The 66,594-nt window shown below is 34.1% G+C and overlaps 4 protein-coding genes across 10 annotated transcripts in view; 1 reads left to right on the forward strand and 3 right to left on the reverse strand.

Moving 5' to 3' along the window:
* Positions 1 to 11,796, reverse strand: part of LOC101889324 (NF-kappa-B inhibitor cactus) — a 22,701-nt gene extending 10,905 nt beyond the window's left edge. The window contains exons 1-4 of one of the 2 annotated variants that reach the window (XM_020038888.2): positions 11,778 to 11,796; positions 8,920 to 9,697; positions 8,117 to 8,294; positions 7,487 to 7,691 (exon numbers count right to left, since the gene is read on the reverse strand). In XM_020038888.2, coding sequence (XP_019894447.2) covers positions 7,487 to 7,691; positions 8,117 to 8,294; positions 8,920 to 9,587 — 1,051 coding nt within the window. In that variant the 5' untranslated portion in view covers positions 9,588 to 9,697; positions 11,778 to 11,796. Of the gene's footprint in view, positions 1 to 7,486; positions 7,692 to 8,116; positions 8,295 to 8,919; positions 9,698 to 10,257; positions 10,499 to 11,777 lie in introns of those variants that run through there. The other variant, XM_059120763.1, reaches the window with a different exon arrangement.
* A 3,480-nt stretch (positions 11,797 to 15,276) lies between these two features.
* LOC101889150 (large ribosomal subunit protein uL4m) lies at positions 15,277 to 16,473 on the forward strand. Its single transcript, XM_005189345.4, has 2 exons — positions 15,277 to 16,065; positions 16,125 to 16,473. The coding sequence occupies exons 1-2, from the start codon at positions 15,377 to 15,379 to the stop codon at positions 16,342 to 16,344; spliced, it is 909 nt and encodes a 302-aa protein (XP_005189402.1). The 5' UTR covers positions 15,277 to 15,376; the 3' UTR covers positions 16,345 to 16,473.
* Positions 16,471 to 19,793, reverse strand: LOC131801804 (elongation factor G, mitochondrial-like). Its single transcript, XM_059120764.1, has 3 exons — positions 19,635 to 19,793; positions 17,510 to 19,530; positions 16,471 to 17,441 (listed from the first exon to the last, which is right to left on the reverse strand). Exons 1-3 carry the CDS (start codon positions 19,704 to 19,706, stop codon positions 17,297 to 17,299), a joined length of 2,238 nt encoding a protein of 745 aa, XP_058976747.1. The 5' UTR covers positions 19,707 to 19,793; the 3' UTR covers positions 16,471 to 17,296.
* A 2,894-nt stretch (positions 19,794 to 22,687) lies between these two features.
* On the reverse strand, positions 22,688 to 59,078 carry LOC101900351 (sodium bicarbonate cotransporter 3; the record flags this gene model as incomplete). 6 transcript variants are annotated; one of them, XM_059120766.1, is given in 12 exon segments in its annotated part: positions 22,688 to 23,139; positions 30,065 to 30,363; positions 35,699 to 35,941; positions 36,007 to 36,319; positions 39,615 to 40,117; positions 40,185 to 40,319; positions 40,382 to 41,192; positions 42,539 to 42,770; positions 43,531 to 43,698; positions 47,797 to 48,270; positions 48,442 to 48,576; positions 58,972 to 59,078. In XM_059120766.1, coding segments are annotated over 12 exon segments (3,523 nt in total), but the record flags the coding sequence as incomplete, so codon positions are not given.
* Between the last annotated feature and the right edge of the window lie 7,516 nt (positions 59,079 to 66,594).

The following is a 66,594-nucleotide window of genomic DNA, read 5'->3' on the forward strand; positions in this document are numbered from 1 at the left end:
AGTTGTATTCAAATAAAACTTTTGCATTTTTACTTGTTACAGTTTTAATTTTCAGAAATACTGTGCCTTACTTAAAGCGTGACTTCACAACGTGAATTCCCCCCATTATTATATAGTCCAACGGACTGACAAACACAAACAATAAGTCAACCAACCAGCCAGGCAGCCAAGTAAAGCCAATGAAAAGTTGGCAATGAAAAAACCCGCGCTAAAAAAAGTTTACACACATGCACAATGCTGTTAACACTGCCAGTTTTTTTTTGTGTTTTGTTAGGAAAGGAGGTCGTCGAACACTTTATGTGGAGGGTAAAACCCTTGGTTTTTCAAACCATTTGTATAGGCTCTGGCTACTTTTGCTGATGTCTGTATATTTACTTGGTGACTTTTGGCCAATCTAATTGCAGTTTTTTTTTTTTCGATTTATTTATTGCAAGCAGCAATAGATATTTTTAAACAAATATTAAAATATTGCTATGGTTTTAAAAAGCGATGATAATAATAAAAACTGAACAAAAAACCCATCATCAAATCAAATGTAGATGATAATCAGCAAGATGATGGCTGGTGATGATGATGATGATGACGATGCCTTAATTAATATTGGATGGGTATTTCCAAACATTTGCGTTTGTCTTTATGTGTGAGCCAGCAAGTTTGACTTTTGTTTTTAAGCCGCAAAACCTGTATCATCTCTCTGATACACACACACACACGTTTGATTATATGGATATGTCTTTGGCGAAAAAAACAACAACAAAATGCAATGAAAATTTTGTGGCCAACCATGGAGAGACTTTTGGTCTTTTTTATCATGGGGTTTTGGACATGTGTTACTACTAACTTAACCGGCGCCAAATAATTTCTTATGACAAAAACAAAAAAATGAAATAAATCCAAGTAAAAGTCAAGTGTGTGTGCCTGACGCCTAATTATCACCCTCACATCATGTGTGTATATGTTTGTGCGTACATAAATTTGCGCTTTGCCATCACCAAAAAAACATTGGCTTTGGGGGCCTGGGTCCGAATAAAACATTCATAACATGCATTATTGTTATCATACACAGCGGGACAGTATGGTATCGTTTACGACGATTATAAAACATTTTAAACTTTGCCATGACGTATGGATTTCCCCATTAAACAACACAAAACAATTTAAAGCCATAAAACACAAGCTAAAATATGCCAGAAATGTCAATAATGATTTTTTGTTGTGCAGTTAGTTTGGCAAATTGAAGGCAGAGTACAACAATTTGTGGATGGGAAGTTTTAATATTTATAAATGGCTTTACAACCACCCTGACTGAATCCATATAAGCCTCAGGCCCGCAAACTTATCATTTAGACTTTTTCCCAGTACCTTTCCCCTATTATAACATTTCTATTATCTGTGAAAAAAAAAAGAAGTAACGTAAATATTTCATTGAATGAATTGATGATTTATTGTAAAAATCCAATATACATCATCGATATTTGTAGAGTTGAATGGATGGATGGATATTCGTCATCATTATTATTACTAGCTGTGACTGGACACACAGTGCCAGTGCAACAATGTAGAATGACTCTTAAAAAATATACATTTTTTTTGTTAATTTTTATAATCTTTAGGTTATTTGAAGGCATTGTCGTTGATTTTTTTTTTTTTCAATTTCATTATTCTTTCCTTTTTTGATGAGGCAATTGCATTAGGTAACAAAGCAGAATTGAAAAAATTCTCGAAATACCGATAATTTGGGAAACCCCTAAATAAACCAGAATATTTACGTAGCTGCAAGGTCCAGAATATTTATAAGCAAAAAAGAAATTAACTTCAAAAAATATCAACGGACTAGATTACGTTTAAAATTCAAAAATTGCAAACTTTTGTTACCAGAACAAAAATTGTAAAAAAAGAACAGCATTTGAAATAAAAAGACGCAGATTGATATTCCACAAAAAATAAAACATTTGTATTCTAAAGCAAAGAATATTAAAAAAGATAAGAAAAAACAATAAAATAACGTTGCTATTCTTTGCTCAAGCGAAATTTTCAATAGCATTTAAATATATGCATATCGTATTTCAATATCCATTTCAAGTCATTCATAATTCCCACTACTGAATCATTTGTTGTTGATTAGAACCATACATTTTCTTAACAACAATAGAAAAAAACAAACAAGCAAACAAACTACACAATTTACCAAAAGTTGTTATTTTTAATTTGTTTACAGTTTGTTTTACGTTCCTCAGGTTTTAATCTGCTGCTGCTGTTGTTGTAGGGAAATCCGTTAATTGACTAATAACATCGTAAGAGTTTTACGTCATCAGCAGTCATGCACTGACACAGATGTTTACATCGCAAAAAACGGTTAGAAAATACTTCTCGTGTTGTACATTAGAAATCAACGTCAAAAACAACGTCAAAAACAAAAATACACTATCTCGCAATGATAGGCCAGAAATATTCCAACAGATTATTATTTGTATTTCCAGTAAACTCTACAAATCAAAAAATATTTAACATTCCTTCTTTGAAAGCGATTAAATCTCAAAAAACAATTAAATAGATTACCGAGAAATTAGGAAAGCTTAATACACAGGGTGAGATGAAAAAACTGAAATCAACTTCAGACTTCTGTTAAAATTATTCCAATGACAGCTCATTATATTGTTTACAAACGTACAAAGGCCTTTTGGTGAGAATTTTCCAGAAAAAAAGTTATTCGTGATGGAATTCAAGCGCGATAGCGTGATTTCTTTATATTTGGCTGGAAAACATCGTTAGAGCACTCCAGCACTTAAATGTGAATAAATCTTTTGTGTATCGTAGCATCGTTCGTTACCGTGATACTGGTAGCGTAGCCCGACGTTATATAGGGGCTATACACAGACGTGGACCTGCGCAGACAATCTCCTGTCATAGGTTGTAGCATCCATTACGAACATCAAATACCAAATTTGAAAGAATTCCGGTGAATAATGTCGCCAAAATCAACAAAGTACCGAATATAGGGAGGTACCGTTATATGGGGGCTCTACGAAGACGTGGACCTGCACAGACAATGTTCTGTCTTAGGCTGTAGTAAGGGATACACGAACTTCAAATACCAAATTTAAAACAATTCCAGTAAATAATGAATGTCGCTAAAATCATCAAAATACCGAATTTTGGAGGTACCGTTCGTTATATGGGGTCTATACCAAAACGTGAACCTACATGGCCCATTTTCAATATTAAAGGTCCTGCAGACATAACATACATTTGGAGGGTATAAAAATGTAAAAAAATTTATGACGTTTGATTTTATTGCAATTGTTTTATCTCACCCTATAGTTTATCTTCAACGTAAAAGACACATTCGTACACAAATTTGACCATCTATTTTTATTGGCAGACTTAACTAAGAATGTTACTAAAATTTAATATTACGCAGATCACGAGAAAGTCATTCACGACAATGGATTCCCAACAATATTTCTAAAGTTATAATTTCGAATAATAATAAATGAGGCCACTTAGTGTACGATCCATTTTATATTGAGAGATATTTTATATGAGAGATAATATGAGAATCGTTGATGATATAACATAAAAACCAGATTTAATAAAACTTATTAAAGCAATTAAATGACACCCCATTATCTCTGCAGGTTCTGGAGGTGACATTATATACTTATTTTTATTTAAAAAAAAAAAAAGAATTGTTCAAATGGATTTTACGGAGCTGAGAATATAACATTAATTGCTTTCATAATATGTGTAAAAGAAAATAATTTTCAATTTTTTGTGGAAACAATTTGTACAAAGAAATAAACTCACCGCCACAACTATATGTGTACACATTTACCATGTCTTTTTCCTTGAGATAATTTTAGATATTTTCAAATATTGCCAAAAGAAAAATATATGTATACAATATTTAAGAGAACGCGTCTAAAGATATATAAATATTTATGGTGGAAATGGCAAATGTGTTGTTAGATTATTACATCATGCTGTACCAGAAGAAATGTAGTACAATATTTGCCAGACCAAAAGGCCATAAAATTATTTCAACCGACAGTTGGTTACCATATTTTCTTAAATTATTGCCTATTCATTGTTGGCCAATCAATATATACTATCTTTTTTCAAACATGATCTAATTTGCTTTCTTATCATCCGTTAGTTATAACTGTTCAAAACTCTCAATAACAATGTCCCATTGTGCTCGGAGAGGTTTCTGGGGAAACCCATGCTTAATAACACAATTATACACAAAAGAAGATAAGAAAATTTAATTAAAAAAAGGAAAACATTGATTGAACCCTTGGCAATATAGACTATAGTGAGGCCATAGACCATATGCCATACGCCACACATCCATATCATGTATGTTATTACCAGTTTGTTATCAAAACAAAAAGCAACAACATTACTAAACACACACGGTTTGAAATAAGCAACTGTTATTAGTACAATAAATATTAGGAAAACCCCTCGAGTCGTTCATAAACAATATATATTAGAGTTCCTATGGAACACCAGAACACACTGATAAGATATAAAGAGTTTAACTAGTTGGATGGCTGGTTGGTTGGATGATTGGTTCCATCATTATCAATATTAAAGGTGTCAGCAGTGCTTTTAAAAATTTGCCAGAAATACACATGTTTTGTCAAGATTAGAGGTTGTGACGTAGGTGGTGGCATTAGGAACAAGTGATTAGATGTAAGATTATAATTTTCTACACCTGGCAACAAATTGAGTTTAGGTTTGAAATATCGATAATATATTACTGTTAAGAAACACGGCAAGAGGCATATGGAAGTCCAGCAGAATCCAGAATTTTCAAATTGTGTTGTCACAAACAAACAGTATTCAGGTAATTTTAACTTGAAACTTATTATAATAAATTAAAATAAAAGTAACACAAAATGAATGTTCGAAAGACAAATAGGCAAAAAGTTTTTTAGACATTATCATTATCATCAAATCATTTTGGTTATAAATCGCATTTTAAAATTCACTTTTTGTTTTCACACAGATTATATTATTATGACGATTTTGAAAAAGTTTGAAGTTTTTTTGTATAAAGGTATTTTGTATGACGCTGCCGTTACTGCTGGAATATTTCTGCATATAAGATATAAACAAAGGCTCAAACATATATACATAAAAACGACGACGACGACAACGACATAAACGTCAGCCAGACATACAAACATATTCAACACAATGAATCGTTGAATTGACTTGTCCACTGTCGTTGGTTCATTCGTTCCGTCACCTCTTCTTCACTTTTGTAGCAAAATAACACCAAACTGTGTACCACCAACCAACATCATCATCATTTCAATGATTATTTGTTTATATGTATGAGCAGTTTGTGTGTGTGTATGTGTATACATATATGTATGCTTGATTTTGGGAAAAACCCAAAATATTTTTATATTTAGCAGCAAATGGCAGAAAAACGTCTGAACATTTTACACACTGTGAGCGAGCAGACAACGAAAATAGCAACGCAAAGTAAAGGCAACGGCAACGCCAACAGTAATAACAACAACTTGGAAAAAGAAGAATATGAACGAAATGAAAATTGTGGGCAGATGAATGTGGGGACGAGAGGCCAGGTGGAGGAGGGAGTTAACTATCAATCCACCACCACAGTCATTGTCAACCATAATCATGCTATGTCTTGGGAAGGTGAAGATATATAATAAAAACCAGTAAAGAAAGTCTTAAAGTCGGGTGGGGCTGACTTTATGATAACCTATACCCTTTTACATATTTATTAGAGCTTCACATTACAAAAAAGTTGTTAATGGGTATTTGTGAGAACTAAATCAAACCAATTATGATTATAGTTATAATTTAAAGTCCAAAGGAACTTATATATGAAAAGAATATCCTCTCCTGTAAATCGATTTCTACTAAATTTGCCGAGGCATTTGTGCAGTCTCAAATTGGGCTTTCCATACTATTTGCACATTATGTGCACAATAAAAGGCAAATCGGACGAACATGCATAAATCGACTCAGAATGTGATTCTATGCAGATCATCAAAAGGAACTATGAGTCTATTTCGTTTCCTTTTGCCTGTTACCCTGACCACCTTGTGGTGTACAGTATGATACATTAAATCAAAATTTAACTTGGTATCACATTTTTACAATTAAGCTGCGCTGGTTACAAAGTTTACGAAAGAACAGTTTCAGATATATCTAAATATACCACATATAAATCACCTGATAACAAATATGTTAAACAATTTTCTTATCAATCTTAATAATCTAGCCCATTCAAATTGTGAGCTTTTTGGGTATTTAGATTTATTTGAAAATGAAACAAAAAAACTAAAAGAGGATTTTTTCTTTTAAATTCAAGATTAAAATACATATCTGAGAATTAACAATTAAAGTATTCCTTTGCTCTGCAAAACCGCAAGCATTTGCTTTCATTACGAAAACAAACAAAAAGTATTCAAGTACTCTGGTGATACAAAGAAAGCTAAATGTATTAAGTATATATGCCTGGTGCATTCAGGTAACAATAATAAGCCCAGATGTTGTGTGCAAGTTCCCACAACATATCCTAAAATATATTCAAACACGCAAACCAAGAACAAAGTTGCAAGTAGTATCTATAAATGTGAAAAAGTTACTTGTATACATACCTATATAGGTTTATGACTTACTGGAGAGTGTGGGAAAAGAGTGGTTCTTTTTTATAATTGTATGTGGCATATAACAATTTTAATTCCCCCTTAACTTTATTTGTATAAGATATTAACCTTTTACAAGAAAAATACCTTCATCCCAGTTATTCTATAATTAGTAAATTTTATAAACAACAACCAATCAATAAATTTGCCTTGGAAATACTAAACAAACAGATGTGAGAAAAATCGAATATACAACAAATTGAACAAAAGTGAACATACAAATCTTAAGAAAACTGTTCCGTTCTCATTTTGTTGATGCAATTCAAAAGCCAAATCATGTGCCAAAATAAGATACAATTTACTGCTGAAGTCGAATGACGTCAAAGAAAATGTTTATTCTAAATAAAAAATCTTAATGCCAAAGTATTATGGCTTTACATTCGTACATACAAACACAATGAATTCTATTAACCAAATACCTACATATAAAAGCATTGGCAAAATACAAATACAAAGAAGAATTAAGAGAGAAAAAATGACCCGCAGACATTTTCCCAAGAATATACCGCAGACAAATAAGCGGAAAATTCTATGGCGAAACGGTGTGTCTATTTTTAAATTAGCTAAATAAATTCTGTATACATTGCTTTTGTTTTTTTTTTAAGGAATACAAAAAAATGTCTATGACTATGGCTAGCCAAGAAAGACATATGACAATAATAACAATAATATGGTCGGGACGTCTGCATATAGTATAAACATTATAATTGGGATGATGCCATTCTAGATGAAAACTTTGAAATGTTCTCAGGCATATTTGCAAATAACATATTTAATTGGTTTCCACTCACCATCATAATTACGTATTTCCAAGTCTGAAGGTAAATGGGCACATTTGAGATAGGATTTGTCATTGGCACGGTGACCGTATTGTCTATGGGCTTCATTTACTTCAGAGGCACCAATCGACATGGTCAAAGCTCGTACACATTGTTCTTCGCCAGACATACAGGCCAAATGTAAAGCCGTATTACCATGACGATCACGTATGGTTGGCTGTAAATAAAGTAAAGAATAATACAAATAGAGAATTTCAAACATGAATATCTAGGTATAAGTTCAATGGTAACATAAAATGTATTTAACGTACTATCTTAAGAGGAATGTAGGAATGTACTTCCATGGAAATATAATATGTATGTTGGTTACAATGATTAGGATTATTTTAAATAGGTGCTCTGTTTCAGAACCTGCAAGAATCTTCCAGTTTTGCAATTTTTTTATATTATAAAGAACAAATTCTTCCAGTTCTGGAACAGAAATTGGGTATTTTCAAGTTCTAATCGACTTTGAAATTTCCAAATGTGTCTTATCTCAATTGAAACTGTGATCTTCCTTATCATCACAATTTCCTTAATTTAATGAAAATAATGAATAGAACACATACATACATTGCCTTATTTATTGAATATTCTTCTTACCTCTGCTCCTGCTATTAACAGCATTCTTATAATTTTGGGATGTGCTATTAATGTGGCCAGGTGTAAAGGTGTTTGCGCCTGATCATTTTGTATATTGAATAGGCAGGGATGAGGTGCCATGCGTATTAATGCAGCCACCACATCTACTAATCCCGAAATACATGCCAAGTGTAAAGGTCTGAAAGAGAAAAAAAGAAAACAATAAATCTCATTTCCAGAATATGCACGTCACAAATTGCAGTCGCCGTCATTAAGCCAAAGCATCTGCCCATTTTGGGAAACACCTGTCGAGCAGCTATGACAATTGTGCACGTTTTTGCAACTTCCTGCCCTTTGTGTTTATTGTCGTGGTTAGTTTGCCCCTTTTTGTTTTAGTTTGGATGAATTATCTTAATACGTGCCTAAAGGTCTAACCTGTTTAATTGTTTACAATTTTTTGGAATTTCTACAAAGCAACAGGTTTCAAATTACATATGGAAGCAGGTAGTCAAATTCTCTTTCTACTTAGTACCGGACTAATATAACTTTAAAACAGGTACTAAGAATTGTAAAACCATTGTTAGTATTTGACAAGGATTTAAAGATGAAAAAACAATGACGATTAAAAGCACAGGCTCAGGTGTTTAAATATATAATAACAAAAACCTATCCTCGTTATGTTCGATTCCTGAATATTGTTTGGGGAATATATAACAACATAATCTTATATTCAATTATATATCTCGATTGATAATAAGTAGCATCTGTCTTTCAAAAATGTCAAACTTCAGTCTAGGAGGATAACAAAATGATTGAATACTTACGTATCTCCCTCATCATTCTGCTGATAATAGTACTCCCATGCATTGGCCGGTGTTATGTGGGCTGGTACATTGGTTGTGTTCTGTTGTGGGGCTGTTGTAGCAGAAGACGACGATCCAGCTGGAACATGTTGCTGATAGGATGTTGATGGTACTGAGGCGGAGGAAGGTGTGATATTAGATTTTTGTTGCTGTTGTGTAAATCCTTTTGGGGCATCCAAATTATTTAAATTTGAATTATTCTGCAAGCTAAGCTTGCACAGGCGCTCCGACATGCCGGTTTCCACATTATATTTAAGTAACATTTGTTCGCTGGATTCTTCCTCAATACAGCCCGAATCTGAATTAAACGTTTTGCTTTGTTGCACTTTTTGTTCTGCACCACCAAAGGCTCCTTCCACAACTTGGCTGCTGATGTGAATGGCGGCTGAAGACGATGCTGATGCGGTTGATTGTGGTCCCGATATGAAACCAGAATCTGTTGCTTCCTCTGTTGTAAATTCTAGTAACTTCTTGTTGTTGTCGACTCCTAAATCTGCCGGGGACAATGTTGGTTTGTGTTCTAATGATGTTGTTTGTTGACTATCACCACTACATTTGCAATCATCGGCATTATTTTTATTATCACTTGTTGACGATGATGATGGTGTTGACGGTGTTGGTTGCCACATTTTGTTGCAGTTTTTTAATAATTTGTTTATGTCTACTTTTAAGTGTTATTTGTCTATATTTCTGCTTTATATTTGTTCAATTTTTTAACCAAAAAGAACGTTTTTTATTCCTGTGTTAAAAAATATTGCAATTAATAACACAGCTCGTCATCAATTTGACAGGTAATGGAAGAATAAAGTACTGGCACAAACCGAGAGAGGTTTAAACTCAATTACGAAAGAAGTGGAGATTGATTTAAGTTAATGCAGTGTTGCATTTTTTGTAGTATAAAATCACAAATAACGTAAAAAAACAAAGACGATGTCTAAAAAAAACTTTCGCTGGTTTTTCCCCAGCTTAAGAAAATTATTTTAATTCTCCCATTATTTGCGCGGCGGCCAGACTTTATTTGTTCCACACAGCAACAACAACAAATTGCGTAAATACAATAAAATAACACTTGTTATTTTCCTTTTCACTCGTCATTTACGAACACGACGTACACAAACACACATAATATTTAGTAGTTGCTATAAAATACACACATATACCAAAAGGGCACACGAAATGTAGATAAAAGGCTTGAAGCAACAAGTATTAAAATATTATTTTCCTATACATAAATTTATCTCTCTTTTCATCTGTTTCTTTATCGCTACAATTAGAATTGCAAACATTTTAATTACGCACATATTTTTGTTTCTTTTTCCCCGTTTGGTTTTTATTTCCTCTTCTTGTTTTTTATTTTAGAAATTTCTTTTGTTTTTTTTTCTATTTTATTTTCCCACGAATGTTGTACCTTTTTTCTTTATTTCAAAACATTTGTTAATATTTCTAGATATTTTCTATTCCGCTTATCGCAAAACTTTTCCCGTCCGTCACTTGTATTGGATTATACGCTTTGATTTCGTTTAATGCTATAAAATGCTAAGTTCAGCCAATAAATGAATAAATGTAATAGGGATACCTCGGTCGACTTTAGACAAGATGGCGCTAGCGATTTATCGATATTGTTCGATAAATCGATTGTTCTCATATAATTTAAACTTTCGAGAATATTGAAAGGCATAATATTTTCTATGAATTTCTGAATTTATTTTTAATAAAATTGCTTGCGGCGAAGGAGAAATAATACAAATTTTCTTCGATTATAGTCAATTATTGCAATGGCAATAGTTCTGTCTGTTGTTTTGTTAGTTTTTTGTTCAATAAAATGATAACCAATTGCAAAACTTGTAGATTCTTGCAGGTACTGAAACTCAAACCGATATGTCATTGTTCATTCTTTCAAATGTGATTTTAATAAATGAGCGGTTAAGATAAAGGAAAGTTCCCTTTTCTATAAAAGTTATCGGGAAGATTCCCTAAATAAGCAAAAAGAATTCTATCGAAAAGGCAAATCAGCCAGTGACATTCAGTATTTTATTTTTTATATTGTCGCCTAATCGTCTAATGTCTTTTGTGCTCTGTTTCAGAACCTAGAAGAATGTACAAATGTTGCTACGATAACTGGTTTTTCCTATATGATATCGAAAAGTTACAAAACTTGTAGTTCATAAGCTAACTTTACATTGATAAACTATTTGATGTTACTTGTACCCACGGCACAAGAACAAACTTAAGCTAACTTGGGGTTTAATGAAAGGAATACAACTCTTTAAAAGTGTCTTCTTCGAAGTAACATACGTACAAAGCTTGCATACATACGTGGCTTTATTTATTTGATATTTTTTGCGAAATCATGGTTTTTTTTTGGCTTTACCCCTTTCTTAAACATTGGTCAGTTCCACAACTGCAAGAATATAAACCTTTTCACCACGAAAGCCGATTTTATTTTTATCTTATCGAAAAATATTTTAAAACTAGTATATTCTTGCAGGTTTTGGAAAATTTAATATATTTTTCCTTTATCTGCATCTATCTCAAATTCCACTGAAATCTTTTCAGTGAGGAGAGCTAAATCCTACAATAGGTGATAATAATGCTCCAATTATTCCGATAAATAATATCTAAGGTGGCGACCAACGTTTTATTGAACTCATAGATAAGCATAACAATTTTCGAATTTGAAATAACAAGTTATATAATTTTAATTATATCATTTAATATCCATTTACGTTAAATTCAATACTTTTTCCGAAACCTTTGCACATCTAACAGCCAACCGTCAACACCATCATAAGAATTAAAACAAAATTCAAAAAACTTACGTTAAAATTGTTAACTTTTCAAAATATTTGATAAACACTAATCTATGCACTCCGATAAAGATGTTTTTATTTCCAATGTTGAAATGTTACTGAAATCTATCAAAAAATCGTCCTATATTTACTTGCGGGGCGAAGAATTTGTGTGTTAATTTTGGAAATTCCAGGTCACAGCGGTTAAGTCAAAGATAAATACACAACACATCATCCTTGTTGAAAGAGATGGCAAGAAAGAGAGCGCAAAACAATTATCTTGGAAAAAAGGATCGTTGTTTTACTACCTGCAATTTATCTAAATGCTCTCTTCTTAAGATAATCAAATGTTGGTCGAGTGATTTATTGGCCCTGAATGGAGGACGACAAATGCTCTCATAATATGCATATTCATATGTGTTATTTCCGATTGTCTATCGCTCCAGCTGTTATTGTTATGCGTGTGTAGCGCCGCCGTGAACAGGAAATTTGACTGAATTCTGTTGATATTTTCATTTAGAATTCGGATTTTTGCCGAGGAAATTGTCGGGTAATTTCTGATGTTCAATGTACAAGAGTGAGTAAACCGCTGCTCCCACCAGTGAGTGTTTGGCGAAATGGACCGGCGACGACGTCGCGCGCTTATCAGCTTGCCGTAATGTGTTTGAAAACCATAATGATTCTTATGGGTATTTTTCTTAGTAATAGGGAATTTTGCCTTTAAAAAAAGTCACTCACATCATGGGAAAAGTAAATAAAGAATTGATTTTCCAATTGTCACCAAATGATGTGAATGTGCTGGGGCTTTTTTTGAGAATGGTTTTTAAAATGCTTCTAGTGGACGTATTGATAAACGTATTTTAATGTTTGCGTGTACGTACATACATATGTATGTTTTAAATTGATTAATTTTAAAATTAATTAATCATAATAACCTGATAAAAATAAATGAAAATTTAACTTAATAATTAATTTAACTTAAAAAATAATTTAATAATTTGACTTAAAAAATATATATTAATTGTAAATCGCTAAAAAACAGTTAGCACGTTTCCGTACCCAATACTAACAAAACTGGAAGACAATTATGAGAAAAACTGGTCTGTTCCAGACATAAAATAATGTAAAAGTTTTTACGATTTTCCCTTTATGATATCGAAAACAAGTAAAAAAGCAGCTTAGTTAGTTGAATAATGTTGCTGAAATCATCAAAATACCAATTACGAACTTTAAAAATGAAATTTAAAATAATTCCGATAAATAATGTCACTAAAATCATGAAAAAACTAATATCGGGAGGTACCGGAAATAAGTCAATTTGCTCCTTCATGTCTCCACAGTTCCATGTAAGACCAATGGTTTATAACTTTGAGTATTTTTATTTAATTATTTAAAGCACTTCATGACAAAAACTAATACAATTTTTAAGATTATTTAAAGGACTTCTTGCCCAAAAATGATCAAACTTTTAAAAATATTTAATATTTAAAGATATCCCAGCCAAAACTAGATTTTGTAAAAAAATATTTCGGATCTTCCTGTTCAGAAATCATGTAGTTAATAGAAATTTCGTCAACGACTGAATGGGAAAACATTTCGGTTCTGTACATACAAATTGGGTATTTTTAAGTATATTAACTTCCTTTCTATACCCTTCTCCATGTGGGAGTTGCGAGAAATTGACTTACACCGTTGCATGGGGCTATTCCCAAACACTATTCGAGGCTCGTCTTAAATGCCAACCATCTGAGAAGCATTTATGTCAAATTTGATTAATTTATCGTAAAACCAGTGAAGAAAGTCACCCCTTTTCATATTTAGTAGAGCTTCATATAACAAATCGGATGAACAATATATATGGCAGCTATAAATATATGTTAACCGATTTTAAATCTGAAATAAATGTTCCTAGGCTCAATTTAGTCGTAAATACCAAATTCCATCCCATTTGGGCTAAAATTACACGTTTGGTGCACTATAAAAAGCAAATCGGACGAAGATATATATGGGGGCTATATCTAAATGTTGACTTCATCATTATCTTGAAAGGGTTCGTCCTCGGGTGAAACAAATGACTTGTGCAAAATTTCATCTGGATCGGGCAATAAATGGACAGACGGACGGACATACATGAATTGACTCAGAATGTGATACTATGCAGATCATCAAAAGGAACTCGTTTCCTTTTGAATGTTATAAACAAATGCAGAAAGACATAATACCCTGGACACCTTGTGGTGTAGGGTATAAAAATTAGCCTCCACTTTGCAACAGTCATACGAACGAATTTTATGCTGATGGCGTGAAAGAGTCTCAGACGAATATTCTTCTAGTGGAGGATATAAAAAAATATTTGTCGCATATGTTTAGTATATCCGTAGTTTGATGTCCGACTGAAAAATTAGCTATTTCTGCTAAACATTTTGATATTTTGTGTGGGACTTTCAATCATGCCCTATTTAAAAAGTTGTTGCAACCATGGCAAAATAACAGAAGGTAGAACAAATCTATCCTCTAAATACACATTTTGTGTAAAAAATATACTTTTTGCTAAAATAAAATTCTGATGGAGAACCTCAATTCTCGTTCTATAAAATTGTGATATATAAACTTCTATTAAGTAAACAAATAAGAAATTAAAAATCTATAAATAAAACAGCTAATGCTATTTCTAACAAAATAACTAATAACATATGGCAATATCAGCAAAGACTTCTACCTAATAGCGAAAGCGGAAAACGTTTTTATTGTAATGTGATTTTCAATAGATGGAGCTAGTCTCTGTTGCAACAATAAGGCAGGAAAAGGTTTTATACGTCATCCGTTTTCATGGTAGAAGAATACAGGTAGATGCATCAACGCATCAACATTTTTAAAAGTTTTTTTTTTTTCAGAAATAAGTAAACTTTTATATGTTTTCTCTTACGACGTCAATCGGAGGTTTTTATGATATGGAATGTTTAACAATTATAATCATATTTCATTCAAAAATTTTTTCAAAATTGGTTTGGCAGTTTATTGTCCCAGCAGCTGTGTTGATGCCACTACCTTTATTCTTTTACCATGTCCGTTAATACACACAAGTTGATCCAATTATAACCGGATTTATACCTCACTTATACTATTGAAGATTAGCCTACTGTTTTATTAGATCTGAAGCCGAGTCTTATAGTACGTTTACAGTTTGCAGAATTTATTATACCCAGTGGTGCAATTTCATTGCATATACCTCAAATAAAACCTCATAAAGAGATTAATCCGGTGATTATGTAACTATACAATTAATGTGTTAAATAGACTGCTACACATCTCACATTTTAAATTTAAATTTTCTTTGAAAAATTTTATAAAGGAAATATTTTTCATTTCATATTTTCGTAGAACAAGAATCCAGCCCCTGGATTGCAAATTTCAGAACAAAAAATTCGTTTTCGAAATATTGCCGCCGACAAATTGATTTACACCTGATTAGATTGACTTTTTCGATCATATAGATCCCTACGTTGTTTTTGCTTGTTTCTTTTTCAGCCTTATTCTTATTGGCGCCGCCGGCGGTAAAATCGTCCAACTCAGATGTCTGCATGTAGCACATTTGTAAAAATTGTTGGATTTTAAAAACACACGAGAAAATGTTAGGTTTATTAAATAAAGCGAAGTTCGCTATTGCTCCTGTCGTTCGAGGAATTACGTCCAACAGTGCCCTACGTACCGCCGCTGAAGAAGGCCCACAAGTTGTTGAAAAAACTGCGACACCACCTCCACCACCAGTATCAAGTGGGCCGGCTTTGTTGATACCGCAGACATTGAAGGAATTCTCACCATTGAATCTTAAGGATTGCCGCCAAGCATGGATAGAAAATGTCGATGCTGTCGAAGAACGTAAATTGGGTCTCATTGAATTGCACCCAGATGTGTTTGCAACACAGCCCCGAGTCGATGTAATACAGGAGAATATCGAATGGCAAAGAAAATACCGTTATGTAAGTTTTGCCAATACCAAGAATCGAGCTGAAGTACGTGGTGGTGGTCGCAAGCCCTGGCCACAAAAGGGTGGTGGTCGAGCTCGTCATGGCTCAATTAGATCCCCCTTGCTAAAAGGTGGTGGTATATCGCATGGTCCCAGATCTCCGACAACACATTTTTATATGCTTCCCTTCTTCAAAAGGGTTTTGGGTTTGACATCGACACTCAGTGTGAAATTGGCCCAGGATGATTTGCACATAATTAGTAATGTTGACATACCCAGTCAGGATCCAGAATTTATCAAAGATTTGATACAAGAAAGAAATTGGGGACCATCGGTTTTGATCGTTGACAAGTAAGAGATAATGAGGGCGATATGGTATTTGGTATTTAACATGATTTGTTTATTTACAGAGAAGCTGAGTTCCCCGAAAACATTTGTTATGCCACCGATTCCCTGGGCTATGTAAATTTAATGCCTGCATTTAGTTTAAATTGTTATTCAATGTTGAAACACGACACTCTAGTCTTAACTGTTGATGCAGTTAAACACATTGAAGAGCGTCTGTTGTACCAACTGCATCGTACAGATGGCGTGACCAAGGGCCAAAAATTCAAATTGGATCAAGTTTAAGTTTGTTGTTATAGTGCAAAATAAGAATTAAATAATAAAAATGTATGCAAGTATTCAAACTCAAAATGAAATCAAGTCCGCTGAAGTCAAGTTGCAAGTTACAAAGAATAAATGAGAGCATAGATGTAAGTTCAGCTTTATTTATTTTCATGGTAGATGTTGGATTTTACATTGCTTAGTATACAAGTTGTTAATTGTAGATTGAATTATATTGCAATATTTTTTGAAAGATTAAATGAAGGAAATTCCTGTATCGGTGTTAAGACACGAAAACGAATATTCAGTTTTAAATAATACTCTAAAGGACCTAAATCAGTTCTAATGATACATGAATTGTGCACGTCCGACAATCTATATAGATTTTTTAATTTTATTTCTCGACAACATAACAAAAATTAGCATTGAAATGTTAATATGTATTACCAAATGTAAAATTGCCTTCCGTTTCCCGCTTGGATGTTTGTGGAAATGTTTTTCTTTCGTATTTTTATTTTCGTGCTTTCCTCTAGCCCTAACTACAGCGTAGCCAAAAATTCAAGAAACAATGTCAATCAATTTTAGTTAACATTAAGAACAACTTTCATTTATTTAAATTGTCAAGTTCTCGGCAGTCCAACACGTTAATCGCTCCAATATTAATTTTTCTCACTTTTACGGGTTTTGAAGAAACATTCTTGGGCTAAATAGTATTCATTTCCCGGACCCTCGATCCTATGACTTGTATGACTTGCCTGGACTAACTTTTACCAACAAATCAGTTCAAACCCCTATATCATCGTATAATTATAAATTGATATATCAGTGTTGACTGTTTTTTTTTTTTTCATATCGTTTGTATCACAGCTGTACAAAAATGTATTTTAACAAATTAAATTAAAATTATTGAAAATTATAAACATATTTCTAGATAGGTTATTCGACTTATAACATAAATGAATTAGAATACGATAGCTTAGTTCTTCTTTTTCTTTTTGTCGGGTTGAATCAAGCCCTGTGATTCCTGGTATTGACGGACAATTTGTTCTTGAACATCTGGCAAACATGGGGAATAACGGGAGTACTCCATTGTGAATTCACCTTTACCCTGGGTACTCGATCTAAAAAGAAAAAAATTAATTTTGAATATGTTTTCAAAAATAAATAAACGGACACAATTTTCACTCACCTCAATTCACCAGCATAACCAAACATATCATTAAGTGGAACTTCAGCATAGACTGTAAACCAACCCTCGTTACCATCAGTACCAGTTATAATACCATGGCGTTTATTCAATTGACCCATTACGGCACCTTGGAATTCTTCTGGTGCTGTGACCTCCACCAACATAATGGGTTCCAAAATTTGCCATGAGCCCATTTGGAATACTTCTTTGATGGCACCGTGGGCAGCCAACATGAACGCCAATTCACTGGAATCTACAATGTGGTGACCACCGTCCTGTAGGCGGAAACGTATACCAGACAATTTGTGGCCCGACAACATACCCTTCTGGGCCATTTCGCGGAAGCCCTTCTCTACACCAGGAATAAATTGTTTAGGCACATTTGTACCAATGGTCTCATCAACAAATTCCAATTGGGTATTTTGGTGGGGTGGCAATGGCTCCATTACACCAATGATGCGGGCATATTGACCTGAACCACCCGATTGTTTCTTATGCAAGTAATCAAATGAACAAGGGGCCACCAAGGTTTCCCTGAAAGCTACCTTTGGCTTGCCCAAAGTCACAGGGCAATTATATTCACGTTCCATACGTTGAGCATAGATTTCCAAGTGCAATTCTCCCATACCGGACACCAAAGTTTCTTTGACATCGTTGTCATAGTAGAAATGGAAGGTGGGATCCTCTTTGGTAAATCTTTGTACAGCTTTGGCAAAGTTGTCACGATCTTTGGGATTGTTGGGAGTAATTGCCATAGACACAACAGGGTCGGGTACATAAATTGACTCCATACTTAGACCATCACGTGGATTGGTGGTGAAGGTATCACCGGAAGCACAGTCAACACCAAACAAGGCGAAAATATCACCGGCATAGACCTCATTTACATCCTCCATGTTGTTCGAATGCAAACGTACCAAACGTGCCAAGCGCACCTTCTTGTTGGTTCTGGCATTGAAAATAGTATCTCCTTTGCGCAAGACACCTTGGTAACAACGTAGATATGTCAATTGACCAAAACGACCAGCTTCCAATTTGAAGGCCAATCCCACAAATGGATCTTTGCCATCACGAGCAGGATTCAAGACAATAGATTGTGGTTCCTTTCCATCTTCCTCGATCAAGGCAATATTTTCTACCTCTCCGGGATGGGGCAAATAATCAAGGACAGCATCCAATAGAGGCTGCACACCTTTGTTTTTCAAGGCTGTGCCTACCAAAACTGGAGTGAATGTACGTTTGATACAGGTTCTTCTCAGGGCAGCCTTTATATCATTTTCTGTGAGTGCCTTTTCTTCCAAGAACATTTCACCCAAGGTGTCATCAACGTTGGACAAGTGTTCAATGAGTTCTTGGCGTCTTTCATCCGATTCAGTGCGCATATCTTTGGGAATTTCATCGTATCTAATCTCTGTTCCCAAGGGACCTTCAAAGTATATGGCCTTCTCCCCCACTAAATCAATTATACCTTTGCAGTCACTTTCCAAACCAATGGGTAGTTGGATAAAGGCAGCATTGTGATTCATTTTTGAACGCATTTGTGACAAAACTCTGTAGGGGTTGGAACCCATGCGATCCAGCTTGTTGATGAAACCTAGGCAGGGTACGTTATAGCGTTTCATTTGACGATTGACTGTTAGCGTTTGACTTTGGACACCACCCACAGCACAGAGTACCAAGATTGCACCATCCAAAACACGCAATGCTCTTTCTACCTCCACAGTGAAATCAACGTGACCAGGTGTATCAATGATGTTAATGTTGGTGTCCTTCCATAGGGTGTAGGTGGCAGCTGATTGGATTGTAATACCACGTTGCCTTTCCAATTCCATAGAATCCATAGTTGCACCCACATTGTCTTTACCGCGAACCTCGTGCATGGCAGCAATACGGCCGGTATAGAACAAGATACGTTCCGTCAAAGTGGTCTTACCGCTGTCAATGTGAGCTGATATACCAATATTGCGGATTTTTTCAATTGGTTTGTGTTCGGCAAATTTCAAATGAGTACAATAACCATTCTAGATGGGGAGGGAAAATGGAAAATCAGTATCATTTACAAGGCAATATTACATAACCTACATTTCCAACAAAATCGACCGAGTTGTCAATTAAAATTACTTACTTTGTTGAGAGTTTTGAGATTATTTAAACGGTTAACTAGATTACTAGTTACCAAACGTTTAATTAATGTCATCTTTAGTTGATTTTATTTATATTTTCGTTTGCCAATTGGAAAAATCACACAAATCCCTGGTCGTGCACACTGCAGTTACACCAACAACACGAAAAAGAAGGCAGCAGCGACAGCTGTTCACGGACAATATGACATGTCAGGGTTGCCATTATTGTGAGATATTCGTAGAAAATGATTACTTTTGGGAAAGTAGTCACAAACGTGACTTTTAAGGCGACGAATGATAGTCAGTGTTTTATGGAATGTAAAAGTACGTTTACATGTTATTGGATTTAAAATATAAAATGGATTTGGTAATTCCAAGCATTATCCAAACAGCTTATAAAAGATTGAGTTTTTCAATTTATCACCTTCATTTAGTTTACATCACCTAACATGACGTTCAAACTAAATAAATTTTCTTATAAATGGAATGCCAGATCTACTCGAGACGCGATTGCTGTTTATAATTTATCTCCAACGAAGCAAGAAATTCGATTCGGACCCTTTTTTTACACCGTCAATTTTTAACCGTCAATTCCTCGAATTATAAGTCAGATAAATTATGAATTCTCTTAAAACAAGTAATTTAGTAATAGCAAAGTTTGCGATTTCATTTAGCGCTAAAAAATTTTTAAATAAAACACATGTTATTTCTGTTTCACAATACGTGTATATTTATTAACAATAATAATTTGTTTTACACTAAAACAAGGAGGTATTTATGTAGGCTTGTAATAATGGTGTTTTTTTGTTTGGATTTGGAATAAAATAACGTACAGTCATTTTAGTTTGCAAAAATTTTCACTTCGAATTCGAATGCCAGTGTCCACTTGGTTTGATAATTTTAGTTGCGGATTGATAGGTAAGGGCTTAAACACTTATAAATAATAATTCTACATAAATTTTTTTAAATATACAATGTTCGTATTAACAATTAAAATTTATTACTAGAAAATGGTACGGGATTCAAATGTTCAGATTGGTGATATGTCAGTGAAGTTTTGAATTACATACATACATAAAAACTGTTATCTTCCTGGAATTGTTTAAGAAGAAGTTTTAGAAATGATGTATTTTTGAAGGACAATAAAAGCATGTTAAAATATACCGACAATTCTAATGTGTAAATGTCAATATGGAATTGACAGTTGAAATCTAGTTGATTTCGTATATGTAAACATGTTCAAACAAGTTTGAAGTTGACGACTATTATATATTGTTTAATTTGTCTTGCTTTCGTAAATGCAGGGTAAAACAGGTGCAGGGTGAGATTACATAAAAAGGTTTTTATACCCTCCACCATAGTATGGAGGGTATATTTTGTTTGTCATTCCGTTTGTAACACCTCGAAATATACATTTTAGATGGCACAAAGTATATATATTCTTGATCAACATAAAATTCTACATCGATTTGGCGTAGTACGTCCGTCTAACCGTCTGTGGAAATCACTCTAGCTTCCGAAAGAATTGAAATAAATTGATTCGATATAAAGTTGCATTCAAATTTGCAACTGCCATTAGATATAAGCTTCTCTCATGGTAGCAGAATACAGGTAGATGCATCAACGCATGGGAACGTTGATATATTAAAAAAATTGAAATTTTCTTTCAAATATAAGTAGATTTTATACGTTTTTCTATACGACGTCATTCGCGTTTTTCAATAATTTTTAAAATTTAAATAATTTTTCATTCAATATTTTCAATTCCAAAATTGGTTTGACAGTTCATTGTCCCAGCAGCTGTGTCGATGCGTCAACCTATATTCTTCTACCATAGCTTATCCGAAGCATCAAATTTTGTAGCAATGTAAACTGCCTTGCAATATATTTTTTCAATTTCCATTTTATCTTTAAATGTATGCATGTAATTCATAAGAGGAATACAGATAAATTTCACGCTAGAAAAATATGACCTGCTTTAGTATTTTGAAAGAATATTACAAAGAAAACGCCAAATATATGCGTGTTTTTTTTAAATATTATAGTACGTTTACATTAGATCTGTTTGAGCATATGATATGGAATTTGTAATTTAAGACTCTATCAGAAGGCATGTTTTAGTGTCAATTTTTCCATATGTATATATGAAGTATGTATGTATCTGAAGTTGCACACATCGTGTGATATATAGACGACATTTCACTTGTGAAATTCATGAGTAAGGTACATCATGTACTTTTTCGATCACAGCGAGCCCTATTTTCATCGGAAACATATAATTTAATCAAATGTGTGTGAAATTTTCACGATAGAAGAATACAGACAGTCGCATGAAAGAACTGCTGGAACAGCGAACGGTCAAACCAATTTTGGAATTACAATTTTTGAAAGAAAAATTATTTAAATTTGTTAAAAAATGCATACCATAACAACCTCCGATTGGGGTCGTATAGGAAAATCTCCTTAATTTTGAAGAAACATTTAAAAATTGTTGACATTTTAATTTTCCTTAGCGTTAATGCATCTACCCGTATTCTTCTACCAATGAAAATATATAAAATGTAATTTCGGTAAAAAGTCATGCATAAAGTATTAAATTTTTTTTTCAAAATAAAATATAGTAACAATGTTACCATGGTAGTCATGCAAACATGTCCTTAAATCTTTTTCAAGTTTATTCACAATCTCATTCTCAAAATTTATATTTATAAATCCATTGTATACACAGAAATCAGAGATAGGAACCCGTTCTTATTCAGTGAAATTTGACGTGATAACTTACAGAAAATGCAGAGATGGATAGTCTAATTGGAAATGACTTTACCTCCATAATTTTAAAATGAATGTAACCAGAGGAACTAATAAAAGCATATGCAAGTATTTGATAGCAAGAATTATAAGTCATATGTAAAATGGCAATATTTACATACACACAGAAATACACATGGATAATAAAAACGACAGAACATATGTAAAGCACTTATCGTCTGATAAAACTCTTAAATGCACTGGGCTTACAAAATAGGTAAACTGTAAACGTACTATTAGATTTATTTTTTTAAACACAAATGTGAAAAACACTCAATGAAATTTCTTTTTTTCGAACTGCGTTTCTTAAGACATGCAGTGGCAGGCCCTAAGTTTGTGGATAAGAGGTGGGAGATAAATATTTTTTTTCGGTTTCTCTTCCCCAGCATATTGATATTTTCATGAAATTATCTGAATCCCATGTAAGAAAGATAAATAATGATTATATATCGTTGTTGGCACGGTGGTCCTGGTCGGTTGGTTGGTTGGTTACACATGCATGGCTTTTTGTGGGCGTTCAAGGAACGTTTCTATTTTTTTGTTTTTGTCATTTATATAAAAAAGATGATAATTGTTTTAAATTTACTTTGCCTTAATCATACCATCGTTTCAAACGGATGTTTCTGTTGACGATACGTAGAGGCGTCTATTATCTGAATATCCGTCCCATTTTCGTACTGACGTATCAAATGTTTTGTGCTGAAAAAATTTACAAATGTATTGTGAGTTTCATATACATATTATTATTTTTTAAATAAATTATACTTAAAAATTTTGTAGAAGGAAAGAATATCAAATCAAATCATGCATTTCTAATGAATTTAATTTAGTTTACTTACAACAAGGTGATTCTATTAGGCATTCCGGTCTTGAAAGGAAATGTGGATAGAGTGTTTGTTTTTTGGTAATGTTTTTTGTTAGAAACTACAGAGTTGTGCAAAACAAATATTTTCGGCCTAGAGTTATAAATTACGTTTAGCCCTTGCAAAATCAATATGGAGACGTTAGAATATTGTAAACTAAATCTATATTGGCAACCCTAATATGCATACCAAGCGCCCTCTACATAAACTGATGATATCGATGTGGAGATCGATTAAATGAATAAGTGGTAATCGACAAGAACGCGATAACAGTACGTTTAGATACAAACATGGTAGTCGCATCGACCCAGCTAATGAAAAATTATTGAAATTTTTAAAAAAATTATTGAATAATACATATCATAACAACCTCCGATTTGCGTCGTATAAGAAAACATATAAAACTCTACTTATTTTTCACAAAACATTTTAAAAATGTTGACATGAAAAAAAAAAATAAATGCACTGTCAAACCAATTTTCGAATTGAAATATTTGAATGAAAAATTATTCAAATTTGTAAAAATTGTTAAAAAAAATGCATATCACAACAACCTCCGATTGGCGAACTATTAAAGTTAATCTGGATAAAAAGTAGTATGTAAACGTACTTTAAGTCTGTTTCGAATTTAAGAATATCTCACTAGAATAATCGTATTCTTCACTTTAAGTAAGATCTGGTCTTAAGGTGAGAATACATAAAAAGCTTTTCTGACTGGCTTAAGTCATCGGCTGGCTTCTTTGAAATAGAACTGAGGATCGTAGATCCAAAATCGAACTAAGTCAACTTAAAACTCCGTTGTTCCTCTACGAAGAACCCAGCCAATGACTTAAGCCAGTCAAAAAAGCGTTTTATGTATTCTCACCTTTAGAGCCGATCTCCTGTTATTGAAACTACTTAATATTCTTTGATTGTATGTGTATTTTGTTTGGCACAACTCTGTAGCATTGAAAATACACCGAAATGGAACAATTTACAACATCGAAAAAAAAAAATTAAATTAAAGGAGAAAGGATTAGAAATTGAAAATGTTCTTAAAATGTATTAAAATCAAACCTAAATGAACCTTCTTCTCTAGTAATCGAATAAAACCAAGTGTGTGGTATTGAAAATGTAATATTTATTGTTGATTAAAATGCTTTACACAATTATTAATTGTTCTATTGACATTTATAATTAACTACTGGTGGATGTATTCAAAATGTGATCAACATTTTTGTGGTAGTGTTACATCGCATGTGACTAGAACGAACTGGTTGTTGACAAGTCATTTTACTACCAGTCGCATAATATAATAATGGTTAATGGGATTCGATTTAGTGTGAACATGGCCTATGTTTTTAAAATAAATGCTAAAATATTGTTAAAATAACACTATTAATGATAATTTTTTAATTGTTAATGTGATTTTTTGTAATGGGTATCAGTTTAATGTTCATTGGAAATCGTTTGGTGAATGTTTAATCTTTTTCCCGAAAAAATTCTCCACGATAATTTATTTAGGTTAATATGTAATATATATAATTGTGCGGCAATTCCATGGTAGAAGAATACAGGTATATGCATCAACACTTGTCTCTTCAAATATAAGTAGATTTTTATATGTTTTCTTATTTAACATCAATCGAAGGTTGTTGTTTTCACAATAATTTTTAAAAATGTTAATAATTTTTCATTCGAAATTGTCAATTCCAAAATTGGTTTGACAGTTCATTGTCCCAGCAGCTGTGTCGATGCATCTACCTGTATTATTCTACCATGCCATGAATAAGGGATATGTAGTCATAAAAAGTACACTTTAAGCTTCTAAAGTTTTGCCTTCACGGACAATTTACTTTTCGATCTTTCGGTTCTGTCAAATCGTTTTTGACTTTTGTCGAACCAATGTCGACTTAAACGATTTCGATTGTAGAATTTTTCATATGTATATGTGTCAAATAGAAGATATGAACCAAATGATAGAAAAATTTGACAAAGTATCTATGATAATATAATTGAAAATTTTCTTCTTGTTTTTTCGTTTGGCTTGAGGTCAGAATTTAAAAAAAACCGACGAATTTGTTTCTTTATATTTTAATATATTTTTCCGATATTGCGACTATCTTCGATAGTCATCATCAGGGATTTGAATTGGATTTTATCTCTTCTGTTTTTAAGTTCTCTGATGCAGCTCTTGCATCCTTTCCTTTTTAATTTAATTTTCCAACAGAATATAATTCAAAAAGGGAAGGATGGAAAAACTGCATCAGAGAACTTAAAAACAGAAGAGATAAAATCCAATTCAAATCCCTGATGATGACTATAGAAGATAGTCGAAGTATCGAAAAATTAAATTAAAATATAAAGAAACAAATTCGTCTGTTTTTTTTTTTAATTCTGACCTCAAGCCAAACGAAAAACCAGAAATAAATATATTGATCAAAGGTCAACAATAACTACACAAAATAATTGAAAATTTATTACAGAAATTGAACGCTGCGATCTTTACAGCCTTGAGACTTTCCAAAAGTCGATCTACGTCTCCCTACCATGCATGATGCCATTCTAAGCCAGCTGAAAAACAAATTTAATGTGAAAATGCAATTTTGTTATTGAAATCACAGAACAAAAGATAAACCAATAGCCCACAAAATATAAGCAAATTTTGATATTAAACCAGATTCATGGTAGAAGAATACAGGTAGATGCATCAACGCTTTTGAGCATTGATATGTCAAAAAAAAAAATTAAATGTTTTTCAATTATAAGTAGATTTCTATATGTTTCCTTATACGACGTCATTCGGAGGTCATTATGAAATACGTTATTCAACAAATTTTACAAATTTTAATAATTTTTCATTCAAAAATGTCAATTCCAAAATTGGTTTGACAGTTCATTTTCCCAGCAGCTGTGTAGAAGAATACAGATAGTCGCATCAACACAGCTGCTGGGACAATGAATTGTCTAACTAATGTTGGAATTGAATTTTTTGAATGAAAATTTATTCAAATTTGTATAAATTGTTAAAAAATGCATAAAATAACAACCTACGATTGGCGTCGTATAAGAAAACTTATAAAAATCTACTTATACTTAAAAATGTTTGATATATCACCCAAGCGTTTTCTATAAATGTGTTTTTTATATAACATTGTACTGCCATGAGCTGTTATCTAGATAGTATAGACACCAACTATTTGCTCAGAATGAATTTTGTCTAGTCTTTACCATTTTAGGTCTTTGTCTCCCTCAGTGTTAGGGATTCGTAAGTCGACTTTTGACTAATCGATTAAAAAACAAAATGTTGTTTTTTCCGCTGTGATGGAAATAACAAAGTCCTCCTTTACAAGATAAATTTTCAATCTTGACATCATAGATTTTGGTCGATTATCATGTGTTCAATTTAGATTTTCTACCCCATCAAATAGTCAAAAACGCGATTTTATCATTGGTTGGCAAAACTATCATAAAATCGAAAATCTAAGTTACAATCCAAAATCGACGTTTTTATTAAAGTCAAAATTGGAAAAGTCAATATTTAGTACTGACTGCGAATTTCAAGCAGGTCCAGTGTTGTTATCTTAATTTCCCAATGTCGAATTTTGTTAATGGCTCCGAACAGTAAGTTATGGATTCACTGACTGTATGATACAATTGGTCGCTTGTTGACAGCTTCTCTAGCCATCATATCTACCTAGTCATTATAACTATCGCTTCGTGGCCAAGGATCTACTTCCATAAATATAAGAGACATCAGACAGATTGTCAATAGTGCGAGAACTGAGGCATTTGCATACTGGGGCGGCCGATGAAGACGCCAGAGAGTACAGCCAGTGGATCACATGGTCTACTCATACAACATCTGGCTGTATTTAATAACTTAACTGACATTGGCCAAAATTAATATTAGGCATTTTAGGCAGATTTCAAATTACAAGCCCAGTTGGACTAGAATTTTCTGAATAAAGATTCCGTTACATAAAATTTTTTGGCATAGGTCATCTGCTGGTGTTTTTTTCTAAACGAATTGAGAAAAAGGTTGAATTTGTTCGATAATTCCTTTGGTCTTTTACGAAAAAAAACTGCTGCTGTCTCCTGTCAGAAAAAAATTCTCTATGTATCGGCACCTTTGTTGGGATTTTGAATTTGAAAAAAAAAAAATGAATTATAAAAAACAGTCGTTTAAATGTAAAGGCTATGTAAAGACTATATAAAATGCTCTTTTGGCCGGCAATGTCATCGGCTGGCTTCTTTGTAGAGGAATAAAGCAGTTTTAGGTTGGCTTAGTTCGATTTTCTCCCTAAGTTGCTTTGTTCTTTCCGATGAAACCAGCCGATGACTTAAGCAAGTCAAAGAGGCGTTTTATGTATTCTCATATTTACCACTCGGCGAGCTTTCCTTTTCGTCTGATTGACATTTGGTATTGTTTAAATTGTAGATGTTTTTTTTTTTCATTTAAGTAATTAACTTATGTTTCAATTGACAGTTGTGTTTAATTAGTGTCTTTGTGTTGCTTTTAAGTTCTATTTTAATTTCTTTTTCCAAAAGACTACTTTAGACACATACAAAATGAACTAGTTTAATAAATGTATTTTTATATATGTCTGTATGTTTGCATATCAATTTTAAAAGTACATTGAGTTTTGTTGTATATTGTGATGCGGTATAAAATTGTTGAATACATATATAGTTTTACTCTGTAAAAGGGATGGAAATGACTAAGATTGTTTTGTTTTTACATTTGTTATATACTTAAAATCCATTGTTGATCTGTAAAAAAACGGTCGCTCTACGATTTCTAAACCCATACTTTGGGGTTTATAGATTTTGATAGAACTTTGAGTGCTTGGTAAGTGGTACAAGAATTTTTACAGGCATATCGAAATTGTTAAAAAGGCTTAAATCACGGTTGATATCTTTAACCACCTCACATTTTCACAACAAATAGGATACACAAGGTACAAAAAAGACTCATTAGTATTGCCATATACGCAAACTATATCTCCCCAAATATTCTCGATTTAAAAAACGTGTAAAACAAATTAAATTCGGTTTTGCCGACAGATGTAGACCCTCATCCAATGTCAGTTTATTAAGATATGTTTTATTCAAAAAGTGGATCCTTTATGTGAAGAGAAGTCCAGAAGTAGTGGGTCAATATTGCCCATTACTCATCTGACCTAAGTCTGATATAAATATTACAAAGTGCATGCATTTTGTAAAATGTTGATCACATAATACTGATAAAAATATGTGGATGTGCAAAATTTGAAGAAAATCAGACATCTATAACTATTTTTTGGGAAAATGTGGTGTTTCGTTCATTATGACTTATATACAGTGTGAGATAAAAAAACTGCAACCAACTTCAGACTGCTGTCACTTCTAAGCCTTTCGTCCGACACCTGTTAAAATTACTGCAGTGACAGCTTATTATATTGTGATGATTGAAATTCCAAAAAGTGCAAGAACTTACACCGCAACAGAAAGAAAATATACTCAAAAGAGTTAAAGGGTTGTTTGGCTTGGCCGAAAGTGGTGAACTTCTGAATTTGGTTTTCTCCGATGAAATAAAATGATTGTGTTTATTTGCCAAAAAGGTCAGCTGAAAATGTGCACTTTTGGTTATCCACCAGAACTCAAGCGCCGGCCATGGTGATGGTGTGGGCCGCCATAACAACCGATGGTCGCTCTCCGCTCGTACTAATCGACGTGGCATCAGAATAAATGCCGAATATTATCGCGAATATATTCTGGAGGGTGTATTTAAGCCTTGGGCACGCAAACATTTGGAGGTAGACCATGGACATTCCAACAGGACCATCGTACTCAGCACGCGCCACCCAAGAATGGTTACAAAATGAGGTTCCTCGCTTCATTTCCAGCGCACAATGGCCACCAAAATCTCCGGATACTAATCCTTTGGAATATTGTGTCTGTGTCGATCACCTCAAGCAAGCACCTCGCCGCAGAACAACATACGGGCAGGGTGTGACGGTTTCATTGGCAGTTTGAGGGCCATAATTGGTGCCAAAGGTGGCGAATTCGAACAAATCTAAACTTATTCTTACATTTGAAGCTATTTCCGATATTTTTTGCTTTCATTCAATAAAATTTTAAAAAAATGTAAAAATGATGGCGTTTGACTTTGTTGCAGTTTTTTTTATCTCACCCTATATGGTGGAGGGTATAAAAAATTCGAAATTGTGCAAGTTGACTATCCCCCTCAAGCACTCAAAGTTCCCATCAACCACTCAACCTTCATAAATTTAAGCCTATTTTCTTGTTCTTTTTGTTTTCTCTGATTGTTTTTTTTTCTTCTTACAACTGTGTAACAGCATACGTATTTTGTGCGAAACATGGTGTGCGCATGTGTTGTCATTCTAAAATGACGCTTTCAATAATTCTCATTGACTTGAATCTAAACGGGTGTGATGAGATTTTTATTTGTTTCGGCATCGTTTGAGGTGTCCTTAACATGGAATGGCTCATTTTTGGATGAATTGTCAAAAATCTGTTTTCCCGGTGTATTTAAATTCTCCTCTTCCTCGTTCATGGTGGTCAGTGATTGTTTACTTCATGTTTTTTTAAATATTTTTTTTTTAATTGACAATGAATGAAAATAATGCATAAATGGAGAACAAGAAAAAAACGGGAAGATGAATTAATTCATTTACAATTCTAGCTGTGTGTTTCGATATATCTATGATTCTGAATATTTCTACAATCTCCTTCTTCTTCTTTTCTTTGCTTATGTAAACAAAACGAACTCAACTTACTTATGACTGCCATTAACCTGTCGAACTTTAAAGTTGATTGGTATTATCAATTGTTCTGTTGAACTACCATCCTCATGCAGTTGCTGCCAAATACTTTGCACCTCTTGGGGTACATTCGTAGATTTTGCCTGTTGTTGCTGCTGCTGCTGATGGGCCGACGTTGATGACGTTTCACTTGAATCTACCTTTAGGGGTATGTGTATCGTTGTTGGTCCCGGATTTATAGACGAATTGTATTTATCATATCTGTCGTGGTGGTGATGATGATGCTGCTGTTGGTGCTGGTGTTGATGGTGATCCTTAAAAATTAAATACATAGGGTTGTTGTTTTTGCTGTTTTGCTTTTTTTGCTGTATTTGTATAAGTTATAGACCTTGTTTGGTTCGAAAATATCACTAGCTTACAATTGTGAGGGGGTTAAGGTGCCAAATATAGGTGATTGAAGAAATTTGAAAACGATCTTTTGTGAAATTTGGTGAAAGATTTTACAAAATTTTGAAGTTTAGAAATAAATAAATTAACACAATGATAATGGATGATTTTAATCACCGATCTAGTTTTTCGATTATAAAATATGTTCTGGAATTAAGTTTGAATTTGAGTTTACAGTATGTACATATGCGACTGTACAGCAGATTGATAGTTTGGAATTATATTTCACCGCAAGTTAGTGTTATTCAGTAGGGCTTAACTATAGTTTAGTAAAAACTCTTCAATTTTTTTTTTTCAAAATTTTCCAGTGGTAGGTATTTTTACCCTGATTTCGGGAAACTATTTTTTTTTCTTGGGGACGGACCCGGGGCTCCTAAAAGTCCGGTTTCAAAACCCGTATCCGCTATTTTAATTATATTTTTTGTTAAAAAATAAAAACATGAAAGGAATTGGCAGAAATTTTCCAGTATCAACAGTTTTTTCCATTTTTATTCCCTTTACCCAAGTCTCTCCTACAAACAAAGAAAAATTGCCTAACATAAATTTGGTAGTGCTCATCTTTGTGTACGGAAATATTTTTGTTTTTAGAAAATATTTCAAAACTCAAAGATTTTTACATATTAAGGGAACAAAGCTATTACACTGAAATCCGAATTGCTCCCTAATACCATGTTTTCATTTCACTTTTAATCACGTTGCTTGCTCTCTAAATTACCTACATCAAATGACGAGTTCAACGAATCGAATTTCGAATGATTTTAAATAACGAAACTCAAAATTGATGAGTAATGATCGAGTTGGAAAATGCATACAAAAATATTACAGGAACAAAAAATGGTAGATGGGAAAATAGGGTTTTGTTTTTAATGAGAATTTTATTAAATTTTGGATTTTTTAAAAATAAATATGACATCAGCTTAAAATATATGTTTATATCTAGCCTTTTCTTTTAAAAATATTTTTTTTATAAATATATTTTGAAACTTTATACTCATTTTGGAAAATATGAGAAACGATATTTATAAAAATGGTACAAAAGGTGAATTCATTTTTATTTCCTTCATTTCGTATTCTTGATAAGCCTTTTTTTCCATAGATAGAACCAGGAGAGAAATAAAATAAAACAGAGAAAGAGTTCTAATATTTTGCCATTAATAACCATTAGAGTTGTGTTTGTCCCAAACGAACTTGTTCAAAGGAACTATTTTTTTTTTGTGGAACGATTGGAATTTGACATAAACTTCCAATTAATATAGTTTGTTATTTAGTCTTTTATTGTCCTTTAATTCTATTTATTTTTATGATTCTTGCTAAACTTATTGTTTTTACTCAGAAACAATATCGAAAATAGTTTCAAATATTGTTAAGAAAGTAACTAGTAGATTTAACCATTTCTCCTCACTCGTATTTATAATTACTGTGCTATTTGTTGTATATTTCCATTGGTTTGTTTGTATATGTGTTTATATTCATTGACAAATGGACGTCGTTGCCATTTCTTTGGAATATTGTAACATATTCTGAATTAAATTTGTCGAAACTCCCATGTATAAATGAGGACTTACAAATACGAGTGAGTGGAAGCGAATCATGTTACAATATTATAAATTTGTGAAAATCTTCTCAACCGCATCGACAAGAACATATGCAAAAATTACATAAATGGAATGGAGGAGATCGATGAATGGAATAGTTTTCTCTAGGAGAAATAACTAGCAAATTGTTTCAAATTTTGTATATAAACAGTCTATAACAGCTCCACTTCTTCTTGTATCCCCTATATTACAATACCTCCCTCATAATCGGTATTTTTAAGATTTTAGCGTATTTTTACTGGAATTGATTTAAGTTTCGCCCCATATAACGATTTTTATTTGAGAAGTATTTTTCTAAGGTTTTGTTTTTAAAATTTTCAAGTTCCTTCAAAACGGTGGTGGCTATTTTTTTAATTAATAGGGTAAAATTTACCACAACCTCATAAAATACGTCCCAAAATTTCACCTCGACAGATAAAGGACAACAATCGCATCTGCCATTTCTCTCCAATCAGATCATGTCCCGTATATTAGTCTTCACCAGCACACAAGTTGATTTCGTACCAATGTACACGTCATGTTTCTTCAACATTCAATGCTTAGTTATTCCGATGTCAGGGAATTGGACGATGTCAGTGAATGATCATGAAGTTCTCTTCTCTTCAACTGGTTAGACTACCACAAATGTTGAAACATTGGAACCAATATAAGTGAAAAGAGGAGGCGTAAATAATAAACAGGAGCGATGACAGCAAAGGAAGAATCTTGAAGCCTTGCCAAAATGCACACTTGAATCAGAGTAATGCTAGCTTTAATACTAGCGAAAGTTCTCTCGCGAGAAAAAAACAAGTATGCACTATTTTTTTATTCCACTCGAATAAGAGGGAGGAGCATGTTTTACTCGTCTTCAGCAGTTTTAATCATTTTCCGTTTGAAGGCCATAATTCGTGCCAAATGTGACCAATTCGAAAAAATCTAAATGGTATTTGACTTTGTTGCAGTTTTTTTATCTCACCCTGTATAGCTTCTATAGTTATAGAGCTATATTCATGACAGGATGTCTACAAATTGCACATGCACGGAATCCATTGATACAAGATGTTCATGTTTCAATGGTAATGAGCAGTTTTTATTCGAATTCTCGTTGGGCGCCACTTTAAGTGTTTTCTCTTAAAATCTTTGCATTGATGAAAAATACTATAATTACAAGATCGCTTGTGTTGCTAAACAGTTTTCTGTATATAAATCGTATTTTGTAAATTGAAGAGAAGGCCAGTTCAACATTCGAATTCTCGTTTGGCGCCACTTTTATAGTTTTTTTTTTCGACCGTGGCATCAGAATAAATGCCGAATATTATTGCGAAAATATTCTGGAGCATGCATTAAAACCTTGGGCACGCCAACATGCATGCATTAAAACCTTGGGCACGCCAACATTCTGGCTGCAGACCTTGGACATTCCAACTGGACTCTGCACCATCGCACTCAGCACGCGCCACCCAAGAATGGTTACAAAATGAGGTTCCTCGCTTCATTTCCAGGGCACAATGGCCACCAAAATTTCCGGATACCAATGCGTTGGACTATTGTGTCTGGAGTATTTTGGAAAGCAAGATTGTCATTAAAAAATACCAAAATGTCGATCTCAAGCAAGCGCTTCGCTGGGAATGGGCCAAAATACCGCAGAGCTACATTCGGGCAGCTTGTGACGGTTTAATTGGCCATTTAAAGGCCATAATTCGTGCCAAAGGTGACCAATTCGAAAAAAAAAGTACTATAATTACAAGATTGCTTGTGTAGCTAATCAGATTGCTTTCTATAAATTGTATAACGATACAAATTTTGAAATATAGAAGACCATTTTAACATTCGAATTCCCGTTGGGCGCCACTTTTTTTAAAGAATATTTATAGAGGCATCTCATGTCAATAATCACAATTTTTTTTGCCGATTTTCGATATATATTTGCCAAATCTTCTGGCCGAAGATTGTGATTTTTTATATATTTTCGATTTTCTTTCAAAAAATATTTTGAATATTTAAAGTGTTCTGAAAAAACTACGATTTTAATGAATATTTTTTCAAGGACGAATTATTTTTCTTTCAATGACTTCATGATTTAAAGATGTGAGTATTGTCGTGGCAAAAACCCTATCCATCAAGATTTTCTTGGCAAAAAATCTTGGATGGTAATTTAAACTTCGATGTCCATAAAATCAAACGATTATTCCAAAATAAGTATAAAGTTACAAGAACTGACTATCTTCTATTATAGTAATTCCAGAGTTTGTTGTGGTTGTTGTTTTAGTAATTGTTTTTTTTTTTGTTTTGTAAAATTGTTCTATTTTAATTTTCTTATTTCTTCATTGTCTTTATTACAATAAAATGTAAAATAATTTTTTTTTCTAGACAGACTAATGCGGATGCTACTAGTAGATCGTTGTCTTTTTTTGTTGGTTTTGCACTTATTTCAAATGTTGTTTTTTTATATTTGTTTGTATTTCTGTGTGGTTCGGTTTGTAAATATATAAAATGTATTTGTATGTATGTATAATCTTCACATATATTTTATGGGCATATATTAATTAATTGTAATACGTTTTTAGGTACTTTTTTCTATATTGACTTAGTACAACGTTGTTTCTAAATTTAAAAACAAATTTCGATAAAATTACACATTAAAAAAAGGGAGGAGGTAAAACGATAATATTGAAATAAAAATAAAAACATTTAAATACAAGTCTACAAGCTAGTTGTGGTTGTTATAGCAAAGTGTTGTGTTCTCTTTTCTTGTGGCATAGAAAAAATTAAAATAAAAACAATATATATTCTAGTTAAAAAATTAAAAACATAGATGTACATACGTGGGTAAAAATTTGAATAACATAAACTACAATCTTCGCAATTAGAATGCTGCAGACTCAAATTGTTTAAAAATGTTTAAATATATGTATATGTAAATGCATTCAAACTAAGATTATTTTTAATATTTATATTAAAGAACATAATAATCATCATAATAATTAAAAAAATAATATTTGTATGTATATAATTATACTAAAAAAGAACTACTAGCTTAAAATTACAAAAAAAAAGGCAATTAAATAATCAAATACTGATTTAAAACAAAAATTGAAAATTATATATAAATCAATATTACAGTGAAGCACAAATCTATGTTGCTTTCTTTTGTTTCTGCTGTGATGTTGTTTTGTGGTGGTTGGTTGCTGTATTTGGAGGTCTACAGTGCATTTCAAAGGAACGTTAACTAACAGTGATCATCAAACAAATACACATACATGGAAACGTAAATAAAGTAGTAAAAGAAGGGGGAGAGAGCGAAATGACAACTTCATTTCGCCCAGTTTGTGAGAGAGAAAGAGAGCGAGAGTGGAAACATCAGCAAATAGTAGCAAAGTAAACATGACAACCCAATGCGAAAATGGGAAAATTCTTTCTCTTATTTCGTTCCACAAATCCCCATTTGCTGTCATTACTTCTTCAGCAATGCACTCTGGGCCTCCAGTTCCTTTTCATTGGCCTGTGTAAAACTGGCCGTCTTCATGTTTAGTTTGCTACCATTCTTCTTCGCAGGAGATTTCTCATTGATGGAATGTGAAGTACGACTACCACCAAAACAAGGTAACATTTTTCTAAAGCACCCCACCTCAGCATCCAATTGATGGAGATCATCAGCAGCCTGACGCTTCGTCATCTCCGGCATAATATCATCGAGAATTTTCAATTCCCTTCGGGTAAATACCAAATCCAAGGCCTTGCGTATACCAATCATAACGACCAACATCAGGGGGAAGAGTATGGATGTGGCCGAGAAGGATTTGATGAGCCACAGACACACCAAACAGGCCAATTGGATAATTGTGAACAGATGGACACGTTTAATGGGAACCTGTAGACAATTTTGAAAATTCTCATCAATAGATTGTAAATTTCTGGCTGATTTATTTTCCATACCTGTCTAAGGAACATATAATCCGGTTGATATTTGGCAGGCATTAACATGATCAGCAGGCGATCGAAGAATTGCAAACCCTTCAGCGATGCCACACCCATGTACAAGAAAACCCCAAACAATACCGGCATAGGAATGTGACACAATATGGGTGTCAAGTAAACAGAGAGGCCAATGCTAAGGAAAATCAAAATGTGGGTAACACGCTGCTCTCGCACTCCCAAAAATTGTGGTTTTTCACCCGGTGCCGAACATTCTGATTCCTTTTTCAGTGAATTCACATGGTTAATACTGAGCACAGTGGCAGCCACGAACCTGGAAAGGGAAAAAAGAAATTTTAATCAAATTAAATTTAGACGTGGGGGGATGATTTTCATTGACATTTTAGAAGAAGACATTTTCTGTACAGTCACTAGCTCTCTCTTCGAGAGATTTAAGACCTCTCCTACATAAAATAATCTGCATATTGATGGTCTCTTCCATATATCCCTTCTGTGGGCATAACTTAGACTTAACCAATTTTCCTTGAGTAATGTTCCATACATATATGATAAATACATTTTTTGAATTCATGTTGGGCGCCACTTTTGGTCTTATATGTAATGATAATATGATATAGTGATGACCTTTTCCATAGATACAATATATGATACAAAAAGTACCACTTCTAGACTCGAATTCTCGTTGGGCGCCACTTTTGGTGTTTTCTTCTAAATTCTATGCATTCATGCCAGAATGCCTACATATTACATAGGCACGGAATCTCCTTTAATATTAGTGCCTTATTCATAGATTAAACAGCTCCTTCGATGTTTTGTATGTAGAAGACAAGTAAGTTATTCAAATTCTCGTTGGGCGCCATTTTTGGTTTCATGTCTACACCAAAAACGTTTTTATATTGATGGCCTGTTCTATAGATGCAAGATGTTCCTATTCCATAGTAAAGAGCAATTTGTATATATGATACATAGAAGCTGGTCTTCTATTCAAAGTCGAATTCTCGTTGGGCGCCGCTTTTAGTGTTTTCTTTTAAAAACTGTGTATTAATGTACAGTACTATAATTTTATGATCGCTTGTGTAGCTAAACAGTTTAAGACCGGTACAAAATTTGAAATTACGTTGGGCGCCATTTTTGCAATGTACTTTTGATAATTTCTTAATATCTCATTTTCTATTGACAATGGTTTGTTTTTAGAAGACCAGCAAAAACTTTTCATTGAGTGATGTTTTATACCCATAAAAAATTATTTGAATTCATGTTGGGCGCCACTTTTGGTTTTACGTCTAAATGAAAAACTTCCATATATTGATGTCTAGTTTCATAGATACAAAATCGCTAGTGTATGTAAAGATCTGTTTTATATATGTTATGTAAACATTTATTTTTATATGTTTAAAATAGAAGGCCAACACAAGATTCGATTCCGCGTTGGGCGCCACTCTTGGTGTTTTCTTCTGAATTCTATTCTTACGACGGGATGTCTACATATTAATTACCTCTATATTGATGACCGATCGTTTGTGTAGGTAAGGAGCTATTTTTATGTTTGAAACAAAGATGACTACTTTAACATTCGAATTTACGTTGGGCGCCACTTTTGGTGTTTTCTTTTAAATTCCATATATTGACGACAAGTTCGTCTGTGTAGCTAAAGAGCTATTTTTATGTATGAAACAAAGATGACTACCCCAACATTTGAATTTACCTTGGGCGCCATTTTTGGTGTTTTTTAGCTCCATGTATTGATGACAAGATCACTTGTTTAGGCAAACATAATATTTTCTAATGATTCCGTTGAGCGCCATTTTTGTATTTACTTTTGAATTTAATGATTTATGACCTGTTCTAAAGGTGTAAGATCGCTAGGGGGATAAATGACTTATTGTCTATTGATAAAGTTCAGTACTTAAAAGTCTGACTTATTAGATTCTCTTTGGGAGCCACTTTTGGATTTTACCTTGAAATAGTAACCAATTCTAGTTTCAGAGCTACAAAAATGTTATTTTTAGCCGCAAGGCTTAAACAATATTCGTTTCAGCACCGTGAATAATACCACCTACTTTGCCAAACCTAGCCGATACTTAAAAAAAATTATTAAATGTGGCAAAAATCATTAAAATACCGAATATCGGGAGGTACCGTTATATGGCGGCTATACCAAAACCTGAACCGATATATCTCATTTTCAATATCAACCATCCTAGACCCAATACAAATTGGTCTGCCAAATATTGAAACTCTACGTCAAATAATATTCGCTGTATCTTGATTTCAACAGACAGGCGGACAGACAGACATACAGGCGGACGTCGTTAAATCGATTTAGATTTTATGCTTATTATAAACATATTTAATTTCTGGATTCTACGGCAAAATTTTACGGATACCCTCCTTTTCAAGGTGGAGAGTATAAAAATAAAATTTAACTAATCGTATTAGATTTGGTTCCTTTTCGGAGCTCCGATCTTAACAAAAGTAAACAATTTCGTTAACTTTGTCCAGGTTAAACGTTGGGCGCCATTTAAAGATTAAAAAAAAAAAATCGAAATAATGTTGTCAGGTGTTTCGAAATGTATTTTTCGGGACCTACGTTGGGCGCCATTTTCTAAAAACGAACACATAAAAATTTCATTATTTATGATTTTCCATTGGGCACCTTTTCTGGTGCACATATCGAAGCTAAATCAACTTAACTAAAATAAATTTGTGAAGTTTTACTTCTGTGATAAGATTTACTCTGTACATTCTTTCAGGAGAGTTGTACAAACAGATAAACAAGCTACACTTATTAAACTCTTACAGTGTAAACGTAAGCAGCAAACATTGCAGCAGAACAACAAATAATATTTGTCCAGATTTACAGGATATGCAATAATCCCTTCTCTCACATTTCTCAAAAATGCCTTCACAATTACATCGTTATCTTCTTAATTTGAAGATTGGGCACCATTAATAGGAAAAACGTATCACATAGTACTACAAAGAAAAATTTCTGCGATTATTATTTAAAAGACTTTCCACGTTGGGCGCCATTTTCTAAAACAAATTTAATTGGACGTGGCTTCTCTTTAAGAGCTTTTTATGGGATTCCAAATTAATCTAAAGCAATTTCATTTACAATTTGTCCCACAACACTTATAACGTAGGCCGCCATAGTCAGCTGCATAACTGATGTACATAATATTACAAATGACATTTAGAAAAATATTATTAAAATCCCACGTTGGGCGCCATTTGCTGGAAACTAAATTAAATGGTTGAAAAAGGATTCATTCAATACATTCGTGGTAAATACCAGCCACTATTCAAAACAATATTATTGAAACCCTACGTTGGGCGTCACTTACTAAAATCTAAATTAAATTATTGAAAAATAATTCATACGCTACATTCAGTAGGGTTCATTGAAACACATACTCGCTATTTGTTAGAATTTTTCATTACAGAGGATTTTCGAGGTCTTCAGACCTCTTCCCTGGATGTAATACCTATTCTGCATATACACCCATAAAACACATCATAAAAAGCTATCTATTAAATTTCCCTTATATATGTTGCCATCGGCAAAAATAATTACAAACATCCACCATCTTTGTTTTCCCACTTACCATGGCAATCCCATAATACTGCAAATTTGTATCAAAATGGATAGCACAAACAAATCCAAATGATAGCCGCAACCCTTGCGCAATTTATTCTCCTTACGATTGATGATGACAGCGGTAATTTGTTGATCCATAAATATGAGAATTGTACCCAACAACGCTGGGATGACAGCTGCAACCGTTGACCAGGCTGGATTGTTTTCTGTGAATGGTGGGATGAGCCAATCACGTGTGGGCAAGGTGGGTTTCAGTTCGTGTGGTACCTCCAATTTGGGTGTTTCGATTTTCATGAAATAATCAAAGGCGGACATACTGAAGATGGCAATGATAACGGAGAAATCGCTAATGTACTGGCGAACAATGGTGGGGAAGAATCGAGCCGTTTTGAAATCTTTCAAAATGGTCGAAATGATAAACGTGCCCAAGAACAATAACACAGACATGAGGAATATATTTGAGGTATCAGGTTGTTCACAATCCATGCCGACAAGGGTGCCATTGTTGACCTAAAATTACGGACAAAATTAATATTTTCCTCAAAATTTACTCAAAAATGAAATGCTGAATACTTACCGCACAATAATCCTTATTAAATTTGGCATATTCCAAAATGGTGGCATTACTGCCCACTGGCGGTGTACACACACAATCATATATCTCATTGTGCACCGGATATGTTTTGCCAATTTTCAAAACATTTTCAACAGCCTAAAATTGTATAGAGAAATATTATGCTTGGGCGCCACTTAATGCTGGTAGCTAGCACGTACCTTCATTATAAATATAAATGCTATAAGGGTGGCGAAATTCTCCTCTGTAAACCGGGTGATGTAGCACACCAATGCACTGGCATCCACAGCGGTCAAGATCAACAAAATCACAGCTATCCAGGTGCCAATCCAAAATCGGAATGTCATATAATCCCAACCCTGCTTTAGGCAAAACTCATAGACAATTGTTTCGAATACCAGCACCGGGCCCGTTGAACCCAAAATCGTGAGGGGTTGGCCCGAAAAGAAGCCATAACCAATACCGCATACAAAACCAGATACCAACGATTCCATGGCAGCCATGTTTTTACCCGTTGCCTGTGACAGCAGACCGCCAAAGGTAATGATGGGCGATAGGCAAGCAAAGTACAAAAATATCCATGAGGCTATGCACTGCATGGAGAAAGCATCTGTAAAATCGGATATATAAAATGGCGCTTTACGTTTGACATCGTTCACCAGGCCACCAAACAAGCGACCCGATCGCGATAGACCAGATTCTTCACGGAGCTTTGCCTCCAACTCTTCCTCGTCGATTTCCTCTTTGGGTGCTTCGGGTGGGCGTTTACGTATCTCTTGAGATGGCACAGCTGCTGGTGGTTCAATACGTATTGCTGGATCCCACTCGCCGGGTGGTAGTACTGTTACGGCATCCAAGAATTCATCAATACCGGCCAATAAATGATCACGCTTACGCGCACGATAGGCAACTTCATGGAAGATTTCATCCGACATTAGGGTGGCCATGGCACGACCAATTTCATGGAAATTACTTTGACTGCCGGGCGGGCCCAACAGAACGAAAATGAATCTGTGTGGAGGGGAAACAGAAGAGAGTGAGAGAGATGTGAGAGGGAGAGAATACTCAGAGTACCTTTTGAGGGTTTCCTATACAAAATGGAGCTTTTAGAGGTCTGCTATAGAAATCGATTTGCCATACAATGGCCTTATATATAGAAGACCTCTCGTCGGTCTTATGTGCTTATAAGAGCTTTTAAAGCTTTTTTATGTATAGACAGTTTTTTAAATACCAGAAGAGCTTTTGAAGGTATTTTGTACAAAAGAATACCTCTTAATTCGGGTTTATAAACAGAGGATATGTTTAGGGTAAACTGCACAAAGAAAAGCTTTTTAAGGTCTTCTAAACACAGAGCCCTTTTTGAAGGTTTTCCATACACCAAAGAAACTTCAAAGGTTTTTTGCATATCCCTCATACACAGAAGAACTTTTGGATATTGTCTTTTTACAGAAAAGCTCTTGAAGCTTCCATGGGCATAGAAGGCCTTTCGATTACCTTCAATGCTCAGAACAATTTTCATAAGTCTCCTATACACAAAAGAGCTTTTGAGAGTTATAAATAGGCAAAAGGGCTGTTGAGAGTTTTCTCTCTTCAGAAGACCTTCTATAGGTCATCAATATAAAGAATATTTTTCGAATGTATCCTTGCATTTTTAGAAGGTCTACTATCCATAGAAGATCATTCAAAGGTGCTTTATTCACAGACGAGTTTTTCTAGGTGTTCCAACAGAGAATGCCTTATAAAGTCGTAGAAGCTTTCGAAAAGCTTTTGTATGTCTTTATTTATCAGAAATCTTTAAAGCTTCTTATATACGCAGGAGAGCTTTCGAAAGTCTTTTGTACGCACAAGAACTCTTAAGGTCTTCTATGTTTAAAAAAGTTTTCGAGCTTTTGAATGTCTCCACAGAATTTTTTTAAAGGCCTTTTATCCATGGACGCGAATTTGAAGGTCATCTTTCAAAGAAAAAAAAAGAGCTTTTGCTTTTACTCAGAGAGGATAGCTTTTGAAAGTTTTCGGTAAATAAAAGAGTTTCTGATGACCTTCTATACATAGAAAAAGGTGTTTCATTAACAAACAAGCTTCTCAAGATCTTCCGTACACAGAAGAGCTTTGGAAGGTCTCTTATGTACAAAGAAAGTATTCTTTATGCCAAATACCTGTTAAGGTCCCTCAATACACAGAAAGCTTTCTGAAGATCTACAAACAGACGGGCTTTTGAAAATCTTATATTCAATCGTCCTGAAGGTCTATTCTACTCAATAGAGCTTAGAGAGCATGAAAGAGCTTTCTATTTTTTTTTTTTTTTGTTAATAAAAGAGCTTTTAAAATTCTTCTTTGTCTAAATAATAAATTCTTACCTTGTGGGCACCGGAACCTCTGTGAGATCACCCATTATGGCGGCATCTTTCAAACGAATAAAGCCGGCCAATGGCTTTTCCAGGAAATCCACCTCGCCCACCAGAATATTACTGGCCTCTGCACCGGGAGGGATTTTCCTCATGAAATTCATGTTGGCTCGATGATCACTCAGATCATTGCCGCTGCTGTTCCGCTGCATTGACTGACTGCTGGGACTCTTGATCATGTCCTCTGTTATAACAGGCATTTTATTATTTTTACGTAATTTTTTAGCTTTTTCTTTAATTTAAAGTTTTTCAAAAAATTACAAATTTCAACAATTTACAAACAACATTACCGGACAACATCAATATTACAAATCAAAATCATCAAATTCAGTGGTTTAAACAAAAAAATAAGGTAGGTGGTTGGGCAACAAAGGGGTGCAGATTATAGTTGAGTGGAAATCATAAAAGAAAATTGAATAAAAAGTGAATAAAAAAATTATTAAAAAAAATCACTACAAAATAAAAATATTTTTATTGCATGCTTTTAGGGTGAAGTGTAAAAAGAACGCACATTTACTTGAGAAGTGGTCTAGAAGTGTGGGTGAGAGGGGGTGTAAGATGGAGATAATGATGAGATTGTTTTATGTGAGTCCGTGTTGGCGTGAGAGATGAATATGAGAGAGTGAATATTAATGATTTTCCATTGGGAGATTTTGCTAAGAGGTATTCAAGAGAGAATAAAAAACTTGTGAGACACATTGACATTCTCTTAACTAAAGAAACATTTTTGAGATACAATAATTTATCTTTAAGAAAGAAAAAACATCCATGCACTGATATTGTAAGGAACCAATTCGGGAAGAGAATCGTTTCAGAATCATAACCAACTGTTTCATTCAAAAAACGATTTATTTACATTACAGAGAGAGAAATAGTATTTGTCGTCTTCTACTAAATCATAAACTGAACATATTTTTTATTATTTCGGCCTTAAAGTTCTTTACCATTTGTCAAAGTATGACTCTTTTGCGGTTTCGGTACGGTTAAAAATCGTCCACCCATTGTATTATCATCGCTTTTGTTTCCATTCGAACCATTTGTGGTTGTCAAGGAACTGGGTGATGTTGCTGTCATTAAACCCGGTGCCGATGAAGCGCTATGATGCTCTTCCACTAGAATTGATTCATTTAGTTAGACGAAAAAATAGTGAGAGCGAGAGAGAGGGAGAGACATAGAAAGAGAGCAAAGAGAAAAGGGAGAGGTTGCCAAAGGTATTTAATTTCTACAAAGGAACTTTCAACAAGGAATGAAATGGACTAAGTCGCGTAAATGCAGAAAGTAAGTCACCCATAGATAGAGAGAATGACCTGCTATGACATCTACTCTACAGTAGATGACTTCGAGAGTAATCTACTCCAGTGTAGATGACTTCGAGAGTAATCTACTCCAGACTAGATGACCTCGTGAATCATCTACTCCAGAGTAGATGACCTCGTGAGTCATAAACTCCACAGTAGATGACTTCGTGATTCATCTACTCCACAGCAGATGACTTCGTGAGTCATCTACTCTACAGTTAATGACTTCGTACGCCATCTACTTTGCATTAGATGACTTCGTACGCCATCTACTTTGCAGTAGATGACTTCGAACGCCATCTAATTTGCAGTAGATGACTTCGTACGCCATCTACTTTGCAGTAGATGACTTCGTACGCCATCTACTTTGCAGTAAATGACTTCGTAAGCCATCTATTCTGCAGTAGATGATTTCGTACGCCATCTACAATAGCATTTTTGACTTCGTAAGCTGTCTACTCTACAGTAGAGGACTTCTACTCTACAGTAGAGGACTTTCTAAGCTATCTACGCTATAGTAGATGACTTCGTAAGCCATCTACACTACAGAGGATGACTTCGTAAGCCATCTACACTACAGTAGATGACTTTATAAGCAATCTACTCTTCTGTAGATGGCTTCGTAAGCCATCTACTCTTCTGTAAAAGCCATCTACTTTCTGTAGAGTATTTCGTAAGCCATATATATATGACTTCGTGAGTCATCTACTCTTCTGTAGATGGCTTCGAGAGCCATCTACTCTTCTGTAGACGACTTCGTAAGCCATCTACTCTTCTGTATATGACTTCGTAAACCATCTACTCTTCTGTGTATGACTTCGTAAACCATCTACTTTACAGTAGACGGCGTGGTAGCCATCTACTCTACCATAAATGCGTAAATAAGTCATCTATTTTACAGTATATGGTATTGATGGTGTACATCTTTTAAAGTTGTTAATAAGCCTTCCTTGTTGAAATCTCCATTATTTATTTCTATTAACATTTAATTAAGAATATACAAAATACGATTTAATTTTACTATAATTTTTTATAAACAATTTTAATTGAAATCAAATTTATGCTCATTTTTTTAAAATTGATTTTAAAATAATCTATGTTGAATGACCCATTTATAAGACATTTTTAAAGAAACATTAAAAAGTGTAAAGGAATTTTGCGTATGGTAGCATCATTAAGAGAAAAAACTGTGAAGAAGAGAATTACGCTCAGCACACAATTATATCAATAACACGGAGAGAGTGAGAGAGAAAAAAAGGAGGAGAAAATAACAAGACAAGTTGTAGTACAACATACATATCCGAATGATGTGAATTGAGGAAAAAGATATCAAAAAATATTCTCTTTAAAAGTACTTTTTTTAAAGAGCGTATCAAAGACATTAGAGTTTTTAGAGGGAGAGAGAGTAAACACATTTTTAGTTTGGCTATGATTATTTTTTATCACAGTAATGGGCTGTAATATTCTTTGCTTTGCAATTAAAAAAAGAAACAACACGACAAAACCTTCTTTACGTCTGTTGGCTGCCCCGTATCCGTGTGAACCGTGTGGCGAATGTGAGGAGGAGCCGGCATGGAACCAAGTGGTTACACCAATATGACCAAGTTCAGCTATTAAGTTAATAATAATTGAGGAAGGAAGGAAGGAAGCATATAAGGAGCATTTTTATAAAAAAATACAATTTGTGGTTTTCTTTCAAATTCATTTGAAACGACAACGGATGATGTGATTTTCGAAACAAAAATTTTATGAAGAGGAAGAAATATGCTGCTGCTGCATGTGGCGTGGTTGGTGGTGGTGGTAAATGTGGCGGATGGCAAATGTTATTTTTTGTGAAGTAGGGAATTAAATAGCCTACTCTAGAACCGTATGTGGGAAATTATGTCGCTATATTTCCTTGGGTGGTTCTTGGCTTTCCTAGCTATACAAGGTGCTTTAAAATAAAAGAAGGAACACATTTTATACAGGTATCTTGGCATTTAATTACTATGCTGTTGTTTTGCTTTACATAAGAATGGTAACTGAATACAACAACAAAATACTGATAATTAACTAAAATATTAAAAGGTGAGAGAAGGATTAGAGTTAACATTGCTCTACCTGTGGGCACAGCAAGATAACAACCTCGCTGATCCTTACTGCTGGCATAGTAAGGCGTCGATGTCGATGCATAGAGCGGATTGCTGCCATCAAGTCCTATTGAGGACACATTCACATGCAATGAATTGGTAGAGGCATGTAAATCTTATACATATTAACATTCAATTAGTATTCAGTTTGTGTGCATGTGTGTGTTAAAGAAGGCCCTGTATTTAAAAAAAATCTACATATACAAATAAGACACTATGTAACATTGCTTAGGGGATTTTTCCATTTTTAATCATTCGTATGACATCTACCAGATGTCTTTGGAGATCATCTACTTTACAGTAGATGACTTCGGAAGACATCTACTCTACAGTAGATGACTTCGGAAGACATCTACTCTACAGTAGATGACTTCAGAGGACATCTACTCTACAGTAGATGACTTTGGATGTCATCTACTCTATAGTAGATGACTTTGGATGTCATCTACTCGACAGTAGATGACTTAATACGTCATCTACTCTACAGTAGATGACTTCACATGTCACCTACTCTACCGTAGATGAGTTCGGATGCCTTCTACTCCACAGTAGATGACTCCGGATGTCATATACTCTATAGTAGATGCATTCGGATGTCAGCTACACTGTAGTAGATGACTTCAGATATCATCGGATGTCATCTACTATACCGTAGATGACATCGGATGCAATCTACTGTACATTAGATGACTTCGTATGTAATTTACTGTATAGCTGATGACTTCGTACGGATCTACTCGACAGTAGATGACTTCGGAAGTCAACTACTCTACAGTAGATGACTTCGGATGTTATCTACTCTGCAGTAGATAAATTCGGATGTCATCTTCTCCACAGTAGATGACTTTTGATGCCTACTCTACTCTACCGTAGCTGATTTCGGATGTCATCTACTCTACTGTAGATGACTTCGGATGTCATCAACTCTACGGTGGATTACTTCGGATGTCATCTATTTTGCAGCAGCTGACTTCCTATATCATCTTCTTATTTTTCTATTACTCTTCCGCAGATCACTTCGGTTTTTTTTCTTGGGAGAACCCTATGTTACATAGTGTAAACTGTATATTACCAATAGCGCTACGGACTAATCTTACGTTACGTTGTCTACTAATTTCCATAGATCCATGTGTTAAACGTGACTTTTATAAACATGTTAGGAACTCTGAGAATTTTTCTTGGCTTGATACGAGATAATGAGATAGAAATGTTAATGTTGGGTTGGGGGAGAGAGAGATAAATATAGGACAATGAAGTTTACAGAACATAAAAATAGTTCAGGGAGTAAGAATACTACTCACTCTCCTGCTCGAATTTTCTTTACACAATGATTTGGATCAGAGATGGACACTTTTATGATGTTATGACAATGTTGATGGGTTTGAACACAAAGAGAGAGAGGGGTTCTCTTTTCAACTGGGTAAAAGCCAAAGTCAAATTTCAGTTACATAAAACATAATCTGTGATAATGGAAGAGAAGAGCAAATTATTTCTCATATCTGGGCCTTTAACTCAGTTTCCCTTCATATGAAATATTTTCCTGTTGAACCTCGCCAAAAATCACTGACTGCTACTCCCAAAAACAGCTACTCTCTTAGCAGCTCTTTCGAATTAAAAAATAAACTGTTGATGGCTTCCTTTCAACAAATTTTCCCCTTTCTCTCTCTCTCTTTGTGTTCACTTTCAAAACTTTCCATGGCATGATTAATTACAGATTTTATTGAGAAAATATTTCCATAAAAGTTATTTTTTTACTTAGTTTTCTTTTGTGCCAAAAACTTACTTTTCGATGATGAATGATTCCGTCCAATGTCGGCCAGCGAACGTATTATCGGCAATTTTGTCTTCTTGTTGTATTCGTGCTGATGACGATGACGCCGCAGCAGAGCATCCTTAACTTTATCCCTTGAGTCGGCCGGTAATGTGCGGGCATTTACCATATTCTCACAAACCAAATCGGCTATCAGTTCCAAGCTGTTCGCCTCCATGTCCAGTATCACAGAGCCGTTTAACAGCAGGGTTCTCAGTTCGAATAGGGAGTGCAACGATAATGTGGCCACATGCGGCTTAGACCAACGGTTGCCGCCCTCTTCAACATCCTCTTCGAATTTTATCCATCTGGCTGTTTCTTTCCATTCGATTTCGTCACCTTCCTTAACGAGGGTTAAGTATTCCGAGAATAGGGGATGGGAGACGTGGGTGCCATCGTCGGCATCCTCTCCCAATATGAATTGTACCCGTTGGGCGGGTGGAGTAACTAGAATGGGAGGGAGGAAATATGTTTATGTTTAGTTGAAGAAGTTAATTTTTTTTCATTTCAGTGAGAATCGGCAATTTTTGTTTTGTTGACGATGTTTTTGTTGCATGTCAACGGCCAGTTGTTGAATGTTTTTTATTAAATTGTATTTTTATTTATATTTTGACTCACCCGGCCTTTCAACTTCCGGCTGCCTCTCATCCCCGCTGCTATCACTTTTGCCATGATGATGTTTGCGCCTTCTTTGCGAATGGCGACGTCCACCCGGTACATGTACACCTACATAGACTGAATGGGCCCGATGTCCTGCAAGAAAACCAAAAAATAAACAAATGTTACAATCATAACAAATAAACAAAACAATTAATTAACAAGTAAGCAAAGGCTACAGTCGAGCGGGGCCGACCGTTGAATACCCTACAACACTATAATAAATGATACAGTTTTTATAGGCGAGATACTCGAAAGAATTCCACAAGATATTGTGACAAATAGTAAAGGAAAACCATCAGGTTTCGTTCTCTAATTTTCAAATAATAGCAACTTAAACGAATTTGCTCATTTCCAATTTATTGGTAGATGTTGCACGTAAATGGTCTTCCTAGATCTGGAACCAATATTTCCCAAAGACCTATAATCTCTCAGAAGTGGCAAAAGATTAACATTTATTATTGGTTTTTGACTAAAACGCATCTATATGAGATACAGACATTTGACTATATTCTTCAACGAAATCAGCCTTAACGAAATAGTCAGAAGTGCGTCTTTCCTGTATTTGTGAATTCTCCAAAAAGACACTGGAATGGATATTTTCGTATTTTGTCTACAAAAGTTGGCAAACTATTTCACACATTGAATATTTTTGGATGGCCATCCAAAACTATTTGGCTTTTGCAATGTCCGGTAACCTCCATTCAAATTCGCGTGAGGATCGGGCGATAATTACGACCTGCTGACAATTTTGCAGTTTTTTTGGTCCATTTCAACCCCTAAATATATGGCTATCATCTCCAAAAAGTGTAGGCTTCTATTCTGACCCTCATCTTATACCCATGCTAAATTTCGTAAGGATCGGACCATAAATGCGATCTGTATATGATATCCTGATATCCTAACTACTTAGTTTTGTTAGCTGTAGAAATATTACCAAATGTTTCATTCAAAATGAAAATATGCCAAAAATATGACAAAATTGAAAAAATATGAAAAATGTTACAAAATCAATATTTTCATCTTTAGAGAGATATTTTTATGCGATTTTTTAGACGTTTTTTCTTTCCTGCCAAGAGGCCATTCTGAATTAATGAGAACTGTCGAAATCAGTTCAGCCGTTCTCGACATATATGAGATCTTTCAAGCATATCTTCTTTGATGGACATATATATCGCATATATTTTGCTATATATCCGATTTGTTGGATCTTAACATCAATGTCATGGCTTTGTGATTTCGGGATTTAAAATATTCGCGGTTTAATGAAAAATTTTGAATTTTTTCAACAAAAAAGATATGGTCTATTTTACCCGCTAAATATTATCCGATGACCATCAAAATTGGTAGGCTTCTTCCCCGCCCTAAACTCTAGCTACATGCGAAATTCCACGTCGATTGGTCTATAATTACGACCTGTATAGCTATTGCAAAATCCGACATTTTTTCAGTATTTGGTCCATTTCAACCCCTAAATGAAACAGGTTGGACATTTTGCAAATTTCAATTGTTTACGAATAGAAAATATTCTATCGACCTGCAGAAGTTCTTAGATAAAATTAAGACATTGTGGATGTTTTTAATATATAAAATACCAGGAGGTATATCCTGTCTCTCTAAGAAAAATCCTGTAAGAAAATTTCCATATAAAAATTATCTCTGTAGAAGAGCTGTAGGAGTTTTCAATATTAAGAAGGCACGTGAAAGGTCTTCTATATAAGGACCTTAACAAAATTTGGACTAAGAACCCAGTCCTTTGGGGTTTTGATCTAGGAACAAGTACTATCATGTCCACTTGGCATTTTTTAAAACCCAGACTGGCTATTGTACAGTAAAATTATAAGAAAATTTGCAGCGAAAATTTGTTATAAATTTTTCCGAAATAAACAAGGTGCTTTATTAACAAAGACGGATGCTTTTTTTATGGTACATATTAAGTATGCAAATTTCTTTTGTTCAGAGACTCACAATAAAATTTGTTCTGGAATAATTTCTACTTTGACACTTTCGCCAAAAACTGAAGTATAAGGGGAGAATTTGACTCGGATTGGATGCGTGTTAAATTAGAAGGAAAAAAGGCAAACTCATAATTTTCACTTGTAATATACAAAATTCGTATTTAATTTCCTTAAAAACTGTTATACCTAGATATATGTATTATTCTGAGATTTATAGTGAAATTTTATGTAGAATATTTCTTCTCTTGATACCTTTCGCTTACAACCTAATTTTATGTTACTTTTAAGCGAAAAAAGTCCGAGGAAAAAATTTCAAAAAAATTGGAATATTTTTTTGTTGAGGTGCATTGATGCAATTATTTATTTAATATGCAGTGGAAATAGAGATTAATTTTCTTTGGTAACTCATAGTGATGAGTGATGATGATGATTTGATGAAGAATATTTTTGTTCTTTACATCGTCCTTCTAAAATGATGCTTTGTTGGAGATTTTTGCTCAAACTCACAAGAAGTACGGCTTTAACCATAAATTGTCTTCTTAATATATACGAATACCTGGCGTTTGGGTAAGATTAAAACTTTTAATGTATTCCAGGACCTATATTAGAATTTTATGACAAATAATTTTGTAGGATATTTTGACTTGCTACGATCCCGCTTAAAGGGAGTTTTCAAACATATTTTTCAAAAAGGACCAAAAAGGCCCTTTTGTTGACCAGTTTGTGAGTTAACATTTCCGTCCAAAATATTCCTCGTATTTATACCCTACACCACAAGGTGGTCAGGGTATTATATCTTTGTGCATTTGTTTGTAACCGGCAAAAGGAAACGAGATAGACCCATAGTTCCTTTTGGTGATCTGCATAGAATCACATTCTGAGTCGATTTATGCAAGTCCGTCTGTCCATGTATTTTTGTAAACATAGTACAGTTCGCATTTATTGCCCTATCCAGGTGAAATTTTGCACAGATCATTTGTTTGGCCCAAGGACGAACCCTAGTAAAATTGGAGATAATCGGTCAAAATTTAGATATAGCTCCCATATATATCTTCGTCCAATTTGCCTTTTATTGTGCACCAAACGTGTAATATCAGCCCGAATAGTATGGAATTTTGCACATACAACCAAATTAGGCCGGAAAATAAGTATGCCAAATTTGATCGAAATCGGTTCAGATATAGCTATAGCTCCCATATATATTATTCATCCGATTTGTCATTTTTGTCCTCCGCAGCCGTAATATGCACTCTGTAACAACAATATTTGGGGAAATATAGCAAATACAGCTCAGAAATACATTTACTAAATTTTATCGAGATCGGTTCAGATTTGGTTATAGCTCCCATATATAACTTCGTCCGATTTACCTTTTATTGTGCACCAAACGTCTAATATTTTTCCAAATGGGATGGAATTTGGCACTTACGACCGAATTGAGTCTAGAAGCTAGTATGTCAAATTTGGTGAAGATCGGTTCAGATATAGCTATAACACCCATATATATATTTTTCATCCGATTTGTTATATTTGTTACCCACAACCGTAATATATATTCCGTAACAACGATATTCAGGGAAATATATCAAATACAGCTCAGAAATATCTTTGCCAAATTTTATCGGGATCGGTTCAGATTTGGATATAGCTCCACTATATATATCTTTATCCGATTTCAAATTAATTGTGCACCAAATGGGCAATAAAAATCCGAATTTAAAAGATACAAATGCTTCGGCATATTTAGTCCTTTAAACTTTAAATTATAATTATAATTATAGTGTGTATGATTGAATTCTCCCATAAAAATTTTTAATTGTTATGTGGAGCTCTAATAAATTAGCAAAGTGGTGTAGGGTATCATAAAGTCGGCCCCGCCGAAATTTAAGACTTTCTTTACTGGTTTAATTTTGTCAATATCTGTTAATAACTTCATCCATTTGTAATCAAGTGAATGGAAAAATACAGAAAAAGTTCTGTGGTCTTTCAAATTTATTTTGTTCACTAGACATACATGTTTTTGTCGTCCAAAAATATTTCTAAATATATTATTTTTTGCGACATTGATACTGTGTCCGGTGCTATCCAGTATAATCCAATTATTTCCCAATTAGTTAATACCAGATTAAGCTTCAAATATCCGCTAGTGGGTTAAAAACACACATGCTGCCCATAATTAAAATATAATACATAATTAAAAATTTTATGTTTCTATTTATATCATATTTTCTATTTTGCACCTTCAGTTCCTATTATAAATAATTTGATATTTTTAAAACAATTTCCGAATAATTAATTATTTAAAAATATTTTTCAATTTGTATTTATTTAGACAATTTGCATGGCAGTTAATTTGTTTTTTTTTTTGCAGTTGGCTTTTATTTAATTTTCGTCATAGACTACCTGACGCCACCTCTACGCAACTCGGTAGATTTGCCTTTTGTGTTAAACGTTTCACAGCTGTCCCATAGATAAATATAAACGTTTGAATTGTTGTACAACTCTTAAGAATAATAAAAGCGAATTTACAATGTTTATTTTGTGATTAGTTGTTGGGTGATAGTGAAACGAACGAACGGCTAATGACGATAGCCGTCCAGCAAACCCAAATTTTAATGAATGAAATTCATTTTTAGGAAGGGAAAAATAAATATAAACAAGAAGCTTTATTCTCTTGATTAATTTTACAAGCGAAGATTGTTGTGACTCTTTAACTCTTTTCTCTTAGTTTTGATTAAAAAAAAAAACACAAATCCACGTTTAATTATTTATTTATTTAAATAATTTGATCTGTTAACAATCTAAGACCTGGGTTAGACAAATTTAGGCTAGGCCCACGTGCTCTCATCGAGCATAGTTCTCTCCACACATACAATCTGAGCCATTGGAAAACAATGTATTCAGAGAGTAATAAAATTGAGACACTCTGCTTCGCTCTCTCTAGCGTTGATGTCTCTTATTGTCCGTCATGAGTAAAACATCGAAAAATAGACATATACGAATATTTATCAACAATTGTTTCAATAAAATAATTTTTGAGTTAACTTTGATATTACTTTTGATAAAAAAAAGTATTAATTAAACTATTTAAAAGGTATCAGTCGGTTTTGACGACAGATGTATATCCTTAGCCAATGTTCGATGATTTAAATATATTTTGACTTCTGTTATGATTATTGAAATTTATGACTCTCTACCATTGACCATTTCGTATCGGACCCAAATAAATATGGTACAAATATTGGGACGTGCCAGATTTGGACTTTAATGACTTCTTCTTTCATATAATACGAGATATATGATAAATTTTAGAAAATGTTGAAATGTGCGGGTGGGTACCACATATAGTCGACCGAAGTATTCCATGTTCATACTTCATCTAGTCCGATAGATTCCATTGTTATTTCGGATTTCTGGTTGAGAAAAATATTTGGAAATAGTTCTGACAGGCAAAAGTTTTCAAAAATTTGACCCCACGTGAATGAGGCACCGGAAAATGTTCGCAGATATATATCATCTTCACAACATATCTTGTGTTAGCTAAAATACATGGATTTGCAAAATTTTAAGAGAGTTGAATGCTTATTTCGCTTTCTTTGAGCTTTTTGTTTTTCAAAATCTTGAACCCTATGTGGGGGAGGTACCAGAAGGAATGTTCCGATCTCTACCATTTTTATAACCGATTTTGTGTTAATGAAAATATTGAGATGTACCAAGTCTGAATGGAATAGGATGTTAATTTCGCGTTTTATGAGCTTCATGAATATTCATAATTTTTACCCTTTGTGCGGGAGGTACCAGAACGAATGGGCCGATATATCCCATCATCACAGTTGATCGTATGTTAGTAGAATTTATGGGATGTGTGAAATAAAAAGAGAACCGGATGCTTATTTCGGATTTTATAATCGCTTTGGTCTTTTGTGGGGGAGGTACCAGAAGGAATGGTCCGATCTCTACCATCTTTATAACATATCTAGTGTTGATAGAAATATTGAGATGCACCAATGCTGAATGAAATCGGATGTTAATTTCGAGTTTTATGATCGTTTTGGTTATTTAAAATTTTGACCCTTTGAGGTGGAGGTACCAGAAGGAGTGGACCGATATATCCCATCAACACAGCAGATCTTGTGTTAGTGGAAATAATTGGATGTGTGAAATATGTAGAGAACTGGATGCTTATTTCGGATTTCATAATCGTTTTGGTTATTCCAAAGCTTGGCCCTTTGTGGGTTAGGTGCCAGAAGGTATGGTCCGATCTCTACCATCTTTATAACATATCTTGTGTTGATAGAAATATTGAGATGTTCCAATGCTGAATGGAATCGGATGTTAATTTCGCATTTTATGAGATATATTTTATGAGGATATCCAAAATTTTGACCCTTTGTGGAGGAGGTACCAGGAGTGGACCGATATATTCGATTTTCACACCAGTCCCTGGGTTAATGCAAAATATTGTGATGTGTGTAATATGAAGAGAACCGGTGGTTATTTCAGATTTTATAATCGTTTTGTATATTCAAAACTTTGACCCTTTGTGGGAGAGGTACCCGATAAAGTGGTCCAATCTCTATTATCTTTGTAACAGATCTTGTGTTGGTAAAAATATTGAAATGTGCCAAGTCCGAATGGAATCGAATGTTAATTTAGCGTCTTATGAGCTTCATGGATATTCAAAATTTTTTAACCCTTTGAGGGGTTGGTACCAGAAGGAATGGACCGATATATTCCATCTTTAAGCCAGATCTTGGGTTAATGAAAATATCGGATGCGTTTAATTTCAAGAGAATCGGACTCTTACATCGCATTTTATATGAGTTAAAATGATCCAAAATTTTTTACCCTTTGTGAGGGAGGTACTTTATGGAGTGGACCGACATTGTCGATTCTCGGACAATGATGGAAATATTAGAATTTGCAAAGTTGGGCAAAATCGTATTATTCTTTCTGCGAAGAATTTTTTTTTTAAATTTCGACGATTTGTGGGGGAGGTACCAGAAGGAGTAAACCTATAATGCCCATCTTCGAACTCGATCTAAGTTTGACAATAATATTACGAAGTACCAAGTTTGAATCGAATCGGATACTTCCTTTGAGAGTTATCGTGCACACCAGCCGCTAGATCGACTCCAAATGTCCTGAATCGCATTTGTTCCAAAGAGACCTAGGGTCTTAAATGCCTTATTTTGATGAGGCACGTTTTGCTGTATCAAATGATATATACCCTCTCTAGCCATATGACTGAGGGTATAATAAAAATTCGACACAGGAAAGCTATTTTAAAATTCTCTTAAGCATTTCTCTTTCAATATTTGGCCCATCTATGCATTAACTAAATTCTCTTTCATCAAAATTTTCAATATCTGCCACAGGAGTTGTATTTCTTTTAAATTTTATGCAAATAATTTTCCATTTCCACTCCCATGGCTGCAGGCCATGATTGTATTTGTTTACAAAAATGTGGATTTCCTCCTCCCCCACTCTCCCCCCCTCGACCGCAAAACAAACAACAAATTTGGCCTCTCATAATTGTTGACATAAATGTTTGTAATTAATATCACCATCACAAATTGTGATTGACATGTTATTTATGACCGAATCATTTCCTTTTTTTGGAAATATTTATTGGCTCTCGTGTTTGCATAGCTTTGTTGAACATAACTAATATTAATTAAACATTTGATTAATTTGTATGCTATAAATATGAAATTCATATTTTCTAACAATTTAATTTTTCTTCTTCATATTTTATGTTTATTTTCAAAGAATTTCCACTCTTAACTGCTGACCTGTGTGTGTGTTTATTCACATAACGACATTGAAAATCCAAGGCTAGTTGCCCAAACTGGTCCAACAACAACAACATCGAAATTAATTAAATTTTTTCGTGGTTGTTTTCGAAAAATTTTAATGAAAAATGCCACGCAAATATTTAATTCACGCATAATTGTTAACAGTTTACAGTTATGTGATCGAAAAATGTGGTGTTGTCGTTGTTGTCCTCGATTTAATTTTGTGACACAAGAGTGGTGTAATAGATTTGAATACAAGTTAGTTGTGGTTAACAAAAAATTTAATAATAGCAAAAAAAAAAAAAACGAAAAAATATCCAATTTAAAACTTTACAATCATTTATTGATAAAGGTGCGGGGGAGATTAAAATTTTGGAATTTAATGATTAAAAAAAAATGTTTATAAAAAGATCGATCGTAGCGTTAGGAAAATTCGTAAAACTGTGAAAACCACCCTACATAGTATGGAGGGTATATTGAGTTCGTCATTCCGTTTGTAACTCGTCGAAAAAATAATTTTAGATCTAACAAAGTATATATATTCTTGATCTAAGTAAAATTCTAAGACGATTTAGCCCAGCCCGTCTGTCCGTCTGTTGTAATCACGCTAGAGTCAAAACGAATAAAGACATGAAGTTAAAATTTTGTACAGATCACAGTCTTTTGTCTGCAGGCAGGTCAAGTTCGAAGATGGACTATATCGGGTCACGATATCGTATAGCCCCCATATAACGATACCCCTGATATTCGGTATGTTAATGATTGTAGCCAAATGTATCAATAAAATTATCTGAAAATCCACAGAAGAAGTTCCTTCTGAGTACTTTACCCCCTGGAAGAGTATCATCTATTGTGGCCCACGATATCTTATATCCCTCATATAACGGTACCTCCCGATATTCGGTATTTTGTTGATTTTAGCTACATTTTTCAATGGAATCCATACTAGAAGATCATTTTAAATTTAGGAGAGAAATGTCTATATAGGTCTACCATACAACGGTACACCCCGATATTCGGAATTTTGACTATGTTAGAGACATTATTAACCGGAGTTATTTCAAATTTCGTATTTGGAATTCGTATAATGCACTAAAGCCTATGACAAAAAAAATGCGTATGCAGGCCCACTTCTTCCTATGGCCTCCATATAACGGTACCTTCCTATAATCGGTATTTTGAAAATTTTAGGTACAATATTCACCGAAATTGTTGGAAATTTCGTATTTGAAGTTCCTAATAGGTACGACAGGCTATGAAATTGTCTTCGTATAGGCCCCCATATATCAGTACCTTCATATATTCGTTATTTTGATGATTTGAGCTACATTATTCACCCGATTTTTTTAAGTATAGTATTTGAATATTGCAATGGCTTATGACAACGGCTGCCTATGCAGGTCCACGTCTTCGTATTGACTCTAATATGACGGATAGATTCGGTATTTTTAAGATTTTAACAGAATTTTCAACGGATTTTATTTTTTTTTTTCGAAAATTGGCAAATTTGTTCCAAATGGTAAAGCGTATTCAAAATTAGGCCCGGCCGAACTAACTGTTTTTTACTTGTTATACATAATTTTTATGGACTGCAATCCACTTAGAATGCACAATGACAAATTTCATGCGCTTTAGTTCGAAAATTTAAGGGAATCCTTTATATGGGGGTTTGACCCAATAGCGGAAAACTTTTCAAAATATTTTCCCAATCTCAACCCTAACCCTGCTGTGTTCGCCAAGACTGAACGCTAACCAAATACGATTGCGACCAAATTTAGTTCATATTTTTCGTACACTAATTGTTCCAAGTTCCGAAACCTTCAGCACATACCCTGAATTTAATATTTCCAAATTCGAGCGGAAATACTCTCTTAAAAACGTGTGGACTCTCATTCTTGCTTTTCACACAGAAAATCTTGCAAACGCTCCTACATAAAATAAAAGAGTGAAATTTTTGAAAAACTCGTACACTTCAAGAATTCTTACTCGTGAATATACGAAAATTGGAGTAGGGAAATGAACCATTTAAAATGCAGTCGTGATCAAAATTTGCATTTAGAGAATTCTCGCTCGCGAGCACTCAGCACTCGCGAGTAAAATCAACCAAATCTGAGCTGCAGTTTGTAACACCTCGAAATATTTATACCACCACCCATGTCTTGAATGGTGATGACATGTGTGATCCCTCCGTCAGTCTCCATAACTTTTATTTTATTACAGATCGGAACTATGGACTCATCGTCATGACATTTTGTATGAATGAAGCCTAACTAGAAAGGTTTGTGAAATTGACAAAAACTATAGCTAAAGTGTTGGGCGCCACTTTCTCCGAATTTTTCATTCATTTATTTTTAAGTGAGAATTCCATGTTTTTGAGTAAAGGTCATGCATCTGACTAGTAAAATGTCATCCTTTTGGATAAATATAGCCTCCACGAAATATTTAGATTATATATTTAATTCTTAAAATCCTTCAGATGGAAAACGGGTTACACCGATCAATTTTGATGAGTTTAGCCACATTTTGTTATTGTGTTGAAAATTGGAAAACATTTTATTTGTTCCGTACAGGCACGGAAAAAACAACCATTTAATCTCTTTCAATTGGAAGACCCAATAGATTCTAAATAATTTATATTTTTTCCAAAGCAGACTTTCTCGATTACTGTATCGAAGTAAATTATTAGGTTCATAACCTCTCTATTTAATAAACTCAAATTCCATTCGTTGACTTACCTTCAAAATCATTTTCTGTATATTGTTGACTAAAATCCTGATCACCAATTATGCGAGGGTCCTTGGAGGCCTCATCATCACCGCTGGAAGTATGCATGGTCCAGGGTCTGTAAATAAATAAATAAATGTGAAGAGAGAAAACATTAATACGTTTCGTTTGCCATTATTGACTTTATACGAAATACTCAATCACTCAAACATAAAAAAAATAATTACTAATTACTTAAATAAACTTTTCAATAGACGTACATATTTCATTGCGAATAAATTATTTGCGGCATTCGATAATCACAGAATAAACAAAGTGTAAATGTTTAAAATTATAAACTTAAGACTATTAACGCCCTTTTGAATAAATAAATATTTGTTTGTATTTCTTGTTTTTTTGTTTTGTATTAATCTGAGGAGTGGAAGGAGGAGATGTTAGGGTGATTTTAATAATATAAATTATATAAACATTACTATTTGTTGTTGTTTTGGTTTAATAAATAGCAAAAACAAAGTATAAATTAACAAGGTTTGCCATGTTAAGACTATAATCTGCCGGTATTATGAACGGTTACACCTTTTCCACTTGGTGTGACGTTGTCATAAATTCGTAATGGATTAGTTAATGCCAACACATTGTATGACCACCATTACACTAGGCTACAATGAAATATTTAACAAATTTCGAAATATTGTTTTTAGATTTATGGGACAATATAAGTGAGCTTTTATTGTCTAGTGGACGATGTTTTATGAGCTTCAGAATGGAATTGAACAATTTCGTTCACTGATTGGAGCAAGCACCTTCTTCTTTTGCTTATGTGGAACTAGTTCAACGAGTTCAATTTTTCATATGTCTCTTTATAAATATTTTATTGTTTGTTCGATAGTTCTGATTAACAAGTAAATAATAAAAGAAGATTTTATAATGTTTGCAAGATTTATATAGGTGGGGAGCTACTTTTTATACCCTCCACCATAGTATGGAGGGTATATTAAGTTTGTCATTCCGTTTGTAACATCTCGAAATACACATTTTAGAGCCCATTCAGTCGATTTAGCGATGTCCGTCCGTCTGTCCGTTTGTGGAAATCACACTACCTTCCGAACAAAATAGGTTGATAAAATTTTATTCAAATGTATATTATATCTGCAGGACTTTTGGTATTGAAAAAGGGTCATGTAGGTCCACGTTTTGGTATGGCCCCCATATAATGCCACCTCTCTTTTTTTTTGGTATTTTGATGATTTTAGCGACATTATTCACTGGAATTGTTTCCAATTTGGTATTTGAAGTTCGTAACGGATGCTACACCCTATGACTGAAAATTGTCTGTGCAGGTCCACGTCTTCGTGTAGCCTCCATATAATGGTACCTCCCGATATTTGGTATTTTGATGATTTTAGCGACATTATTCACCGGAATTGTTTCAAATTTGGTATTTGAAGTTCGTAACGGATGCTACAGCCTATGACAGAAAATTGTCTGTACCGATCCACGTCTTCGTGTAGCCTCCATATAACGATACCTCCCTTTTTTCGGTATTTTGGCGATTTAAGCGACATTATGAACCGGAAATGTTTCAAATTTGGTATTTGAAGTTCGTAACGGATGCTACAGCCTTTGACAGAAAATTGTCTGTGCAGGTCCACGTCTTCGTGTAGTCTCCATATAACGGTAGCCCCCGATATTCGGTATTTTGATGATTTTAGCGACATTATTTACCGGAATTCTTTCAAATTCCGTATTTGAAGTTCGTAACGGATGCTACACCCTATGACAGAAAATAGTCTGTGCAAGTCCGCGTCTTCATATAGCCCCCATATAACGGTACCTCCCGATATTCGGTATTTTGATGATTTAAGCGACATTATTCACCGGAATTGTTTCAAATTCCGCATTTAAAGTTCGTAATAGGAACTACAGCCTATGACAAAACATTGTCTGTGCAGGTCCACGTCTTCGTGTAGCCTCCATATAACGGTACCTCCCTTTTTTCGGTATTTTGGTGATTTAAGCGACATTATGCACCGGAAATGTTTCACATTTGGCATTTGAAGTTCGTAATAGGTACTACAGCCTATGACAGAAAATTGTCTGTGCAGGTCTACGTCTTCGTATAATCTCTATATAACAGTACCCCCGATATTCGGTACTTAGATGATTTTAGTGTCATTATTCACCGATGTTTTTTTGCAAGTTTCGCATTATGACAAATTTTGCCTATGTAGGTCCACGTCGTCGCATACACCCTAATATAAGGGCTACATTCGGTATTTTTAAGATTTTAACAGAATTTTTAACGGATTTTACTTTTTTTTTTGAAAATTGCCAAATTCGTTGCAAATGGTGGAGGGTATTCAAAGATGGGGCCGGCCAAACTTTCAGCTTTTTTTATAACCTCAAATTTTACTTTTAACATAAGCCCACTTTTATTTTTATCATAGCCTCAAGTTTTGACAGAACACCCACAGATTTTTCAAACTGCCTACTTTTACAAAAGTTCCCATTGCAATTTAAAAATGCATTTTTTATTTAATTTTGTAGCATCATGTAATCGTCTGTCTGTTGAATCCGAGTTATGACTGGTCCCACAGACTGTGGCTGTGCTTCTCAATGCCTATAGAAAAAACCAACTACCTATTCAGACTGTGAGTGGATTAATGCATTAGCATTAGAATCAACCTGTCTAATTATTTCAACTTGTTTAGCCATCCATCCATCCATTGGCATCATCCGACAGACAGACAGACACACACATCGGAATTGACAACATGCCGTCGGACACCCTCACTGTATTTCCATTGGAAATATTTCCATAATGAAGATTATGACGACGAACAATCGCATTGATGCCGCCGCCAGTGGTGATGATGGTGATCCCACAACTACTGCTGATAATGAGCAATGGCTTATTTGCATAAAAAACAAATGATTAGCATTTCCAACAACACCAACAGTAATAACAACAACAAGAACAGTCTTCATCAAATGATTCATAAAAATCACAACACAGGAGCGGAACAATTCTCAAAGTGTCCAATGCAATCGATGTACGGTGCTGCACTGGCATTTATGGAAGGAGGAAGAAGGAAGGATATTCAAATTGTCTGATATTATCAATACAAAACGAAATATTTCTGATTTGAATTTGGTATTCAGATTAGTTGCGAGATTATATTTTAGGAATTTGTTTAAGACAATTTTTATTAGACATTTTGAGCACTACGTTTTGTCTACGAGTAGTTGATTTGTTGACAACAACGATTTAGCTCCTAGGCGTCTTTTCAAACGATTATACAGTTATATAAAAGCGATAACGAAGATATAAAACATTATAAAGCCTAAATAAGTATATGAATTAACTAGTTCCTCTATACTTAAGAAACGGGATCTATGCAGTGAACGAAAGTGTGCAACTCTAAAAAAAAAAATTTCAGTCGGTTTTGCCAACAGATGTGTACCCTCAGCCAATATTCGATTACTTAAATATATTTTGACTCATGTTATGATAATTGAAATTTTTGGCCCTTTGTGGAGTAGGTTCCGGAGGAATGGGCCAATATTGACCATTTCGTAGCGGAGCAAAATAAATATGACATAAATATTGGGACGTGCCAGGCTTGGATTATATTGGTTACTTCCTTCACTTTATATGATATATGTGATCATTTTTAGAAAATGATAAAACGCGCGTTAGGTACAAGATATAGTCGGCTGAAGTATTCAATTTCATATTTACAAATACAGATACAAATATTGGCATGGGCAACATTAAAGAAAATATAACATTTATATCCAATTTTATGAAATATCACCAATTTCATAATTCATCTCAGGTTTCTGGTTGAGAGAAATATTTAGGTATAGCAAGTTGTAAAGAATGTCGGACTTGTTTCATTATGACTGATGTTTCGTTTTGACTGATAAAAGTATTAAAAATTGTGACCCTTTGTGGACGGTACGGGGTTCGCAGATATATATCATCTACACGACAGACTTTGTGTTATCAAAAACGTTTGTAGGTGTGAAATTTGAGGAGAGTTGGATGCTTATGTCACTTTCTTTGAGCGTTTTGTTTTTCAGAATTTTGAACCCTATGTAGGGGAGGTATCAGAAGAAATGGTCCGATCTCTATCATATTTATAATAAATCTTGGTATTGATCAGATATACCAAGTCAGAATGAAATCGGCTGTTGATTTCGCATAATATGAGCTCCATGGATATTAAAAACTTTGACCCTTTGTGGGGAGTGTACCAGATGACCAGGGAGGGGACCTATATATTCCATCTGCACAATAAATAGTTTTGGTTATTGAAAACTTGGACCGTTCGTGGGGTGAGGGGGAGCGAGATACCAGAAGGAATGGTTCGATCTCTATCATATTGAGATGTATCAAGTCTGAATAGAGCCGGATGTTAATTTCGCATTTTATGAGCTTCATAGGTATTCAAAATTTTGACCCTTTGTGGGGGAGGTACCAGAAGGAGTGACTCGGTATATCCCACCTTCACAGCAGATCTTGGTTTAGTAGAAATAATGGGATGAGTGATATATGAAGAGAGCCGGATGCTTATTTCGAATTTTATAATCGTTTTGGTTATTCAAAACATTGTCACTTTGTGGGGAAGGTACCACAAGGAATGGTCCGATCTTTACAATATTTGTAACAGATCTTTTGTTTATGGAAATATTTAGATGTGCGATGTCTGATTTGAATCGGATGTTAGTTTCGTGCTTTATGAGCTTCATGAATATTCAAAATGTTTGCCCTTTGTGGGGGAGGTACCGGAAGGATTGGACCGATATATTCCATCTTCACACCAGACTTTGGGTTACTAAAAATATTGTGATGTGTGTAATTTGAAGAAAATCGGAAACTTTCGCCACATTTTGTAAGAGTTATAATTTTTCAAAGTTTTGACCCTTTTGGGAGCGAGGATATTGTCCATTTGGAGTAGACCGATATTGTCTTTTTTCGCATCTGACCTAGCACTGATGCAAATATTAGCAAAATCGGATTATCCTTCTCTTTCTGTGCAATAAATTATTTTCATTGAAAATGTTGACATTTTGTGGGGGAGGTAGCAGAAGAAGTGGATTGATATTGTCCATCTCCGAACCCAATCTAAGGTTGACAATAATATTACGATGTACCAAGTTTGGATCAAATCGGATACTGCCTTCGAGAGTTATCGTGCGCACCTGAAACGGATTTGGTCCAAAGAGACGTAAGGTCCAAAGCCGTTATTTCGATGAGCCATGTTTTGGTTTTATCAAATGATACATACCCTGTCTAGCAGTATAGCCTAAGGCATTTCATAATTTGTGTTTATCAATTTTCCCACCTCTTTATTTGAGTAGGTATCTTTATATGAGGACTTCACCAAAAGCTGGACCTATATTGATAATTTGTTGTAAATAGCGTTTTCACATAACAACAATTAAAAATGGCTGAATTTATCGAATTTAATTAGAAAACATGTGAAAACTTAAAAAATTCGTGAAATCGGAATTATCCCTATATAGGGGCAATGCCCAAAAGTGGGCCGATGTCCCATATTTTTTAAAATTCAAATCAAAGATCTCTGTCAAATTTCAAAGCTCTATATTAAATGTTGCGAAATACATTTCAAAATATAGATATTTATATCAGTAGCCAGGTGATTCACGGAATGTTTTCGATACGCATCATATGATATAAAAGAGCAGGGTATTAAAGATTCGGCGAAAACGAATTTATCTATTTATTTGACTTGCTTCTTCAATTTTATTTGTGTTTTGTTCATTTTTTCTATTTTTGCAAATGAGATTTCTCTCTCTCCATTGATTCTAATCAAGCTGTGTTAAACACATGCACGTGCTGATTAATAACACATTCAACTGCCATATTCATATGCTTGCTGTCTCTGTATAGGGGCGTAATCAATATGCAATAAATAAATAAAAAATATAAACAAAATATTTGCATTTCAATAAGGCAATAAACAAACATTGAATAATAGTTGTAATGACAAAAGTTTTACAAATTATTAATTTTATTATTTAACAAATTACAGACAACAATGTGCGTCTTTTTGCATTGAATGTGCGGTAAATGAAAATGACGAAGATAATATTTTGGTCGCGATAGGAAAAATTAATTCTGAGATTTATACACATTTGTTTTGATTTTTTTGCAAATTGTTCCAACGGCTGTCATGGAATTGGCCAGGGAGTAATCGGCCAATTATAACCTAATTCTCTCCTTGTGTGATGTCATACAAACAATCCTTGGCCTGAAGAACGGTCGTAATGATTTTCGAACTTGTTGACTATATAAAAGTATTTTATAGTGAAACTAAAGAAATGAGAGGGACATGATTCTTTGCTATAAAAAAATGTCCTAGGGATAGAATATCTCTGTAGGCATAAAATGTATAATTCCATAAAAATGTAAAATTGTTGATATAAATTAGTTTTCCTCCACAAACCCCCTTTAATTTCTCACTCTCTTCCTATTCAACCCGATCTATTTAAGACCATAGATTATCAAAGAAAATCTATTGTCAGAAGTGTTAATACGGCTAACAACCTGCGGTAATTTCAATAGAAAATTAATTACGTTGTTTATCTTTGCCCCCCGCCTCTTTCCTTGTTCTCCTCGCCCGTTAATAAAGATGCAATTTCTTTTCTATCTCTTTTTCTATCCGAGTTATTGCCAACAAATGGTCAATAAATTACTGGCGACGGCAAAGAATAGCGCGAGGTGATGTTTAACACTATTATTTGGATTGTGGGGCGTGTAGATGTGTGTGTGTGGCTGTGTGCATTTGTATGTATGTGCATAGGTAAATGCCAGAAGAACAGGTATCAGTTGCCTGTTAATTGAATGAAATATTAATTGCAAACCTGCCGTGGTAGCTTCTTTGCATTTACATGCTATTTATTATGCGAACCAGATGAGGTAAATAAAGGAAAAATGCAGTAGTGCAAAAGGTTCATTAAAGAGTGACCGGAACTATAATATTATAATTTGGGAGGCGGAAATTATAATATTGGGAATGCAAGGAAAATGTGTCAAAAATACAGGTGAGATGAAAAAACTCAGAGTGCTGTCATTTCTAAACCACTCGTCCGATAGCTGTTAAAATTATTCCAATGACATATTGTTTACAAGCGTAAAAAAGAATTTTGGTGAGAATTTTCCAAAAAAAAAAAGTTATTCGTGATGGAATTGAAGCGTGATAGTGTGATTTCTTTATATTTGGCTGGAACTCACAAGTGGCTATCGTCCAGCATTTAAATGTGAATAATCTTTGTGTCTCATACCATCGCTCGTTACCGTTGATACTGGTAGCGTAGCCCGACCGTCAAGGAAGTAGACTGAAGAAACAAGCAACATCAGCAAAAATGGTTCGAAAAGTAAAGAAATGACTTGATTGAAACCCGCGTCGCTGTGGCCGCGGCTCGTGAGCTGAACATATCGCAATATTCCATTCGGCAAATATTGAAAAATGAGCTCGGGGTAAAGTCATTGCAATTCCAAAAAGTGCAAGAACTTACACCGCAACAGAAAGAAAATAGACTTAAAAGAGCTTAAGAGTTGCTTCGCTTGGCCGAAAGTGGTGAACTGCCGAATTTGGTTTTTT

Source organism: Musca domestica, unplaced genomic scaffold (assembly GCF_030504385.1).
Source record: "Musca domestica strain aabys unplaced genomic scaffold, Musca_domestica.polishedcontigs.V.1.1 174, whole genome shotgun sequence".
Classification (NCBI taxonomy): domain Eukaryota; kingdom Metazoa; phylum Arthropoda; class Insecta; order Diptera; family Muscidae; genus Musca; species Musca domestica.

Bases quoted from the DNA above. Each gene is read 5' to 3' on its own strand.
- LOC101889150 (XM_005189345.4), top strand. From the start codon at position 15,377: ATGTTAGGTTTATTAAATAAAGCGAAGTTCGCTATTGCTCCTGTCGTT. The intron at 16,066-16,124 runs GTAAGAGATAAT...GTTTATTTACAG, and splicing joins TCGGTTTTGATCGTTGACAA to AGAAGCTGAGTTCCCCGAAA.
- LOC131801804 (XM_059120764.1), bottom strand. From the start codon at position 19,706: ATGACATTAATTAAACGTTTGGTAACTAGTAATCTAGTTAACCGTTTA. The intron at 19,531-19,634 runs GTAAGTAATTTT...CTCCCCATCTAG, and splicing joins ATCTCAAAACTCTCAACAAA to AATGGTTATTGTACTCATTT. The intron at 17,442-17,509 runs GTGAGTGAAAAT...TTTTCTTTTTAG, and splicing joins GGTTATGCTGGTGAATTGAG to ATCGAGTACCCAGGGTAAAG.